The 60948-nt window shown below is 54.2% G+C and overlaps 1 protein-coding gene across 1 annotated transcript; it reads left to right on the forward strand.

Annotated features, from left to right (window-relative positions):
* Positions 1–20797: 20797 nt before the first annotated feature.
* On the forward strand, positions 20798–52239 carry TGM2 (transglutaminase 2). Its single transcript, XM_043602397.1, has 13 exons — positions 20798–20987; positions 25066–25245; positions 29848–30090; positions 33768–33886; positions 36375–36503; positions 37563–37740; positions 40839–40974; positions 41670–41773; positions 42872–43114; positions 45094–45366; positions 48806–48966; positions 49565–49701; positions 50429–52239. Exons 1-13 carry the CDS (start codon positions 20978–20980, stop codon positions 50577–50579), a joined length of 2064 nt encoding a protein of 687 aa, XP_043458332.1. The 5' UTR covers positions 20798–20977; the 3' UTR covers positions 50580–52239.
* The last annotated feature ends 8709 nt before the right edge of the window (positions 52240–60948 follow it).

Genomic DNA, 60948 nt, shown 5'->3' on the forward strand with positions numbered 1-60948 from the left:
CAGCCGTCCCATCCCAGACACTGGCGACTGCCTCCTTCCTTTGGTCAGAACCCCTGGAATCATCTTTGGTGTCTGTCTCTCGTGCTCAGTCTGTCAGCAGATCCTACGGGCTCTCCCATCAAGATATGCCCGGAACCGGACTGTTTCTTACCACCTGCCCCACGGCCCCCACCCTCTCTTGCCTGGATTATTGCAGTAGCCCCTCACTCAACCTTCTGCTTCAGACCATCTCTCCAGGGCCATCTATTCCCCCACACAGCATCCTGTTAACATCCTATTAGAACCTAAATCGGATGGTTTGTCTCCTCTGCTCAAACTCCTTCAAGGGCTCCCATCTGGCCGTGAGTAAAAAATAATGTCTTTGGAATGTTCTAGAAGGCCTAAACAGTCTAGTTCTCTTTGTTGTCTCCTTATAATACTTCTGGGAGGTAAGCAAGGGAGGAGGGAGTGGTCCCGCTTTATAGACAGGGAAACAGAGGCCTAGAGATTACGTGCGTGTATCTGAAGCACAGGTCACCCATTTGGAGGCTCTGTCCACCCCTCTGTCCCAGATGCTTGAGCAGGCAGCTGCTGGTATCTCTAATCTGATGGGCTGCTCACCCTACCCTCTCCACAGAGCACTGGCTCCCTGCCCATTCTCCAGAGACAAGGCAGATTTCGAAATAGGCTTGTAAGACACTGGGTGCTTGGCTGGGACAGGCCCCTGGATTCCACCCCTTTTTAGGCCAGATCAGAGCAGTGCATGGTCCACTCTGGGCTGCTGATTCGCCACCAGAGGAATTTCAATCCCCCAGGACCTGAAGCGGGTCAGCCCTGGGGCAGCCCGCTGTACCCTGGCTTTTATTCTTATTTGCCAAGTGACCCTGGGCAAGTCACTTCCCTGTTCTGAATTGCGCACTTCCCACCCCAAGGGGGTCTAACACATAAGCATTCAAACAACAAGCTGATGAAACGTGGGCTGCGTTCTATGAGGTCGAAAAATAACCAGGAGCCAGAAGATGTCAAATATAAGCTCACTGCCGATCTGAGGAGAGGTCTAGGGTGAAATGTCACCGGCTTTGGTGCCCAGCCCCGTTCTGTTCAACAGGTCCATTGATCACTTTAAGACGGGAAGGTGGCCCATTACAGTGTGGTTGGGGTAGGCAAGAAGACATTGGACGTCAGAACCAGGATGTCCAAAGTCTTTGACCTGCAAGACCAATGGGCTGGTTATAAGAACACAAAAATCTATTAAGAGTGAATATCTACCACTGTACTCGGGCCCAAACACCAACAATTGAGTCTGGGGTGAGGAGGTCATGATGGAGACAAAGCAGGTTTAAATCAGTAGTTCTTGGGGGGGGGTTAGTTTCCTCCATTTCCACAAGTGGGGGCCTCTAACAACATTTAGGGGGCAAGAGCCAGGTTTGCTGGGCATCCCACGTTGCACAGAACAGTCTCACCCTGTTGAAAATTGCCCTACATGCTTCACGCCTTACAAATGTCCATCAGATGAAAACACAAGAAATACAAACAGGTCAGGTTGTAGTGCACCCCCATACTGAAAGGTTCTTACAAGAAGTCACGTGGAAAACTCAGTCACTTAGGAGAAGGTTGTTATCGACAGGGAAGCATACATAGTGTAAGGAGAGTAATTCAATTATTGAATCATTTCCTTTCTGCAATCTGTGAGGTCAATGCATTAGACCATCACCAGCTACATATTTGGAGGAAAGGCGTTCCAGAGCATGAATGCCGTTCCTGCAAAAACAGTGAGACCAACCATAAATATTCAATAAGGATGTGTAACTCCTTTTTTATGGGCTTAAAGCCAAATACAGTAAGACCTTGGTGTGCGAGCATTATTTGTTCCAGAAACGTGCTTGTAATCCAAAGCACTTGTATATCAAAGCATGTGTCAAGAACCATTGTCTCAGTTGTGATCATGTGACATTCGGCATCACGAACTACTCGTATTGCAAGACATCGCTCGTTTATCAAGTTAAACTCTATTCGAAATGCTTGCTCGTCTTGCGGAACACTCACAGAACAAGTTACTCGCAACCCAAGGTTTTGCTTGTATTCGTAAATTAGAGATGCAAACCATCTCACTGGATTTTTTTCAAGGGAAGTTGGTTTGGGTTTCTTTGAGGATAGTTGTTTTGAATCTATGTGGTGAAAATTACATGTTGAGATGAAAACCCTGTTGTTATTCTGTCTTCCTCAGAAATTGTCCCCATAGATGCGTCGCGGGGTTTTCAACGGCATCGGAAGGAGAGGTTCCTTTTGTGATCCGTTCATTTATCACCTCTGCCTAATGAGGAATATGATCACAACGTGCATTTTTTAAAAATGTTTATTTATCTTTGAGAGAGAGAGAGGCAGAGAGGCAGAGCACGAGTGGTGGAGGGGCAGAGAGAGAGGGAGACACAGAATCCGAAGCAGGCTCCGGGCTCTGAGCCGTCAGCACAGTGCCCGACGCGGGGCTCGAACTCCCAAACTGTGAGATCACGACCTGAGCCGAAGTCGGAGGCTAAATCGACAGAACCACCCAGGCGCCCCCAAAGTGCATTCTTTTAAAGATCTGAAGACAGAGTGCACCCCTGTCGAGGAATGGGTCTCTAAGGAAGAAGTGTTTTCTGTGTGACCCTGCCACCCTGTCCTGTGCCACAAAACGGGAGATCTGTGTCACTGCACTCAAGGCTCACCTTCCTCATTCTCTCCATTGGACAGGCTACGCTGTGTCTTGGCATGTTCTCCTTCCTGCAGTTAGGGTTATTTCTCTCTCTTATCGTGTACACAAAGAAGTCGGGTCTGTTGCATCTTGCCCTAACAACAGTTTTTACCTTAACTTCCACCTGTGCCTCCTGGCTGTCATTTACCTGCGCTTCTCGTGTATAATGGTGTCTGATCTGCCTACACCTCCGGAATCCGAACGTATTCATTACGTGTAGATACGGGTTGCTGCGGCTTGTTGGGTAGCTGTGCCCAAGAACGCAGGGAAACACACATGATTTTATTATAAATCACTTCCCTTTTTATACCCCGTTTATATTACGGACTGGGCATCGCGTTGGCACATATGTGTGTCAGGAGATTATCGTCCGTGAGTTTCATTTCAGAAAATTAAAATGAAAGGAAGCATCAAATTGCTATAGAAAGGGAACTTCGGCAATTACGCTCGTGGGTTTATGCCCGACTAGAACGTTCTACGTGTTCACCCAAAGGCACGTGGAAGAACGTTGGCAGCAGCAGCATTTGTAAGAATCCCAAACCGGGAACAACGGGCTATCCATCAAAGCTGAATGAATACCTAGACCGAGGTGAGCCGTGCAGCGGGGTGCCCCACAGTGGGGAGGATGGACCATTCATGGCGACTGCCGATGGGCACTGCCGATGAATCTCATGTGAACAAACAGTTGAGTGACAGAAGCCAGGCCCCAAAGAGTATGTGCCGAAGGATGCCTTGTACAGGAAGGTCTAAAACCAGCACAGCGAATCTATGCTGTTAGAAAGGAGAAACAGTGACATTTGGGCGGGGGGGGGCGGGGAGGTGGTGATTGGATGAAACACAAGGGAACTTCTGGGGTGATGGGCAGGCCCCATGTCTGGATCTGATGTGTTGGTTTTGTGAAAATCCATCAAGCGGTACAATTATGTGCACTTCCTGTGTGTGTGTGTGTGTGTGTACACATACATATACATATACAAATACAAATACACACACCCCATACATATATTCACAGATAGAAAGAGATATCTATATCTGTATCTATATCTATCTATATAGAGAGGGGTGTTTGGGTTTTTTTTTTTTTTTTTTTTTTTGCTTGTTCTGAAGTAATTGGCTCACACAATTGTGGATCCTGGCAAGTTGTGGATCCTGGCAAGTCCAAAAATCTGCAGGGTCGACCAGCAGGCCGGACCCCTAGGGAAGAGCTGATATTGCAGTTTGAATCTGAAGGCAGTCCGCTGCTAGCATTGTCCTTTCTGGCAGGGGATAGGGAGTGGGGAGCAGGAAGGTCAGTCATCTTCTATTAAGGCCTTCGGCTGATTAAACGCGGCCCACCTACATTACGGAGGGTACTTTGCTTTACTCAAAGTCTACTGATTTAGATGTTAATAATATCCTCACACAAACAGCTAGAATAATGTTTGACCAAATATCTGGGTACTGTGGCCCAGCCAAATTGACACATAACAACGCTTTACTTCAATGAAGTTTTTAAAGGGAGGGGCTTTTGCACTGACAGGTTGAGAGCCACTAATTAGTTGAAGCTCATAAAAGAATCCACATTATGACTGTGGTCGCCAAATATCATAACTTGATCAAGGAAGGTGACTCTCTCTTTCTCTGCTGATTAGTCATCAGTTGGAGAGTTTTGGTCATTTCTGGAGGCTACACCTTCATAGTCGCCCAGATCATCCCTGGAATGATGTGGTCAAGGGAGTGACCAAGGAGAACGATTGGCATGTCAAGGAGCATGATTCAGATGACAAGGCAAAAGCCTTCAAGAAAGGAGTGAGCTCTGAACCTGCTAAAGGCCATCTGTGAAAAACCCAAAGCTAACATCATACTTACTGGCAAAAGGCTAGATGTTTCTTCCCCTGAGATCAGGAGCAAGACAGACAATGAGGCTCACTCTTGCCACGTTTGTTCAACATTATAGTGGGGGTTCAGGCCAGAGCAGTCAGTTAAGAAAATAAAAGGCATCGAGATTGGAAAGAAGTAACACTCTCTTTATTTGTAGATGACATTATCTTATATACAGAAAATCCTAAGGAACCAACTAGGAAATTATTAGAACTAATGAACCTGTTCAGCAGGGTTGCAGAATACAAGTTTAATATGCAAAAATCAACTGTGTTTTTATACAACAGCAAAGAATGATCTGAAAGGACATTCAGAAAAACATTCAATGTGTAATAGTATCAAAAGAATAAAATATTGAGGAGTAAATTTAACAAAGATGTACAAGATATATACTTAAGATTACAGAACACTGAAGAAAGAAGTAAAAGATCTAAATAAATGGAGACGTTCCATATTTATGGGTCAAAAGACTTAATATTGTTGAGATGGTAACACTCAGAAGAAAACATAGGAGTAAATCTTCATGAGCTCAGGTTAGGCAAAGCCTTCTTAGATATGACATCGAAAGCGCAAATGGCAAACAGAAAAATAGAGAAGTTAGATTTCATCACAATGAAAAACTTTTGTGCTGCCGCACAGTATCATCGAGAAGATGAAAAGTCAACCAAGAATGGGAGAAAATATCTGCAAATCTCTCTCTCTCTCTTTTTCTCTCTCTGCCCCTCCCCTACTCATGCTCTGTCTCTCTCTAAAATAAGTAAACATTCAAAACATTAAAAAGAGACAATAGTATGTGCTGGAAAGGATGTGGAGAAAATGGCAATCTATACGTTGCTAATGGGCACGTAAAATGGCCCAACAGCTATGGAAGACAGTCTGGCAATGTCTCAAAAGGTTTAACATAGAGTTAGCATATACTTCAGCAATTGTGACTTCTAGGTATATACCCAAGAGAATTAAAAATACATCCACACAAAAACATGTACACAAACGTTCACAGCTGCATTATTCACAATAACTTAATAGGAGGAACAACCCAGATGTCCTTCAACCGATGAGTGGATGAATAAAATGGGGGATATCCATAAAATGCAATATGGTCTGGCATTGAACAGAAATGAAATTCCGATACGTGCTACGACATGGAATGAAAGCATCATGCCCAGGGGAAGACGTGTGTCGCAAAGACCACGTATTGTGTGATTCTGCTTATGTGAAATTTCCCGAATAGGCAAATCCAGAAAGACAGAAAGAAGATTAGTGGTTGCATCAGTTGGGAAACGGTGTGGATGGTGACTGCTAATGGGTATGGAATTTCTTTTTGGGGTGAAGGAAATATTCCAAAATTAGATTGTGGTGAGGGTAAACGACTGAATATATTAAAAGCTATTACACTGTGCGCTTTGAGTGACTGAATTTCATGACATGTTAATTATATCTCAATAAAGCTAAGCAAACAACAGGTGAATCCTGGATTCCACGGTTAGAAATTTTCCCTGAGGCAATAATTTGTCAACAGGCTCAAAGATGTGGTTTATACCCGTCGGAATACCAGAAAGCAGAGATTACATTTATCACTTTAAACAGAAAGAGATTTAATACAGGAAGCTGGGTTCTTGCAAAATTGTGGGAAGATCTGGAGAGTGGGCTGGGCCTCCAGGAATGACTCAGAACATCCCCCACCATGCCGCCCACCGTGGGAGCTGCTGCTTCCGTCACAACCCAGGGGCCTGGGACCGCCGTCTTCAGGAATTTGTCACTTTGGCTTTAATGTAGGGATCAGATGTCGATGACGTCTTCACCGCCACCCCAGGGCCCCCACAGGCTGGTGACTGGACACAGACCATGGCTGCAGAGAATCCTAATGGCTTTACAACGGGCAGGATACAGCCAACGCTGAGGAAGAGACCTCCACCTCACTTTTGTCTTCCAGGTCGTGCACGGGTGCATTTAATGGGCACGACCTCACTGGTCTCCAGACCGTAGCTGCAAGGGAGTCTGCGAAACGCGGTCTTCACGCTTCCCCAGCCCCTGAAGTACAGGAAGGCGCACAGTACGAGGTTGAAATGGACCTTGAATGAACCGACCTGCCGTCACCAATGAGGGGTGACCGCTGTTGACACAGGGAAAAATGGGAAACAATCTAAATGTGCCACCAAAGGGGGTGGATAAATTGGGCTTCGTCCGTTTGGTCAAATGCCAGACAACCAATAAATGCCCTGTGGGAATACGTGTGGGACTTGAAAACCGTCAGACACACACTGGAGAATGACAAATGGCAAGGCAGTAGTCAGAGGCAACATCCACGAGAGCAGGAACACACCCGTCTTGTCCACCTGTGCATCCAGCCGCCTGGCGCATGCTTGGCACAGAGGCAGGCGCTAAGGAAACATTTGTTGGGTGAATGCAAGTGACTCCATTTCTAGTCACTAAACGTAAATGGAAATACATTTATGGGTCTGTAAACTTATAAATACACACAAATACGGTTTAGCAACACTGAAAGAAATACAACAAAATGCCAACAATGGCTCTCTCTGCTGATGACATTTGAAGTGACTTTCATTTCACTCTTTTGGCTGTTTTGTATTTTATAAATGTGGAACAGTGACCACACATTAATATCAAGTAGGAGAAAACCACAGATGTTCTGTTAAAGCCCCAGAAAGGAAACAATGCCTGCCTCATTTCTCTGTCTCCTTCAGGGCTTGGCACAAAACTGGGCCCAGAGGGGGCCCCAATCCAGGCCAAGCGAGTGCCCCCCAGTTGGCTGCCTGAGGGATTTCTGGGTCCTTCTCAAGACCCGACACTCCAACCTGAGGGTGGAATTGAGCTTCTAAGATAATCCTGACTCTGACAGGGTGGTGCTTCTCCTTAGCTAAAACTGGCCAAGTGCCAAAGCCGTGTGACCCTTCCCAAGTGCCAGTCTTGAGCGCTTGTGGAGGCTGTGCCGGGGGTGAGGTCATGTTCAGCTAGATCAACGACTCAGTCCTGCCTCTCCCGTGCACCCGTCAGGCCCTGGGGCCGTTGCTGCTTTGGTCTGCTACCAGTTGGGCTCGGCCATGCAAAGGCCCTGTGGGGACTGGAAAAGAGAGTCTGTCCTCCAGGGCTGCCCCTTGGTATTGTGAGGAGTTCCTCAGTGGGGGAGCTGTACCACTTTCACTAACACAGCTGTTAGGTCTCAGGTCCTATTAAGAGAAGCACAGGGACCAGAATGAGAAAAGTGAACGTCTCGATTGAGCCACCCACAGCCACATCCGGGCTAGTGAAGCAGATTATCGGCCTCTGTTTTCCCATCCCACCGAGAGCCAGCTTCTGCCTCACACTTCCTGCCAGTGGACAGGAAATGTGTTAATAGCTGTTCTTCTTCCTCCTTGGGGCTTTAGCAAGGGTTGGGAGAGACCCCAGAAGGCCTGATAGTCATCAGAAAGCCATCCCCTCATTTACCCCATCCACTAACCAGAGGAGAAAACTGAAGTCGGAAAAGGGAAGGGACACGGTCAGGGTCACAGGGCCAGACGAGGAGCTTGTAGGGAGAGGGCTCCTGTATCAGTCATGGCTTTCAGAGACTCCAGGGCAGGACTGATGGGGAGAAACAGAGAGAGGAATGTCACCGAGGGGTGGGAACTAGTCCTCTTGGGGACAGTTTACCCCACAGGATCTGCACACATATCCCAGCCTCAGGGCTCTGCCCACCTAGAGAGACCAGGTTGGAGAAAACACTTCTGCCCTTGACCGGCGATGGGCATCATTTCCGTCTTTGGCCTCAGTTTGTTTATCTTGAAACTCCAGCCCAGGGATCCAGGTAATCACTCAATTCAAGCTCCAAAATTCCATGGTTAATAATTACCCCATCATCTTCCCCAAACTCAGCCCTAACTGCACCACTCAGTCCCCTGCTTGAAAGCCTTCCCATGGCTCCCTATGGTTTCACCTGAGTCTGGCGTACGAGGCCCTTTGTGGTCTGGTTCCTACTAAGCTCTCCAGCCTTGACATTCCTTCTGCGTCCCCCCAGACTCCAGCCATTCCGGTTGCCCACCTCCCGCCCCGCCCCTGCCCCGTGGATTCTGCACACTCTTCCTCGCCTCTGTGACTCTGCCCCTGAATGCCTACCTAGGTCCCTTTGCATGAAATGCTCCTCTTTGCCTTAATCTGCCTGACAAATCCCAGCTCATCCTGCAAAGCCTAGATTCAGGGTCACCTCCCCCGTGAAGCCTGCCCTGATTTACGACACAGAAAGAATCCCTCTCCCGTCTCAGTTCCCTCAGGCCCCAAGCCTTCCTCCACCACAACCCCGAACATCGTTTATGGGAATTACTGTTTACCCGGTGAGCGGATTATAACCTATTTCCTCCACCGACCTGACAATTCCTTGACGTTAACAGGAACCGTGTCTTGTTCATGGATCACCCACAGGAGGTGTTCAATAAATGAATGATCCAGTAAATAAAGTAATCCCTAAAACACAAACACAGGAGCAAAAACAACTCCTCAGCCCCACTTCTAACTTTTTGTGGGTCTCTGGGCAATCTGAGCCTTCTCTGGGCCTCGGTGTCCCCAGCTAGAAAATTGCAAGGCTGAACTCTCTGGCTTCTGAGGGCATGACCCATGACCTATGTCTCCCCACAAGCTGCGATAACTCAAACCCCAGGGATGCTATCAGCTCACTTAAGAACTAGTTAGCCACTGAGGAAATTGAGCCACAGACAAGTGAAGCCATCTCGAAGATCATCGCACAACATCTAATGTGTGTTGGCCAAATCTTCACCTCTTCATGACTGAATTTCCTTCTGAGCTTACCACAGCCGGCCATTCAGACGCAAAATACACCTCTCAGGCTGTGCCTGAGAACACCCTTGCCATGCCCAGGTCGCCACATCAGGGAAGAGCATCTCGGGCAGAGGGGACAGCCAGTGCAGAAGCTCCGAGCTGGGAGCCTGCCTGGTGTCTACCGGACTGTCAGGGGGGTCAGCATGGCGAGAGCTGAGGGAGCAGGGAGAGCACGGGGGGAGAGGAGGTCAAAGAACAGTGGGGTCAGACTGTGGAGGTCTTGGGGGCCTGACGAGAGTGAGCCGGGGAGCTATCGCAGGTTCTTGAGCGGAGGCGTGGCGTGATCCGACCGATGTTTTAGAGGGATCCCTCCGCCTGCTGTGCGGCTGCGGGGGCAGGGGAAGGGACAAGAGAGGAAGCAGGGAGGCTTAGTCCAGCTGAAACACACTAGTGGCTTGGACCCGAGTGATGGCAGCAGAGGTCGTGAGAGAGCGTCAGATTCCGGAGATAATTTCAAGGCAGACGCACAGGATTTGCTGACATACGGGGGGTGGGGTCTGAGCAGGTGACACGGGGAGAGTCAAGACTGACTCCAAGGTTTGAGGCCTGTGCAAATGGAGTGGTGGCGTTGCCATCCACCGAGAAGGGGGGGGCTCGGGAGGAGCAGGTCAGGGCTCAATCCGGAGGGTGGAGGAGGCGGTCAGAAACCCGGGTCAGGATTTAGGGGTGGGGACAGGGCTGAAGATGCACCTGTGGGAGTCATCAGTACACAGCGTCTAAAGTCACGGCGCTGGCTGAGCCGCTCACGGGAGTGGCAGATGGTTGAAGGAGAAGATGGATGGCATAGGCCCCGGCCTACAGTCAGTGCTGAGCGCATCACGGCCATGCAGCTGTTGATGTGGACACGAAGGGACGCGTAGTCCTGGAGTCAGCCAAGCTGTGAAGGACAGACAAGCGCAAGGAACAGAATGGGCAAAGGCACAGAGGTGTGAACAGGGCCCCACCCCCCTCCCTGGCCCCGGGCTCCACCCTCTCCGGCCTGGATACTAACACCAGCCCCCGCCCAGCTCCCCCGCCCCTCTCCACCCACCGTGTCCCTGCGCCCACCCCAGGGAACATGCATTCTGCAAAAAGCATGGTTTTGGAGCCAGGCAGGCCCGGTCCTGGGCAGGTGCGTCACTTTCTCCACCTGTAAAAGGACAGGCCCTGGAAAGACTTTTAACAAAAGCCACTGGAGGTGGCTGGGCTGGTGCCTGCTGCTCCCTGTGGACCTGCGTGGGAAGGTTCATGAAGGCCAAAGTCCCGCCGGCCTCTGCCTCTGCCTCTCAGGACACTCCAGCGGATGGCCTATCTGAACACGAGCAAGGTGATTCCAATGCCTTTCTTGGGGCTGCTGCTCTCGAAAGATGCACTTTTCCCAGGACTACTTATGGCGGGGGGGGGGGGGGGGCGGGGGTGGAGCGGGCCCTTGTGCTCAGTTGGCAGGATGTGTCAGAACGCAGGACCAGGGGCTGCAGGAAAGGGACAGGTGGGACGTGTGCCCGCCCTGGCGGACCCCAGGGCCCATCCTGGCTCCTGAAGTCCCCCCCATGACTGTAGGCAAGCCACTTGACCTCTCCGACCCTCAGCCTTCTCATCTGGAAATCGGGGGATAGAGCCATTCATCAGGCTGACAGAGAACCGCTGGAGAGAATGACAACGTAGGGTCCTTGTGCAGCCGGCTAGGGCTGGAAACAAACCAATAAAAAGCAATAACGTGCATAAATGTCCTCCACACAGAGCTGGCATAGTTGGGGCTGGATGATGCTGGCATTCCTCTCGCACGCCCGAGGGAGAAAGTGGAATTGAGGTCCTCTAAGCCCTCGGGAATCATAAGAGTCATAAAAATAGCCAACATTTATGCAGCCTTTCCTGGGCCCAGTGCTATCCCAGACACTGCTAACTCATGTATTCCTGAGTCTGGGAGGTTGGTACTCTCATTATGCCCATTTTTTGGGTGAGAAAACTGAGGTGCAGAAACGGGGAGTCACCTGCATAAGGCCATGCAGCAGAGAGCTAACTAACTTTGGAGCCCTCCATCGGCTCCGCCTCTGGTCCCCCTGATAAGCCTGGGTACTACCCTGAGCACCCAGGGAGGGTGAGGGCCTGGGATGAAGGCAGGTCCTGATGCAGGATTTGTTCTGACCTGAGATGGGGCATCAATCACTTCCGTCTTTCCACTTCTCCATTCCCCAGCAAGCCAACAGCCAACCGCCACTGGGAAAGGGCAGGGTTAATCTCCCAAGCTGTCAGGTCTTGTTTAGAAACCTGAACATTCCGAACATATTGACAAAGCAAGGGGGCTGCATCGGGGAGAAGGTTCTTAGCAAAAGAGGCGATGCTAATCCAATGTGACAGAGGTATTTTTGTCTTGGGCCAGAAAAGCAGAGAGTGAAAATTGCTCCTGGGGAAGGGGGGCGGGGGGTCAACCAGCTGGGTGCCGGCTCAGGAAGCCCTGGGTGGGGGCTGCCGTGGGGTGAGCGCGGGGCTCCATTTCCCTGGGATTGTCTATGAGAAGGCGAGGCCTTGAGGTCTCCGCTCTTACAGTCACGGCATGTGGAAAGCATGGACTAGGAGCATGAGAAACTCATTATTTGGTCCAACCTTGTCATTTCTCAAGTGGGAAAACTGAGGCTGGAGCAAGGGAGTGAAGCCTTGATTCTATCAACTATCCATCAAAGAGCGTTAGTTAGAAGCGGTTCCCCTCCCACCATGGCAATGAGGGATTTAGAAGAGCAGCTGTGGCTCCCTTCATGACTTTGATTTGGATTCAAGTCCCTGCTGTGTGGTGCAGGGCAAACTATTTCGGCTCTCTTAGTCTGTTTCCTTGGTAAAATGAAGACAATAATCCCGAACCCCCAGAGAGTTGTGGGGAGAATTACACGAAGGAAATGTAGGCGCACCCATCCTGCCCTTTGGTCGCATGAACAGGCACAGACTCAGGGCAGCTAAAACATCCAAAAACTCAACTGGAAGGACAGGGGCTCACAGATATTTACTCAGAAGAAAATCCAAAGTCCCAGGAGAGGTTCTGATTGGCTGAGCTTGGGTCCCAGGCCTGCCCTTAACTACAGTTGGGCAGGGCTATTGATTGACAGTCCACTAAGCCTATAGAAAAGGGAAGTTACTCAGAAGCAAAACAATGGACAAGCTGACTGTACTGAAAGGGCTCCCATCAAGTTGCAGAGACCTGTGTGCATTGGAGTTTATTCTTCCGGTCACTCAGGTCAGTGCTTTCAGGAAGGAGGTCAAATTTCCCACCTCCTGTGACACTGAGACATGGTGACTGCCAGCCCCCCGCGGAGGGGAAGATCGGGTTTCAGGCAAACTGGGTCAAGCCGGGTGTTGCTTCAGACCTCCAAGCGTTCAGTTCAGGCAGACAGTCACTGGACTGGCTCATCTAAGAGGCGGGGGAAACAAGTAGTCGATTCAGGCGAACAAGTGTTTGATTCAGTCAACAAGCTCAGCCACTGGCCTAGAGGGTCATTTGTTTTCATGAAAGAAAGTGTGTTTGATTCATAGTGACCGAACTGGGTGCGTCAGGCAGACACGACCAATGACTCAGACTAAGTGGGGGGAGCAGAGATGCTGGGGAACACTGCGGAAGCTGGTGGTTCATCCCCCATGCCTCCAGCAGCCCAAATGGGAGCTGGGAAGGCACACACCCCACGGTGTAACTCCCCTTGCTTGAAATGCCAACAGGATTGCTTACAGCATGGACTTCAGGACACCCATTCCGCCCCTTCCGAGCTGTGCAACTTTGGGCAAGTCCCTTTGTCTCTCTGATCCTCTTAACAAAGTAAAAGATTTTTCAACACTTTCTTGGAGAGTGTGTGTGTGCGTGTGTGTGTGTGTGTGTGCGCGTGTGTGTAGAGTGCCCCAGAAGCAGTCTGAGATATAAATAGGTCTGTGGAGTTAACGCAAATCCAGTGTGCAGTCCTCGAAATTCTGAATTTCAGATGTGGGAACTCGGATCGTAAAGCTCCCCTTCGTTCATGTGCTGCGTTTGTGGGTTTGACTTTGATTTTGAAACTTGTGCCAATACTGACAAAAATATTTTGTGGGCTGGTGGTGGACTTTTTTTTTTCTCTTTTATCTCTGTCTATATTTTTGGTATCTACTTTGCCAGAATTTCTTTGTTTTAGAATATTTCCATTTGTATAAAAACTTGATTCTTGGGGCGCCTGGGTGGCGCAGTCGGTTAAGCGTCCGACTTCAGCCAGGTCACGATCTCGCGGTCCGTGGGTTCGAGCCCCATGTCAGGCTCTGGGCTGATGGCTCGGAGCCTGGAGCCTGTTTCCGGTTCTGTGTCTCCCTCTCTCTCTGCCCCTCCCCCGTTCATGCTCTGTCTCTCTCTGTCCCAAAAATAAATAAACGTTGAAAAAAAATTAAAAAAAAAAAAAACTTGATTCTTAATCTAAAATGGGGTATTCTTTCCTTTTGAAAAATTAACCTTTAATGACATAATGAATACATGAAAACATCTCCCCCTGTAAAAGTGTCCTCCACTTTCAGGGAATACTGAAACCACTTCAAGTCACTGGTACCCACTCTCCGAATCATGGCCCCAACACCCCTCCTGCCATCATCAGCAATTTGGAGTGGAGTTTTTCAAACTTTCTGTATAACTTCCATTTACGTACTCTACGTATATTTCCTTATTTGTTCTCAAGAAGATGAACAATCATGTGGAAGTCATACCCCACATAATATCCTGCCATTTCCTTTTTTTTTTGCTCAACATTGTGACTTGGAATCAATTCCATGGCTGTATGCTGAGATTACCTCTTTTTTTTTTTTCAACTGCTGCTTAATATTGCCATGCATGGCATATTTAGTCATCCCCCTTTGGTGGGCACTTAGGTTGTGGCCAGTTTTTGCCATAACAAATAATATTGTAAAGACCTTCCCTGTACATTTCCCTTGGCTACACATGCAAGTGTTTCTGTTAGGGTTTTGATTTGAGAATCCTATGTGTAAAGGATTTCAGAGCTTTTTCTTGGCTTTTGGTTTGTTTTTAACTCAACCAGTATTGGGGCGCCTGGGTGGCTCCGTCGGTTGAGCATCTGAGATACTTCAGCTCAGGTCGTGATCTCGCGGTCCGTGAGTCCGAGCCCCGCGTCCGGCTCTGTGCTGACCGCTCGGAGCCTGGAGCCTGCTTCGGAGTCTGTGTCTCCCTCTCTCTCTGCCCTTCCCCCGCTCGTACTCTCTCTCGAAAATAAACAAACATTAAAAAATTAAAAATAAACAAGCAAAAATAAATAAATCAACTAGTATTTTTACAAACCATGCTATTGAGATAAACTTCATACCCAACAGGACGCATCCGTTTAAAGTACGCAGGTCAGTGGGTTTTACTATATTCCCAGATTTGTACAGCCATCACCAAATCTGATTTTAAGATATTTTCTTCACCACCCCCCCCCCCCAAAGAAACCCCATACCCATCAGCAGTGGCTCCTTAATCCCCTCCCTTCAGCTCCTGACAACCATAATCTACCATTTGTCTCTATGGATTTGTCTCTTCTGGGCATTTCACATACACGGAGTCACACAATATGAGGTCTTCTGTGACTGGCTTCCTTCACCGAGCATAAAGAAAGTCGCGCATGTTGTAGCATGTATCAACATATCGTGCCTTTTTATCGTCAAATAAGCAACCCCCCCTTTTGACGGCTTACTTCCTACCTTGCAGGGTGTCAGTTCCCACAGACTGCCCATCAAGCATTGCTCCTGTGATCATCCCCCTTTGACAGATGAGGAAACCAGGGCTCGGCGAGGTGCTGTGACTTACCCACGATCACGCAGGAAAGTAAGCGGCAGAGCTGGAGATGAGCCCGGGTCTGTTGAGCTCCCAAGCCTGTGTCCTCGTGGCTGAACCACGCCGCCACTGCAGGAAGCAAGAAGGGAGCGGAGAGCGTCTCGTGAGCCCGATGCGCAGATCACAAAGTCCTTTTTGCTCACATGATGCCTCTGGGTCGCTGTCATGATTGCTGACGATTGCCCTGTGAGGCTGAACGGAGTGCGAAGGACATCTTACCCAAGGCTAGCTAACACGACCAAGGTCAGAGCTCCCACGCTGCTTGCTTGCACAGCTTTTCAGCATGTCTCCCTCTCTCGCACCTCCCTCGTCTAGTGCTTTTTCTCTCTGATCCTAATTTCTCAGCTTCTGATCTTCGGGGGCTATTACATCAGGCTGGTATGTTACCTCTTTTTTAGGGCTGGATGCCAAGAAAGCGATAATGGGTTGTAAGTAGGGTCGAAGTGGGTTTTGCCATGAGTAGGGCAAATCTCGCTGCCTGAAACGGTCAAGACTCCACTCTCGAAAAGTCCTGCAACTCTCCATCCGACCGTAACCGCCTAGCGGGGACAACGATAGTAGAAGTGACTTTCTCCTTGGGAGAGGCTTTCGCCTCCTCTTTGGATCTCCTCCTCTGAGCCCAGTGGGCTGGGGGTTTAGAGTCTCTTTTCATAGGAGACTAAAGCTTGAGGCCACACATCCGGTAGGAGGGGGCCGGGGTTGGAGCCTGGGGCCGCGGGACCCGAGTCAGCCGCTGCCACACCAGCTCACCACTGGTTCCGTCAGGCATGCCTCGTGTCCCACCCTGCTCCCTGGTACGATGCAGTACCCAATTGCAAGTCGAATAAAAGCAGCTTCCTACATTTTTAAAATTGGGAATAGAGGTACCGGGCCAATATTTACTTTTGTGTAGTGTTTGAAGGCTCAAGGGCAACTCTGCTGTTACATGCTGTGTGGCCCAGGGAAAGTTGTTCACCCTCTCTGGCACCTGGCTGGCTCCTGGTCCCGCCAGGGGCCACTGGCACCATAAATCCTGCCAGTCAAGGCTCTGGGTTTATCCCAGGCTTGAACAAGTCTCTTTCACTCTCTCTTTCTCTCTGTCTCTCTCTCTCTTGCTCTCGCTACCACAGGTCACTTATTCACGCAACAAACATCTATTGAGCAGGTGAGTGGAGAGAGATAGATGCACCCACTGGTCCTGATTCAAGGCGGGCTGCGACCGTGCCCTTCGGGCGCTGCATTTGAGGGAAAGGAAGTCCTGCTCTGGACGGGCTCCAGGAGCAGGTGGCCTTTGGGAGGGGGGCAGAGCCCGGGTGCAAGTGACAGGTAAGAGGGGAGGGCATCCCAGGCAGAGGGCGCAGCTCGAGCAAAGGCCCAGAGGTAGGTAACCCTGGGGTATGTCTGGGGCCAAGCGGTGTGCCTGGTGAGGCTGGAGGGTGCAGATGTGGGCGGCGCAATTGGAGGGTATGTTGGGCCAGACCTGCAAGGCCTCGAAGGCCAGGTGAAGAACTCGACTTGGTCCTGAGGTGTTTCAGCAGGGAGGGGGCTCACACAGACCTCTGAAAGCTCCCCTTGGCCCCGCAGCTCCCCACACCGTCAGAGCAGCCCCGTGAGGTCTGCGGTGTGATTGCTGCTTTCACAGAAACGGAAACCGAAGCCCCACCAAGGTGAATTAAGGTGCCCACGGTCACAGAGCCGAAGAGGCATTGCGAGGACAGAGCTGCAGACAAGATAGCCAGGTCAGTTTTTCCATCTGTAAAATGGACATATTGGGAGGGCCCTTCCCAGTTAGGCGCTTTGCTCTCTGCTCCCCACCCCCGCCAGCTACCCAGATCCCAGTCCCAGACAGGACACCCGTTGAAAGGTCACGCCTATGCCTTGACATTTTCCGTGCGTCTCGCCCCCTCCCCCCTCGTCTTAACACCCCTACCTCATCCCACCTCAAGGGAGTCTGGCCCTGCCCTCTCTGGGCTCTCTCATGCCAGACACTGCTCATCTGCCATTAGTCACCAGTTGGTAGAGAAATTGAGGCCTTCAAATGCCCTATCATGGTTCCACCCACTACTCTCCTGCCCTGCCCTCCCCCGCTCCTCCCAGCTCAGGCCATCTCTGGCCTGGGAGTTCCTTGTCCTTGGAGAACAGCAAAGGCCAGCCAGGCCCTGGGATCCCAGTCGTGCTGTGTGACCTCAGGCAGTTTCCCCGACCTCTCTGAACCTTATTCTTTTCTTCCTTTCCTTCCTTCTTTCCGTTCTTCCTTCAACTCTCTCTGACTCATCCCTCCCTCTCTTATACCACAAACGTTTATTGAAACTACCAGGCACCATGGCTCAGAAGCATTGGCAACTGCCCTCGGAAGCCTCACTTACAGAGAGCTGTAGGACTGAACCTGACCCAGGCCCCTGAGGCCCTACCCCTGGGAGGGAGGGGGTGGGGAGCAGGTGGAATAGGACTGACCTCTGAACCATGGAAGAGTCAGCACAGGCCTTTGGATCAACCCCGGGTTCCAAGCTCCCACTTCCTGGGAGCTGTGTGACTTTGCGCAAGTCACTTCACTGCTCTGAGCCCCAGTTTCCTTATTTAACAAACGACGAGCATCGTATTGTGAGATTTAAAAGGCACGTCTTGGGGTGCCTGGGTGGCTCAGTCGGTTGAGCGTCCGACTTCAGCTCAGGTCACGATCTCACGGTCCGTGAGTTTGAGCCCCACGTCGGGCTCTGGGCTGATGGCTCAGAGCCTGGAGCCTGTTTCCGATTCTGTGTCTCCCCCTCTCTCTGCCCCTCCCCCGTTCATGCTCTGTCTCTCTTTGTCTCAAAAATAAATAAAACTTAAAAAAAAATTTTTTTTTAAATAAAAGGCACGTCTGGCTGGTACGAGGTTATTCAAAAGTTCTAAGAATTCACTTCTGTCAGGGTTCCTGGGTGGCTCAAGTCGGTTCAGCATCTGACTCTTGGTCGCGGCTCAGGTCATGATCTCACGCTCTGCCCTGGCAGTGTGGAGCTTGGAATTCTCTCTCCCTCTCTCTCTCTTCCCCTACCCCACTCAAATTCTCTCTCTCTCTTTCTCTCTCTCTCAGATAAATAAATAAGCTTTAAAAACTTTAAAAACCCTCACTTTTGGGGCGCCTGGGTGGCAGTCAGTTAGGCGTCCGACTTCAGCCAGGTCACGATCTCGCGGTCCGGGAGTTCGAGCCCCGCGTCGGGCTCTGGGCTGATGGCTCGGAGCCTGGAGCCTGTTTCCGATTCTGTGTCTCCCTCTCTCTCTGCCCCTCCCCCGTTCATGCTCTGTCTCTCTCTGTCCCAAAAATAAATAAATAAATAAATAACGTTGAAAAAAAAAATAAAATGGTATTCTTAGTATACCCATTTTATATAGGAGGAAACTGAGGCTCAGAGAAGTCTAGTAACTTGCCCAGGGTCACACAGCCAAGAGTGAGCCCAGATGCTCCCCTCTGACCATTGCACTGCACTCCTCCCGCGTGGAGGTGAAGGACCCCTGCCTACGCTCTCTGAGGACCTTAAGCCCATTGCCACCCTCTCTGGGTCTGCCTTTCCTTTCGTAAAATGGAGTTTGAATCTTTACTTGTCCAATAAAGTAAGACAAGGCAGGATTTCCCAGCCCCTCTGAACAGATGGGAAAGAGTGGGGCGAGGGTCCCCTGGTCCCCAGGCCTGGAATCAAGTCTTTAAGCCCAGCCTGGGCTCTGGCCACTGCTTGCCACTTCTTGGAAGCCGGTCCCGACCTTTGATTGCTCAAGTCACTGTGTCACTGAGGTGGCCGCAGTTCTATGGAAAGGGCAGAGGAAGGAACAGAAGGCAGCTGTCTGGGTCGCGTACAGGCCCGGGGCTCTGGGCCAGGTCCCCTACCAGGAACAACCCGATGGGTATTCTAAAGAGAGTCGAGTGGGTTCCTGTCCTGGAGGGAGCTCCCAGGCGGGTTACAGAAGAAAATTAGTACCAAGTAGAGGAGAAGGTATTATTTCCAAGTGGAAGAGAATGGACAGAAGCAAAACGCACCCTTTCGCCCGGGGCAGGGCTGACATTTGTAGAAAAACATACAGCCTGCAGTGCCCCTTCTTCTTGAGGTCCCTGTCCCTCAGGGCCAAGGGTTTTGGGACACTTGGCTATTTTGCTCCAAAACTCAGGGACCCCCAGTTATTAAGTGCTCGTTACCTACTAGGTGCTCAACCTCAGTCTTTTTGGTAGTCTTTTTTTTTTTTTTTTTTTTTTTTTTAAATTTTTTTTTTCAACCTTTATTTATTTTGGGGACAGAGAGAGACAGAGCATGAACGGGGGAGGGGCAGAGAGAGAGGGAGACACAGAATCGGAAACAGGCTCCAGGCTCCGAGCCATCAGCCCAGAGCCCGACGCGGGGCTCGAACTCCCGGACCGCGAGATCGTGACCTGGCTGAAGTCGGCCGCTTAACCGACTGCGCCACCCACGCGCCCCTTTTTGGTAGTCTTAACTCCAGGCCTACAAGAAAGGAACTCTTGGCACCATTTTGCAGAGGGGAGACTGAGGCCTGGAGAGTCAACCTACCTGCCTGTGGTCACACAACTGGTCGGGGTCGGAGCGGGAACTCCAAACCTGGTTTCTTGGTTGCTGTCACTGGCCCTGCCTCTTCCTCCGAGCTCTTGCCAGCTGCAGGAAACCGTTTTTGTTACCGTATCTGTAAAAGGGGGCGATCACAAGTTTCACTCACAGGGTTATATTTTCCAGGTCAGCAGGACCCATCACTGTGTCGCGAGTTTGCTCCCCTAAGACCCCCGACAGGGCCCATTTGACCCAGGGACAAACAGCCACTAAAGCCACGTGGATGTATTCCCTGCACTAGGTCGCACAGGAATGGAAACTAAGGCCAGTTTGGTAGCCCAGACCCATCCAAACGTATGGAACTTGTTCCAGAAAAAAAAAAAAATTGGGGGAGGCCCACAGGCTCCAGTCTCTCCGGGGACCCTCCCTGCTCAGGCTTCCTGGTGGGTAGGAAGCATAGGAGCCTTGAGAACCAGAGAGACCAGGATGAGTTCGGCCAAGGTGCTGGGTTCCAGGGGTCGGAGGCCGAGTCCCTGGAAGTTTGGCTTTGTTTCTTTCTGGCACACGGTGGATCCGCAGGGAAACTCAGTGGGGGGAGCGGAGGGGGAGAGAGGGAGAGATGGGTGGGGGAGCGGACGGGTTGCTGGATGGACGACGGATGATGAGATGGGCTGAGGGGTGGACGGGAGAGGCAGATTATCAGTTTTGCCGCAGGAAGTGGTGTGGGTGTGCCTATCTTTGTGGCATGTGTGCATGTCTGCACACGAGCCCACGTCTGCGTGGGGGTCTATCTCAGAGGTTCTGCAGTTTTGTGTGTCTGTGGGTGCCCCGCTCGGCTTGTGTCCACACCTGATGATGTGTGTGTGTGTGTGTGTGTGTGTACTTCTGTGTCCAGGTGCCTCTATCACCCAGAGTCTGATGATGTGTCCAGGTGCCTCTGTGTGTCCTGATCTGATTCTGTGTCTCTGTCCATTGCCGTCGCAGCCTTGAGTGCTGTCCGCTCCCCCAGGGGGCGCCCTTGCCCAGCTGCCACTCCTCTCCTCTCAGGCTCCTGCCCCCGGGGCACCCGAACTGGCTGAGAGCAGGGCCCAGAATGGGCAAAGGTGGCCCCGCTGTGGCCCCGCCTTCTGGCGCGGCCCCGCCCCCTGCCCGCCCAAAGCGGGCTATAAGTTCTCTGTCCCTCTCAGCTTCGGCAGTGCTCGCCTTCAGTGGTCGCACTTGGAGGGTCCTGCCACCCGCCAGAGGAGCCACCGCCACCACCTGACCATGGCCGAGGGTGAGTATCAGGGTCAGCGCTGCCGCCACTCACGGGCCCGCGCCTGGCCACCCCTCCCTGTCCCAGGGGTCCCCCCTGTGCCACGGTCGGCTGGGGGTCAACACCTGGCAGGCGCTCTCCCCAGTCTGGAGAGCAACAGGAAGGCTGGGCTGGGTGAGAAGGGCCTGGCTCCCCCTCAGGCCTGGCCCCGCTGGGGCCTTTCCATCCCCAGGGCAAAATCATTAACCCCTGCCTCCCCGAATCAGACAAAGCAGTGGAACATGCGGGCGTGTTGTCAACTGCAGAGCACTGGACTAACGGGCCACTGTCACTTGTCCTCGGTCAGGTAGCGGGGCTGGGTCCCTGCTGTGGGCCGGCCGGCACGAAGCTGTGCAGCGGGGTCTGGCCTGGCCTCAGGACACTTAGCTTTGGTTGGTCCCTGCCAGCCGCGGGGAGGAGGCCTGCATGTCGTACCTAGAGGTGTGCAAGTCATGCCTGGCTGACTCCTTGGCCCTGGGGCCAGAGAAGAGGTTCTAGCACCCTCTGGGCTGAGAGCACACATGTTCTCTAAGGTCCCCTCCGGCCCCCAAGTTCTGCAACCCCAGTCTTTGGCCACTTGTCGATTCTCAGTTTCCTCTCCCATAAAACATGGATGGGTCGCCCTCGGTACATCCGTGAGGGCCAAGGGGAGTGGAGTCGGGGTCCGATTAATTTCCTACCTGCTCCCCCACTCCACACACACACACACACACACACACAGTCGCAGCGGTGGGCACACGGGCAGCACTCCCGTCCCAGGGGAGGGGTTTCTGCAATGCAGGGTGTCCGTGGACTAAAGCAGCTGGACCCCGTGACCCGGCTAACTCTCGGCTCGAGTCCATGTGGAGAGGGCCTCCACACCACACTGCGGCCCGGGAAGGAGGCGCTGGGAGAGGGGCTCTGAAGAGGGACATGGGGCATGTGGAGCAGGGACGGGAGGAGGGAAGCTGACCTACCGTGTGACCTCGGGCTCCCCTTGTCCCTAGCTGGGATCTGGCTCCCCAACACGTGAGATCAAAAACCAGCTCAGGGCTGGCTGTGATGGGTCCTCTAGGTGGCATCTCGGATGCAGTTTCCCATCCCTGGCCCCGAGGGAGGCTCAGTGGGGCTGGGGGACCCTGGAGGTGCCAGCTGTGGATGACCTACCTGCCCCATTACCACAGTGGCCGTCTCCTACAGGGGTCCCGCTGGCCTGGGAGACCTGGGGTCCTTTACTCAGTGCAGAAATCCTATGATCCTGGAGCTCAGTGCTTCTGCACCTTGGGAGCTGGGCATGACTTCTGGAAATTCTTCTTTAGATAATAGCCCAAGAAAGCACCCCACCTGTCCCAGCTCAGGAACTGACAATCTCTCTATGGTCTTCCAGGGGGACGATGGTGGCCTCTTCCTGCTTAAGCTCTCTGGAGTAGAAGTTTTCAAAAACAGTGTTTCCTCACCCTAGCGGGCCAGCCAGAAGCCCTCCCTGGCGGTGGGGGAGGTCTCTCCTGCTGTGAGCCCCAGGGGGCAGCTCCCTCGGGTCTCTTCCCAGGCTCAGAACAACACGGGAGTGTTAGGGAAGGGAAGGAAGGAGTGGGGGAGATGGGGAGCAAACCATGAGCTGTGGAGCGAGGGGCTTCCAGTGCAGGCTCCAGAATTCACAGCCCGGGTTCAAATCCCAATGCCGCAGCTTGCCTCGGAATATCTCCTCCCAGCGGTGATAGTATCTGCATAGGTGGAGTCTTTGTTGTGAGGTTTTGGGGGAGAAAAGCCGTGTCAAAGCCCTCTCTCAGCAGTCACCGGGCACTTGGGGATCTTCCATGGCACAAGCAGGGCACCCGAGTCGATGGCCCAGTGGAAGGACCCACTTGCTGGGTGACTTTGGGCAGATCCCTGCCCCTGGGTCTCAGCTGGACCGCGTACTCTCCAAGGGCCCCACGGCTCTGAGAGTCCACCTTGCCCACTCTCCCCACGCCGCGGTCTTCTTAATCTTAACCTTGAGTTTGCCAAGATTTCTGAGGTGTGTGCTTCCCTCGGACTCCCCACCCCCGCCCATGACCTCTACCCCTGCCTTGGCCTTTAGCTCCCTCTGAAACTACAAATAGAGCTTTCACGTAACAAACTTCTGCCCTGGGCTAGGCCCCACTTCCTCTCCTAGTCCTCTCAGCAGCCTTTTGAGACTTCAGAGGAGGCACAGAGAGGGAGAGAGACCCGTCCAGGATCACACAGCAGCACTGCAGAACTGAAAAGCGTAGGTCCGGAAGTCTCCAAACCCTCTGTCATTTTCAAACCTTTTTTATCATGGAGAATATTGAAGACACATCAAAGTAAAGAGAAGAATATAATACATGCCTGTGTTCTCATCACGCAGCCTCCTGTGGCCGCTCCTGCCGCCCGGTACCCCTCACCTCCCCACCCCTGCCCCTGTTATTTGGAAGCAAATCTCAGACATCACCATTTCACCTGCCAATATTTCAGTAAAACATAAGGGCTCTCTCTCTTTAAGACATGAATAAAGTAACCAAAAGTCCTTAATATCGCCACGATTCCACGGGCATTCAAATCTGTGATTGTCTCATGAGTGTAATAAACGTTTTAGAATAGTTTTTATTTTTTTTTTTTTTAATTTTTTTTTTTCAACGTTTATTTATTTTTGGGACAGAGAGAGACAGAGCATGAACGGGGGAGGGGCAGAGAGAGAGGGAGACACAGAATCGGAAACAGGCTCCAGGCTCTGAGCCATCAGCCCAGAGCCCGACGCGGGGCTCGAACTCACGGACCGCGAGATCGTGACCTGGCTGAAGCCGGACGCTTAACCGACTGCGCCACCCAGGCGCCCCTAGAATAGTTTTTAAAAGACCAGGATCGGGGCGCCTGGGTGGCGCAGTCGGTTAAGCGTCCGACTTCGGCCAGGTCACGATCTCGCGGTCCATGGGTTCGAGCCCCGTGTCAGGCTCTGGGCTGATGGCTCGGAGCCTGGAGCCTGGAGCCTGCTTCCGATTCTGTGTCTCCCTCTCTCTCTGCCCCTCCCCCGTTCATGCTCTGTCTCTCTCTGTCCCAAAAATAAATAAATGTTGAAAAAAAAATTTAAAAAAAAAAAAAAATAAATAAAAGACCAGGATCCAGATGAGGTCCGCAGAACACGATGGGTCGAAATGTGTCTTCCGTTTCTCTTAATCTATAGTTTCTCCCTTCGATGAATTTTTTTCTTTTTTTTTTTTTGCAGTCTTTTTTTTTTTAAGTTTATTTATTGATTTTGAGAGAGAGAAACGGAACGTGCCTGCAAGCGAGGGAGGGACAGAGAGAGAGGGAGAAGGAGAGAGAGAGAGTCCCAGGCAGGCTCTGTGCTCTCAGTGTGGAGCCAGACGCAGGGCTCGGTCTCAGGAACCGGGAGACGGTGACCTGAGCTGAAATGCAGAGTCGGACGCTTAACGGACTGAGTCACCCAGATGCCCCACCTTGCGGTTTATTTGTTGAGACAACCAACTCCTCTGCCTTTTGTCTCCCAGAGGGTGAATTTTGTCGATCGCATCCTGGTTCTGTGTTTAACATGTTCCTCAGTCCTCCGTATGCCCTGTAAATTGAAAGCCGAACCTAAAAGGCAAAGTCGAACCTCCGCCCAATACTGCCCCACCTCACTATTAACAAAAGAACCCTTTAATCTTGACCGAATAGCTCCTGTTGAGTGAGCATTTGTTATGTGCCAGGCACTGTACTAAGTGGTTCACAGCAGTCCCGTGACAGGTGAGGAACGGGAGTCCAGAAAGTGGACTTGCCTGAGGTCACGATGCTGGAAGGTGGCCAGGACTTCTCCCACCACGCCACAGTGAGCACGACATTGTGACTATGACAGTGAGCACGGCGTTGTGACTATGAGGAAGAGAAGAGTCGTCGGGGAGATTCGGCCCCGGCTGACCCCAGGGTGACAGGGCGGGGTGGGGGCTGGGGAGGGGGCAGGGCGGATAGCCATCATCCAGCGAGGCCTGGCTCCCGGGGATCCCCACATCCACGGAGCCTCGAGGGCACAACTGGCTGAGGGAGGCCACCCCGGCTCAGGCTCACGCCCCTCCTGCTGTCTCCGCAGAACTGGTTCTGGAGAGATGTGACCTGGAGCTGGAGGCCAATGGCCGTGACCACCACACAGCCGACCTGTGCCGGGAGAAGCTGGTGGTGCGGCGGGGCCAGGCCTTCCGGCTGACTCTGCATTTCGAGGGCCGAAACTACGAGGCCAGTGTGGACAGCCTCACCTTCAGTGTCACGACCGGTGAGTACCACCCCGTCGCCCCGACCTGCTCTGTTCTGTGATCTCCTGGCCCCCTGACGATGAGGCACGTGGCTCCGTTCCTCTTTGCCACCCCCCCCCCCCCCCGAGAAGGTCCTAGCGGCCACTAGCCCCATTGTACAGATGAGGCAACTGAGGCCCAGAAAGTGGAAAGGGGACGCCCCAGGCCACCCAGCCTCGTAAACAAGTTTGTTGGACACCCGGTTCCAGAAAACCTGTTATCGCCCTGGATAACAGCTTCCTACCACAAAGGTCATCAAGATCCTGCCCAAATCAAAACAGCTTTCCAACTCTTATCAACAGCTACTTCCCCCAATCCACATAACCTGAAGGCCTCTGGGATCGGGCTTACGTTGGCTCTGGGTAGCGGAGAGAACCCAGCTGCCGTCTCCCTGAGGGGACAATTTTGTGTTCCCATAGTTCCTTCTCCAGGCCTCAGGAGGGCTGCCTCAGGCTCAGGGGGTGGCAGACCTGGGCTCTGGTGCGGACCGGACTGCCTACCCGCTGTGTGACCTTGGACAAGTTGCTTAGCCTCTCTGGGCTTGAGTTTTACCTTGTGAAAAGCACTCCTGGTAGAAGGTGTTAGGTGAGAAGAGCCAGACGTGGCGGGGTGCCTTGTAGACGTTAGTAGCCGCTGCTGCTCTTGCTCTGGGGGGCCCAGTGACGGGTGGCCCCAGCCACCTCATCCCCACATGCCCAGTTCCCAATCTTCTTTGCTTGCCATTCCTGGGAAAGTGGCCTCGAATGCCGAATCTCTGGATTTGGCTCCTGGTGGGAACCGCTCCCCTGAGGTCAGCTAGGGGCCACCTGGTTGGGACTCTGCCCAAGGGTGAGAAAGGCCAGTTCTTTCTGAGACCACCGAGGGCAGAGAGAGCAGCAAACAGGCTGCGACCCATATTTACCTGGGTGGCCGTTTGATAAGGCTTATCATGGTGCTTGCAGACCGGCCATGGATATCTCCCCCATGCCTTTCCTTCCTCCCGCTCTGCTTCTGACACAGATACACCTACTACCCAGGGGCAGCACCCCTCCCCCCCCCAACACACACACCACCAGTCCCCTTGGGGCCCTTTCTAACTGAACTGAGGAGCATCCGGGAGCCTCTGATCTTTCTAACTCAGTGTCCCTCTCTGTAAAGTGGAAGGTTGTAGTATATGACAGTTATGTGCTGGGTAGGATACCCTGAGAAGAGTCAGGGTCAGGGTCAGGCTTGGGATGATGAGAATCACAGCAACCTACTGCATGCATGCTCGTTCTCGATCTGCCCATCTGGGAAACATACTGAGACCCCATTTTACGGATGAAAATACTGAGGCTCAGAAAGGTCAAGTTACCTGCCCAGGTCACACAGTAAGTTAAGGACAAAGCAGGGTTCCAACCCTGCCCCCAGAATTGAGGCTTTTCACTGGTGAGCTGACAGCAGACATATTGACCTAATCACCATAAGGGCCTGCTGGGCCTCAGTTTGTTCTTCTGTGAAATGGAACAGTAGAGAAACTGCCAGAGGAGGCTACCACTGACTTCCCACCTTCTTTCTCTTCTTTCAAGGCATCTCCTTTCTTGCTTCTTCTCCATTTATCTAGGCGGCCTGGTGCCAGGTAATTAGGCCTCAAGTTCAGGGTTGGGGGAGGGGGTGGGTACAGCTGACCTTCCCATCCCAGCAGCTAATCTCTGTTCTCCAGTCTCTACCAATTTATCTCAAACCATAGCCGGTCTGTGCTGGTCACCTCCACAGCCCTCGAGCAGACACGGAGGGCACTCTATCTCTGGATGCACACAGCTTCCCTGTCTGGGCCACCAAGACCCTCCCATGGGCTGAGGAAGCCTGAGGGACAATACCAGGAAGCCAGGCCTTTCACCTCAAGGCCTGGTTTGGATCGGCACCCAGCCCCGGGCCTGGCCTGAGCACCTTGCTCTTGTGCTGGAACATTCTAGCTTGTGATCAGCCTGTCCTGCCTCCTAAGGGAAACTGAGGCCCAGAGAGAGGAGAGAGCTGGCGAAGGTCACTCAGTGAATGGAGTATGTGGCCTGATCCTACACATACCCGGATGCTGTGTATTTCACCCAGACAGTTGGAGACCTGACAGGCTCTGTTACGGGACACAGACCGCAATAGACAAACACTTTATCATGGGAATAAAGCTGTTTCCTTCCAAGAGGGGACCAAGCTTTGGAGGGTGAGTGGGGTGGGAGTGAGGCCAGGCTGAGGGAGTGAAAAGAACCTTTATGAGGTTAATAGAGGGCTTTCCTCTGGAAGGTTGCCCTCGTCCACCCCCCTACTCCACCCAGTCATGGTCTGGGATAGTCCCCAGGACTCCTCAGGTCTCCAGGTCATTTAGGCCCACAGGGATTCCCCGAAGCATCTCTGGCCCCACAAAGATGTGAAACCAAAGCCGATGACTTTTCGAAGCCAGCTTATGTGAGCGGTGGTGGCGGCGGTGGGTGGGGGGGGGGAGGCAGGGAACAACCTGTTCTCTCCCCGACCCCCCATCCGGGGACCCTTGGAAGAAAGCAGTGTGTGTGTGTGTGTGTGTGTGCACGGCTGCCCCAGGACGGGGAGAAAGGGAAATGTTTCCCGACCTGTCCTTGAGGGTGGTATGTCAATAGAGACAGTGGGTATGGGACCTGGCCCAGGCTATTCCCATGGTGACCAGATCACTGGATGTCCAAACAGGGACATTTCTGAGAATGAAAGGACACCATTAAGAATTATGCTGGGGCCGCAGGTATAAACCGGGGCTGTCCCAGGCAAACTGGTCTCCCCGCCTTTGTCCCTCGCAGCCTCAGTTTCCATATCTGTAAAGCGATTCAGTTGAACAAGACAATTTCTACATTCCGCCCCAGTCCTCGAAATCTGTTGTTTGGCCTGGGGATTCTGACTTTTAATAGCACCGAGGAATGCTCACATTTACTGCACAATTACCGCACTGGTCACTGTTTTGAACGCTTCCTGAGAAGTCCTTTGCCGGCCCTCCAAACCGGGCCGGGAAGTGATAGTGACAATAATAAACCAGAGCTATCATTTACTGAGCACTTACTGTGTGCCAGGCACCATGCGATGTACCTCAACTGCTTTAGGCTTTACAGTGACCTTACGAGGAGCTAGGTATACTATAATTGACCCTATTTTACAGATGAGGACACTGAGGCCCAAAGAAGCTAAGTAGATTGTCCGAGGTCACAGAGCCAGTTTCAGACACAGGATCGACCCTCCTCAGGCGTGGGGTCCAAGCCTGTTTTCTTCCTGGATGAGAAAATTGCAGATCCGAGAGGCCTGGTGACTTAGCCCCAGCTCACGGAGCACTCAGCACCTGAGAAGGGGGACCAGACCCAGGCTGGCTCTTGGGGCCCTGCGCTGCCTGACTTCTCAGGCTTATAGCTGACTCCTGGCACCCAGTCAGGGCCTCGGAGGCCTGTGTCATGCCTGTTAGCTCATGGTTATATTTGGGCTCGGGTGTGGCCGGGGCTGTCGGGTGGGTAGGAGGAGGCAGGGTGCTGGGAGGGAGCCCCTCAGTGAACAAGCCCCCATATTGTTAACAGCAGGTGGGCAGAGCTACAGGGAGGGAGATGAAAGGATAAAAATAAACTTTCCCGGGCAGCCGCCCAAGCAGGCAGAGAAGCTTCTGTTTCTCCTCTCGGCCACCCAAGTCCAGAAAAGATGACCAGCCCCTCCTCGCCCTCCCATGACTCAAACCTGCCTGCCCAGGCAGGGCCCTCCCCGCACCAGGAAAAGCAGGCTCCCTATCTCGCTGAAGCTTCCAGACCCCTCACAAGAGACCACAGGAATGAGAGGCGCCGTGGAGGACAGCCCCGAGCCTAGAGATCTGGGCTCAGATGCTGACGTTGCCCCAGACCCCTACGATATCCTCGGGAGACCCCCTCCTCTCTGAGCCTCAGTTTTCCCATCTGTACAAGAGGTCTCAGGGAAAGCAGGTGGTGGGGGGCGGTGGTTATAACTACCTCCTTGGAACTGCCTTTGAAGATACAGAGGCCAAAAGCCGGAGGGGGCCCTGGGGAGACAGACACCTAGAGGCTGGATAGGCCAGCACCTACCAGCAAGGGGCCTCCCAGACGGGTTCCTGTGGGGCATCAGAGGACCAAGGTCTTATCCTACTCAAAGTCTGGGCTTCTTCTTCCGAAAGGAAGAGCTGGACCCTTGCAGGTAAAGGATTTAGGAGGAAACGGAGCATCCATTGGTGCTACAGACGGACAAACTGAGCCCAGAGAAAGGCCGTGCAAAGTCACGCCAGCCCAGGCAGCGCGACGGAGGCCCTGCCCCAGGTTGAGCGGTCCCCTCCCCCGGGAGACATCTGTCCGGTTGGGAACCTGCTGTGGGCGCGAGACCTGTCTCATGCTCTCGCAAAAGCGCCCTGCGAGGTCGGGGTCTGACCCTCGCTTTACAGACGAGGAAACCCAGGCTCAGGGAGGTGAAACCTCTCGCCAAAGTTCCCTCGACGGTCGGCAGCGCACCTCGGCCTCCGACCCAGGCCCGTGGGACCCCCGGCGTGTGCCGGCGCCCGCCGAGGCTGCCGCTGTCCCTCCCTGCCCACGTCCGGCTCACGGCCACTGTTTCTCCTCTGTCAGGCCCAGCCCCCAGCGAGGAGGCCGGCACCCGGGCCCGCTTCCCGCTGTCCGATGCCGTGGAGGAAGGTGCCTGGACGGCCGAGGTGGTGGGCCAGCAGGACAGTGCCCTCTCGCTGCAGCTCAGCACCCCGCCTAACGCCCCCATCGGCCTGTACCGCCTCAGCCTGGAGGCCTCCACCGGCTACCAGGGCTCCAGCTTCGTGCTGGGCCACTTCATCCTGCTCTTCAACCCCTGGTGCCCAGGTGAGCCATACGATCCGTCGGCAGGGTGCGGAGACGGGCAGGGCCGGGCCCACCCACGGGGGCCACTGAGGGTGGGGGCAGTGGGGCAGAAGAGACATCAAAGCAGGTTGAGCGAAACCCCCTCAGCGCCGTGCCAAGCTCCGGCCTCGCCAAAACCTTGCGATGTGAGTACTCTTATTATTATCCCTACTTATGGAGGAGGAGACAGGCACTCGGACACAAAATGACTTGCCCAAGGCCACACAGCTACCAAGGGATCCCACCCTGTGCCGGAGCTCATGTGTTCCCACGGCACTGTGCCGGGGCACAGACGCGTCTCGGGTTCAGAGCCCCATTCGGGAATGCGGTGCCCAGGGGAGGCCCAGGGCCATGGCTCCGCGTCTGGTGGTGTTTTGTGGGGCTCTGTTTGAAATCTCCCCAGACCGGCCTGGGGAGGGGAACCTGAGGGAGGTGGAGGGGTAGGGTAGCCAGGAGAGGCGGGCAGGAGCAGTTCGGTTACCTACGCCGCCTCTTTGTACGCTCCGTCAATTCCTCCTCTCAATAATCCCACGGGGGAGATTGTTAGTGTCCTCGATTCCCAGACAGGAAGCAGGCTCAGAGAGGTCAAGTGGCTTTTGAAGGGTCCTCTAAGTACGTGGGCAATGCTGGACAAAACTCGCAAGTTGCAGGGGACAGCTCAGAAGAAAGGAGGCTGGCTCGAGGAGGAAGGGGGAGGCTGGGGCTGCCACATCCCTTCCCGGGCCTCAGTTTCCCCATCTGACCGACAGGGCAGCCAGATCCATTTCTTTCTTGCTCCTGCACAACACGGCCGAGAGAGATGCCTTGTGGGCAGGCCTGGGAATGGGGAGTCCCTCCTCGACGCTGGGGTCCAGCCACACATTCCAGCCTCTCCAGCATCAGACGACCAGTTTCTTACTGGATCACTGCTTTTATTTTTTTCTTCACCATTTTGGGACATTTTATAACACATTTGAGGGGAAAGGTTTTTTATTTTCTCTTTTACATATCTTGGCTTTCATTTTTTTTTTTTAATTTTTTTTTTCAACGTTTATTTATTTTTGGGACAGAGACAGAGCATGAACAGGGGAGGGGCAGAGAGAGAGGGAGACACAGAATCGGAAACAGGCTCCAGGCTCTGAGCCATCAGCCCAGAGCCCGACGCAGGGCTCGAACTCCCGGACCGCGAGATCGTGACCTGGCTGAAGTCGGACGCTTAACCGACTGCGCCACCCAGGCGCCCCTCATTTTTTTTTTTTTAAGCTTATTTACTTGGAGAGAGAGGGGGCGAGCAGGGGAGGGACAGAGAGAAAGGGAGACGGAGAATTCCAAGCAGGCTCCGCGCTGTGAGCGCGGACCCCGATGCGGGGCTCAAACCCATGAACCGTGAGATCATGACGTGAACTGAAATCAAAAGTCAGGCGCTCAACCTGCTGAGCCACCCAGGGACTCCGGCTTTTATTTTTAGGTATAACAGTAAGACAGGAGAACATCCTCTTCGTATAAGCTTTAAGCATTACAGGGAAACGGCCCCCGTGTTGACTCTCCTCCTTGGGGAGCACCATTATTAGCTGTCTTGGGGGGCTCCTCTCCTTAGATTCGAGTGCATGTGCCTGGAGACATCGCTGCGTTAATGGGTTTCTCTTAAACATAGAAGTATCCCACAGTATACATCAACCGACAACTTATTCCATTTTTCCCCTCTACCGTACATCCTGAGGATTTTTCCCCATCAGTGTGCATCCATCTGCTTTTTCCTCTTAAGAGCTCAGAATGTTCCACATCTTGCCAGTGAGGACAGTGTATTGATCTGGCCCTCCACCCAGGGACATGAGGTCGTCCGCGGGAGGTCCTCACAGGGAAGATCGCTCATCCTTGCTCACATGCCCTGGGGCCACATGACGTGGTGCCTTGGGACAGAAGTGGCTTCTCTGGACCGCACTGGAGATGTGTTTTGATCTCACCAATCTGCAAAGCTTACGGCTGGTCGCCAGCCCTGCCCTTGGAGCAGGAAGACGCCAGTGTCCCCCACTCGACACTGCAGGGTCTCAAAAAGTTCAGGGGACAGGGAGCGGAGTTCTGGGGATGTCCCCTTCCTTTGGCCTTTCCTCCAGCCCCGCCCCATCCCCGCCCCGCGGATTGGGGTGGCTGTCAGCCAAGCAGCACAGTGACTAAAGTGACCCACATCCCAGGGCGGGAGCCCGGAGGGGACAGTTGGAGCTGGTGATGCTGAGGCAGGAAGTTGGGCTCAGTGGAGGTGCGGGTGTGGGTGGGATAGGAAAATTGCTGTCCCTCTGGGACCTGCCCCTGGAACCCGAGCCTCCTATCCCCGAGGGGGGTGGGAGGAAGGTTGGGGAGGTGGGGCGCGGGGGTGGGGTTCTCATCCCCACCTTGACCAGCAGAGCGGCGAGGAGGGCACCGTCCCTGCCTGCTGAGCCAGGGTGGGGCCGAGCTGACATGTACTGACACTCTCCCCACCGTGACGAAACACCCTGGGTTTTTCTTTCCCTTTCGTTCTCCCAACCTATCTGCTGACTTACCACTGCCTAGTTCATTTACTGTAAGGCTATTTATATGGCAGTCCCGGGAACCAACAGTGCAGGATATACAAGGCAAAAAATACTCGGCCACATTTGCTTTCCTCCGTGCAATAAGAGGGGGTTTGCGGGTGGGCCAGACAGCGCCCGGGGACCCAAGGGGCCTGAGCCCCTGCATTCCGGGCCAGGGCCACCATATTTTTAGGGACCCTTACGAATATTTTTTTTTTTTAACGTTTATTCATTTTTGAGACAGGGAGAGACAGCATGAACGGGGGAGGGGCAGAGAGAGAGGGAGACACAGAATCGGAAGCAGGCTCCAGGCTCCGAGCCATCAGCCCAGAGCCCGACGCGGGGCTCGAACTCACGGACCGCGAGATCGTGACCTGAGCCGAAGTCGGATGCTTAACCGACTGAGCCACCCAGGCGCCCCAAAAATATTTTAATTTCTTTTAAAATCATGAGAAAAAAAAATGAATGTTTAGGTCAGAGGATGTGTTCTGACATGTGATATTAATATATTTGTCATGGTACCCATGCAGTCATAAAGTATATTTAAAATTTTTTTTTTTATGGAGGAAGGGGCCCACAGAAGCAAAGACGCCCAGGGCCCACCAAAGTCATGACGTGGCCCTGGATTTCCTCTCCCCAGCCTCAGTTTCTTCACCTGTGAAGTGGCGAAGGTAAAGGCCAACTTGACCTTTACGGCTCCTGCCCTCTGGCCCCGACTGCCGCAGCCCTCTTCTCTGCGGTCATCAGCCACAGGTCACTGAGTTCCAGGCATTTCCTGGCAGCTGCACCTTTGCTCTCTCTGGTCCTCTGCTTAGGACCAAGTCATCCCGCCAGGCTCCAAGTATCTAAATCTTAGTCCTTCATCAAGGCGGCATTCAGAGGTCACCTGTTCCAGATGGCCCTCCCCGACCCCCTCGAGGCGGACAGGATCCCGACTCCCCTGAGCCTCGGTGACCCTAGTGGGCTTTCTCTCTGCCTTGAATTACGCTCCTGCTCACACCGGCTGAGGGCTTTAGCTTGCAAAACACCTCCCAGATCTGCGTTCCATGTTACGGCGCCTGGCTGCCCTATCTGTGGTGACCCTGTGCCCTGCCAGACCCAGAGCTGAGGCCCCTTCTTTCCCATCCCCAGGGGATGCTGTGTACCTGGACTCGGATGAGGAGCGGCACGAATACATCCTCACCCAGCATGGCTTCATCTACCAGGGCTCGGCCAAGTTCATCAAGAACATACCCTGGAACTTTGGGCAGGTAGGGCCGCACGCTGCCTTTTCCACCGCTACAGGCCCACTGTGTGCTGGGCCCTGGGTCTGAGGCGCTGAAAGCTTCAGAGGTGGGAGCTGGTCTCGGGGATGTGACCGCAGGCTGTCAGGGATTCAAGGGCCCCGAAATGGCTGGAGGCTCAGAGAGGGCCCAGGCCAAGCCCGAGATCATACGGCAAAGGGTTGCCCTACCCACCGTGGGAATGGCAGCCCCAGATTCAAGGTGGGGAAAGAATCAGGAGAGCCTTTGGGAATTGTGGGGGCCGGTCGGTACTCCAGGAGGGAGAAAGGGAACATTCAAGGCCATATAACTAAGTAATAAAAATGCTCACTATGTGCTAAGTAAGTCCCGAGAGGAGGCTTTAAACCATCATCTCGATCGGTGGTTTTCAAACTTGAGCGTACATTGGAAATCACCAGAAAAGTGTGTTAAAGCACAGATCACTGAGTCCCCACCTTTAGTTTCTGATTCAGTAGGGCTGGGTGCGGGCTGAGAATTCGCATTTCCAACTAGATCGCAGGTGATGCTGATGCTGCTGACCAGTGGTCATACTTTGCGAACCACTGGTTGTATCAGTCAGCTGCTGCTGAATAACAAACAAGCCTGAAATGTACACACTTAACAACACGTTTACAACTTAACAACAACCATTGATTATTTCTTACAGATTCATGGGTCAACCAGAGCCTAGCTGTCTCGGCTGGGCTGGGCTGACCTCAGCTAGATGGCTCATCCCTGTTCCATGTGGTTCCTCACCTTCCAGCAGGTCATCCTAGGCTGGTGGTTCAAACTAGTCATCTTATTTCCTCTGCCATCCAGCCTCCCATGAAAGTTCTTGAGACATTGCTGAGAAAACTCATGAAGCAAGAGTCCTCCCACTCCTGGCCCTTCAACCTCCTGGTGTGTTAGGGGCTGTTGACCTTCTGACATGGGATTCACCTTGAGACTTTTTCCAACAGCCCCTGGGGTGGGGTTTCCATATTCGGGCCTCCAGAGTCCTGCCCTGGGGCCACAGAGAAGTCTTCTCTGTGTGCTCTGGAGCTCTGACCTCAGTTTCCCCATCTGAATATTGGGGATAATGGTTGTAAGCATATCTGCCCAGGAACCTGTAGCCTGCTGTGAGATGTACATGAAATGGTGGTGTGACCGGGATACATAACATACATCAAGAAGTAAATTGGCTTTTCTTTCCCAGGGCTCTGTATTTTACCCTGACCAACAGAACAAAGCCAAGTCCTTCCTTTCATCCCCTGAGTTCCTGTTTTGGGTCCAGGCTTGTGTTGAGCCACTGGACACAGCCCTTGTGAATCTTCGGGAAGCCATCACAATCCGGGATGATAAGACCTAGAGAAAGGAAGTGAATAAATTGCCTGTGGGGATCAGGGAGATTCCTGAAATAGGGCAAGGTCTGAGCTGGGCTTTGGAGGAGGCGGAAATGCGGTCTACTAAGCAAGGGGAAGTGCCTGAGCAAAAGCTCAGAAGAGTCATGCGTAAGAAGAATTTTGTAGCCTTGGGGAGCACTGTATGTGCGAAGGAGCCCCAAGAGATGAAGAGAGAAAAGTCAGCAGTGTCCGGGTTGTGCATGTCAGGCTGATGGCACTAGGGAGCCACAAAGGGGCTCAGAGCCATGGGGAAGCTGTTCTGCAGCACGGAGGGAGGCCTGAGATAAAGTCTGCTTTGGGACAAGACCACAGAGATGGGGAGGAGGGGCCAGGTTGCCTTTGGACTTGTCAGACTAGGTGGTGCGGTGTAATGAGACAAGGAGGGAGGATCCTACTTTTAATAATGACAATGAGGATGAGAAGGTGTGAGCCATACAGAGAGTTAGCAGGAAGAACATTCCAAGCAAAGGAAATAGTAAGTGCAAAGGCCCTGGGGCCATGAGTGTGGGTGAGAGTGGTGATAAGAGGTCAGAGATGGGGTGTGGCCCGGATTGTGAAGGGCCTTGCAGCTCACAGGGAAAGTCTAAATTTTATCCTGGGTGCAGTGGAAACAGGAGTCATAAGACTAGATTTATATATATAATTGACCTCAGTTCCAATCAGAGCAGTGTGTGGGGGGGGGGGTGGGGGCAGGAGAGGAATCTCATCAGCTCTGCAGGGTGAGTCAGGCCTTAGGGGAAGTGGGATATTTGGCAGAGATGGGAAAGGGGCGGTGGCAGGGCCTGAGGTGACTCTGAGGAGAGGGACGCTCCAGGGACACTGTAGTTTCTACTCCAAATCCCCAGGACCCCCCTAGCCAGGCTCTGAACGCAGGCACATCCCCTTCCTCTTTCTCACACTTTGTCACTGTCCCACCCCACCCCGTCCCGGGCCAGACAAAGCCGGCATCGCAGAGATGTGGCAGACCCAGCCTGGACCTCCCTAGTGCGAGAGGTGGACCAGAGAGGACGTAGAGCTGCAGAGCTTCAAGGCAGGCTTCCCGGAGGAGGTGACTTCTCATTTCCCTCATCCTCCTCTTGTTTCCTACAACACAGTTTGAAGACGGGATCCTGGACATCTGCTTGACGCTCCTGGACATGAACCCCAAGTTCCTGAGGGATGCCGGCCGTGACTGCTCACGCCGCAGCAGTCCCGTCTACGTGGGCCGGGTGGTGAGCGGCATGGTGAGTGAGTGGCTGGCCCGCCCCGGGGTCGAGGCCCACGATGGGCCCCAGCGGACTCCTCCCTTCCTGTGATATGGAGGCTGCGCTCCACACTGGGCTCGGTAGGGGGACTCTCAGCTAAGAGTGCGTGTATTTGGAAAGGCAGGATTTACACCACTAAGGGTAATGTCGTGTGGTCCCTAACTCACTCACTCATTCATTCATTCACTCATTCAGCAAATAGTTACCAAGTGCCACCTGTGTCCTAGGCACTGGGGAAACAGCCGGGTATAAGCCACGTATGGTCTCTATGTTCATGGAGCTTATGTTCTAGTGGGTGGGTGGGAGGAGACAGAAATGTCATTAACAGAGACATGAACAGAAATGTCAAGTGAACGAGGGCACAATCGTAGACGATAACGCACGTACTGAAGGAAGCCAGAGGGTGTGAGGGGGTCTAACTGCGGCGTCCAACTTCGGGGAGGAGCTGGGGGGGCCTCCCTAAGTGGTGATCCTTCAGCTGATATAGGAACTCGGAGACGAACGTCCCAGGCAGGGGGCAGTTTGTGCCAAGGCCCTGAGGAGGGAAAAACTTCGGCAGGTTCGAGGAGCAAAAAGGAGGCTGGTGCTGCCGGAGTGGAGTGAGCAAGGGGGTGCGGGGTGCCCGACGTGGGCAGGGGTTAGACCACGCAGACCTCATGGACCCCGGTCGGGAAGCCGGATGTTATTCCCAAGGCAACGGAGTTTGGGAGGAATGACACAATCCGGGCAGGGGCCAGAGAGGGTCTTCGTAAAACTCAGATCACCTCTTATCACCCCCCTGCCACCCCGTGGACAAGTTCACATCTCCAGCGTCACCTTCGTAACCTCGACCCCTCTCCACCTCCTCCCTTCCCTTTCTCTCTCTCCCATCTGCGGCTCCGGCCCCAACCGTCTCCCACATACCGGCCTGTCATACCTTGGTACCTTTGCATGGGCTGTTCCCTCATCCTAACCTCCCTTCCCTGCCTTTCCCCACGCACTGAACTCACAGCACCTGCTTCCCAGGCTCAGTCCCTCCGATGCCCCCGCTGGTTGTAGGTCAACTGCAACGATGACCAGGGCGTGCTGCTGGGGCGCTGGGACAACAACTACGGGGACGGCATCAGCCCCATGTTCTGGATCGGCAGCGTGGACATTCTGCGGCGCTGGAAGAGCTCCGGCTGCCAGCGTGTCAAGTACGGCCAGTGCTGGGTCTTCGCGGCTGTGGCCTGCACGGGTGAGCTGCACGCTGGATGGGGGGAGGGCCTGCAACCGGCGCCGGGAGGGGGGCAGGGATTGCTCTCCAGTGGGAACCAGCAGCCCCCAGTTCCGGTCCTGCTTCTGCCTCCAACGCCACCAATGTGCCGTGTGGCCTGGAGTCAGCGAACCGGTTAGAAACACAGACGTTGGATCCATGGCCCGAATTCAGATCCCAGCTCCGCTCTACCCGCTGTGTCCCCGGACAGTCACGACCTTCTCTGAGCCTCCGCTCTGCCACATGGGACGTAACAACAGTGCCTTTATCCTGGGGCCACTGCGAGGATTGAAAGAGTTAGCATGTGCAAAGTGCGTGAAATGATTTCAGATGCATAACAGTAATTATTTATCTCCTGCTGTATTATTCTCACTACGATTACTGTGCAGCTGTCATTTCTTAGGCTCAGGAAATCTAAGAGGCGGGTCCTGGTTCCCAGCTTCTCTGACTCCGGGACCAGGCCCCAGGCCCAGAGAAGGGCCTCCGGGAGCCCCAGCGCTGTCCTCCACACCAGCCGTCTGGAGGCCGTGTGGCCCGGGCTCCCAGCTGGCTGTCCCTGCTCCCCCTTCTCCACGGCCACACCACCCGTGACTGCCAGCTCCTGGGACCTATGCGTTCCCTTTTCTTGTGCAATCCCAGACCCCTTCCTCTGAGGGGCCCGCGGGTTTTCTGGAGACACATCACCAGCCATGCCCTGGGTCCCCCAAGCTCACCTTGCAGATACCTCCCTCCCCTGGGCTGTGACCTCCGGAGGGCTTAGCTGTGGATCTTGCGCTCGACCCCTCTCTCCCCAAGGCGAGGGCTGAGTCTGGGTCCCTGCAGCCTTCTCCCAGGCCTGGCCCGGGACAGAACCGGGGAAAACCGGTTTGGGCGCAGGCCCTGGGGCCTCTGCCGGGAGCTGCAGGCGGGTGGGGGGTGGGCGAGGCCCAGGGACTCCCCTGGGGTCGGGCTGCCTGTTTGGAATCCCAGCTCTGCCTCCGGCCCCTGGAGGGGTCCTGGGTGGGCTTGGGCAAGACAGCTGGTGTCTCCAAGCCTGTTTCCTCACCTAGAAAAGGGACACAGTGGTGACTGACCAAATTCACAGAGAGCTCTTAGGACCCGGGCAGATGTCACTGGTTCAGGTCAGGCTCGGGTTTGTGGAGGAAGGTGGGATTCTTCAGCTGGATCCTGGAGCATTTTTGGAATGTCTGCGAGTCAGCCAACGGTGACTGGCTGGGCGTTTGCAGGGACGGGCACCACTGTGCTCTTCTGCCCTGGGCACCGGGGCAGACGATACTGCCCACACCCACCGTCTCTCTGAATCACCACAGCGTTCCCCCAAAGCTGCTATTTATTAGCTCCCCGTAGAGGAGGAAATGGAGTCCCGGAGACCGGAAGTGGCTGCCCAAGGTCACACAGCTGGTGAGCAGCACAGCCAGGCTTGAAACCAGGGGTCCTCGGTTCTGGGGCAGCCTCGCGGCCTGAGACTGTGATGGTGAGACCTCTTGGGACACTGTCTCTTGGACACCGGTGGCGCCGTGCTCCTCAGGGACAGGCCTCCCCCCACGTCTGGTCTATATTCTGAGGCCTGTGATGTGATGACGGGGCAAGGTCCAGGGTTGGGACACCAGCCTCTGCCAAAGGGCAGCAAAGAGCCTACTGCCCAGGTCCCAGGACAAGCAACCAGGCTGGAGGCAGAGGATGAGCACTGTCCTTCCTCTGTCCCCTCCCAGGGGCCCTCGTGTCTCCTGGCCGGCGTCCAGGGCCGTCCCAGAAGCTCTTGTCCAGCTTGATGGAGGGCCAAGGGCGACAGAACCAAGGTCACACATCCTGCCCCCTCACCCCCACCCTCTATCTCAGAGACTCGGTCTCAATCAAGACTAAAAGACAAAAGTCCCCCAGGTTACATTTAGTAAGGCTTTCCTCACTTTTTAAAAGAGGTATTTACTTTCTTTATCCCACCCCGAGAATATGTTACTTTCACAAAACACATAAAAAACACAGGAAACAATGAGGGAGTGAGAAGACACCCAAAATGCCATGTGTCAGGAGCACCCTGCCCGCTCAGGCACGAATCGTGCCCCCGGCTTCCCTCCCGGCCAGCGGCTGTCCTGTCACCGCAACCTGGCCCCTCCCCCGCCACTAGGACCTCTGTAAACCGTGCCTGGGCGTGAGCACAGGGCCCTCTTCTTCCCCGATGGTGTCCCAACGCGACTGCCGGCCCTGCGTGCGTACCCCAACCCCGTGTCGTGGAGGAGGACACAAGGCCCGGAGAGGTGGGGGGACTGGCCTCGGCTCACGCAGCCCACAGCAGCTGGGGCTTGAATGGAAGCCTCTCCCTGCTCCCCACCCCCACCCCACCCCGACCCTTGTTCCCTCCTCTGCCTGCTTCACTGCTCCCTGCCCTGAATTTCCACGGTTCCTTTGCTCCTTCCCTTACCCCCTTCCTCCTCTCCTCTCTCCACTTCATCCACTTGACAAAATGGTCTGTGCCAGGCCTGTCCTGGGGTCTGGGCACCTAAAGGAAGACAGATCCCTCGCTGCCCTCAGAGGACTAGTTACATAATCCCTCCCATGCCCTTACATTGAGAATGACGATAAATCCCCAGTCTTGCTACGAATGCAAATGAAACAATCTAAACCTGGCGGGTGGCCTTCCAGGCTGAGGGAGCAGCATATGCCAATGCCCTGTGGCTGGCGGGAGTGTAGAGAGTGCCGGAGGAACAGCAAGTGTGACTGGAGGGAAGTGTGCAGGAGGCGGTCAGGGGCTAAACCTTGTACGGCCAAAGGCCACAGCCCGAAGTCTGGCCTTGACCTCAGCGGCCATAGGGAGACATCAAAGGCTTAGCAGGGGAGTGTTGATGTCAGACTTGCATTTTGGGGTCTTCTTCTGTTAGCTGTGATGTGAAGAGTCAGAGCGGACATGGGGTGACCGGCGAGGCGGGCACCACCATCCAGCTGAGGGGATGACGCCCGCTCTCACTACCTAGACAATGGGTACAATGCTGCCTGGGATACAGATGGGCATGTGGAGGCCCAAAGCAGGGCAGATGTCTCCAGAGCCTAATCCCTCTCTCCATCACGTCCTCCTCCCACCCTAGTGCTGCGGTGTCTCGGCATCCCCACCCGAGTGGTGACCAACTATAACTCGGCCCACGACCAGAACAGCAACCTGCTCATCGAGTACTTCCGCAACGAGTTTGGGGAGATCCAGGGTGACAAGAGCGAGATGATCTGGTGAGCTGGGGCCCAGGGTCAGGGGTAGAGCCCACTGGGGAGGGTCCCGCGGAATGGAAAGCCGGGAAGACTTCTCGGAGGAGGTCACATCTGAATTGGGTTTCAAAGTTGAACAGTATTTGGACAAAGGGGAACAGGACTTGGGGAGGGCTCTCCAGGTAGGGCCCCAGCGGGAGCAAAGGCCAAGAGGAGGGAAAGTCACGAAGGGCATGAAAAGGTGTCAGGGGATTGGGTTTTCAGGAGTCTGGAATGCCAGGTTAGGGGGTCTGGGCTTGCCTCCCAAGGCAACAGGTGCAACAGGTTGTCACCAAAGTCTTCATACTTGGAGAGGGACACAGATGACACCGGAGAAGCTGACAGAAGGAGACTGGGGTGTGTTCCAGGTGCACAGGGATGAGGCCTGAACCGGGGCAGAGCCCTTGGGCTGGAAAAGAAGGGACAGCAGAGAAGTGAAGAGGTCCCATCAGCTGGACTAGAGGAGCCACTGAAAGTGGAGGATTGTGGGAGGGGGCGATGACAGTGACTCCGGGGTAGCAGCGAGCGCCTGGCTAGGGCCCAGGGGAGGAAAAGCAAAGAAGGGTGTCGGGGACACCCTGGGTTCAGCTTGGGACAGGCAAGTGTGAACTGCCCGCGGGAGGTGACAGTGAAAGTCTGAGTTTGAGTCCTGGCCAACGTTCGCCTCGTTTCCCCAACAGGAACTTCCACTGCTGGGTGGAGTCATGGATGAGCAGGCCAGACCTGCAGCCGGGCTACGAGGGGTGGCAGGCCCTCGACCCCACGCCCCAGGAGAAGAGCGAAGGTGGGTGGGTGTGGCCCCCTTCCCCAGGCGGGGAAACGGAGTCTTGGAGAGGACTCCCCCACAGTCACTTGGCCGGTTCTAACCCCAGTGTGGCTGATTCCAGAGACCCCTGACTAGCCCGCACGAGGGTGGGGGCCCTCCGTCGACCGTGTATGTAATTCACACGCGTTGTGGCAAACAGAGATTATGAAAAAGCACAAAGAAAAAAAAAAAATCAAATCGCATCTTTGTCCTCTTCCCCCGCAGAGGAAGTATCATTCACGTTCACGCACAGCTTCTAGTCATTTCCTATTATATACTCGTGGGTATGTGTGTGTGTGAGAGAGAGACAGAGACAGAGACAGGGAAAGAAAGAGGGAGAAAGAGAGACAGAACGCCACAGCAAAATCGGGTGAAACCAAATGGATCCTTTCTCAGAAGCATATTTTTAAATGCATAGAATATATTACCCAGGGTCACAAAAAAAGCAATTACACCGAGACAGAGTTATCAACGTTTTTAAAAAATAAATTTATGATATAACAATATATGCCTTACATAACAAGATCTAGGGGTGGAGATAGTAAGTTCCATTATGTACTGGTAGAGATACATAGAAGTGATATTTCCAGTTATCTAGGACAACTACAAAGCGATATAGAAATACCTGTGGTCCTTATGGCTGACAAGTCATAAGACGGACACACTGCCTTCTGCCGTGTGGCTCCCTCATCGCCTCGGGATGCCTGGCGACACGCTTCTATTTTATTTATCAGACCCTTACATGGCATTTAGCATATGCAAATCCTCACTAGCTGGGTACAAATATCCGCACATAAAACAGGCTTAGGGAAGGGGAGTAACTTGCCCAAGGTCACACAGCTAACAAGAGACCAGCTGAGATTTGAACCCCAGAGGCCGGGCCGGCCCCGGAGTCTCCACTCTTCATTCTTAGTCTCTGCCGCCTTCCCAGAAATGGAGTCCCTGCGTCAAAGGGCTGGATGGTCTTGGGATTCTTTGCTACAGGTGGTTGAAATGGGGGAGGTTTGAGAGGGTGCCACTCCCCCCGCCTCCCCTCCCCCCACTCAGCCCACCGTCTCCCCTCCTCCCCCCAAACAGGGACATACTGCTGTGGGCCCGTTCCGGTCCGTGCCATCAAGGAGGGCGACCTGAGCACCAAGTACGACGCGCCTTTTGTCTTTGCTGAGGTCAATGCCGACGTGGTGGACTGGATCCGGCAGGACGATGGGTCCATGCACAAGTCCATCAACCACTCCCTGGTCGTGGGGCTGAAGATCAGCACTAAGAGCGTGGGCCGCGACGAGCGGCAGGACATCACCCACACCTACAAGTACCCGGAGGGTAGGTGCCCCGCTCCTCGGAGCCTTCAGCACCGCCTTGCACACAAGCAGCTCATTTCACCAGCCAGCGGGCTTGCGTGGGCACGCGCACACGTGCGTGCACCTGCGTTTTCTTTGGCAGCCTGTGTACAATGACCTGTGGGTTACTCTCCCTTTTCCTTTTTTTCTTAAAAAAAAAAAAAAGCACACCGGGGTGGGGGGCCCCTGGGTGGCTCAGTCGGTTGAGCCTCCGACTTCGGCTCAGGTGGCGATCTTGTGGTTCATGGGTTTGAGCCCCGCGTCGAGCTCAAACTTTAAAAAGAAAGAAGCACCCTGGGAGACAGTGGTAGACGAGTATTCATTTAGGAAAAGAATTCTGTATTCCATAAAAGGATTCCATTTGGTTTTTGAAGCCTGGCTTTTTTGGCTGGTTTGGCTCAAATAAATCTGAAGGGATGACAGTTATGTCGGAGAGGCAGGCATCTGAACAGCAAAATTAATGACGTCTGTGCTGTTCATTAACAGTATTTATCGTAGTGGCATCTACAACTGAAAATGGGCAAATCCCACTTTTTTTTTTTTTAATTGCAACATATCTGGCCCAGAGAGGCTCGAAAGTCCAGAGGGCCAAGGAAGAGAGATGCCAGGAACTCTGTAGTGTTTATTCATGCAGTATTTCACACACGGCTGGGGAGGTGAGTGTGACGATAGATGGGTAAGGAGAGAGAAATGGAGCAAGAGAAACTTAGAGAGCTTCCGTCAGAGACAAAGATGAAACTGCTTTCTGCATCTCATGTTAAATCAGTAGTGGCACAAAAAGAACACAGCTTATGTTGAAAATTGCTTTTGGGGCGCCTGGGTGGCGCAGTCGGTTAAGCGTCCGACTTCAGCCAGGTCACGATCTCGCGGTCCGGGAGTTCGAGCCCCGCGTCGGGCTCTGGGCTGATGGCTCGGAGCCTGGAGCCTGTTTCCGATTCTGTGTCTCCCTCTCTCTCTGCCCCTCCCCCGTTCATGCTCTGTCTCTGTCCCAAAAATAAATAAATGTTAAAAAATTAAAAAAAAAAAAAAAGAAAATTGCTTTTGAGCACATCCAACAGCCAGTTCAACACAGTAGATGTTTTCTAAGCATCTACTGTGTGCCAAGCACAGGGTGTATTCACAGAGGTCACAGACACCATTGCCCCTGCCTCCATCTGACGTCCACGGACTTCCCGGGGCTGGCTGGGGGTGTGGGTGATAAATGGCCATGCCTTAGCCGGAAGGGACGAAACAGAAGGAAAAGGTGCTTTCCCTGGTCTCTGAAAGGTCTAGAGCTAATGGTTGGGTGGGAGACATAGATACGCACCCAGCGACACTGGGGGCAAACCTAAAAGGAACAGGGCGGCGGGGAGTAAATAGTGCACCAAGAAGGGGAACTCCGCAGGTAGGGAAAGGGAGGGAAAAGATCTCAGGCAGAAGTAATCCCTGTGCAAACACTTGGAGGGGAGAAAGTTTGCATTGTATTGCTGTTTAGTACCCACCGAGCACTGTCATAGGCTCTGTGCTGACAGCTCGGAGCCTGGAGCCTGCTTCGGATTCTGTGTCTCCCTCTCTCTGCCCCTTCCCTGCTCACGCTCTGTCTCTCAAAGATGAAGAAACGTTGAAAAAAAATTTTTTTTTTTTTTTTAAAAAGCATGATAGGCAGTAGGTACCCGTGAGACTCCAGAAGGCGTTGTGATTCATTCACCCTGCGGAAAGAGCGGTCGGAGAAGGCTTCCTGGAGGAGGAGGTGGGGGGGTGGGGATGAGGATTTGGGGCTGGGTCTTGAGGGATGTATAGGAGTTTACTTGTGGGAAGTAAATAAAATACTCCTTCATCCTCCTGGTGCAGAAATGTAGACAAGGGGCTCCTTGTGGCTGCTCTGAGTCACCGGGACCCTGAACGTCGGCCTGCCCTGTGCCAGCCTCCGTATCCTTGGTCCCTATTTCAGCTCTAATGGAGCTCTCTCCTCCCTCCTCACAGGGTCCCCAGAGGAGAGAGAGGCCTTCAAGAGGGCCAACCACCTGAACAAGCTGACCGATAAAGAGGACGCCGGGATGGCCATGCGGATCCGCGTGAGCCAGAGCATGAGTATGGGTAGCGACTTCGACGTCTTCGCCTACATCACCAACAACACCTCCGAGGAGCACACCTGCCGCCTCCTGCTCTGTGCCCGCACCGTCAGCTACAACGGGATCCTGGGGCCCGAGTGCGGCACCAAGGACCTGCTCAACCTTTCCCTGGCGCCTTTCTCCGGTAAGGCCCCGTGTTCCTGGAGCACTTACTGACCACCAACCCCCAAGGCACGAGGCCGCATCCTGAGCGCTGGGCGTGTGTTTTTCTTCCCCTGGGTCAGGCCCTGCCCAAGTACTTTGTAACTAGCAACCCATTTCGTTCTTCATCGGAGGTGGCTTCTCGCATTGCCGCACTTTTCGGGTGAGGGGACTGAGCACGGAGAGCTGAAGCAGCTTTCCCGAGGCCACACGGTTAGGGAGTGACGGGACTGGGGCTTGAACCCGTGCTCTTAGCAACTGTACTGTTTTGTCCCGTCTCATCTTCACGTGACCTTCGACTGCTTTCCCGGACTCTCTACTGCCTGCTTCCAGCTAATTCCTTCCCTCGGCCTCCAGTACTGCCCGTGCCACGGCCCCTGAGAGCACCTCCCGGTCTCCTCTTTATCAGCCAGCTTTTCAGGGGGTTGGCCCTCCAAACAGTGCCACCTCCTGGTTTCTCTATCTTGGGTCCCCCATAGGCACTCTGGAGACTCACGCCCAGAGCAGACCGTCTATCAGGGTCCCTAAGAATGGGTGAAGCCCTCGGGGGCAGAGCCAATGGCACCGGAGCTGGGCCCCAGCACTCACGGCTGCCCAAACACAAGTTCCGAGGCCAGCCGGACCTGGCTTTGCCCCTGGCCTCCCCCACCTTCTAGATGTACAAGCTTGGACAGGGTGAGCATGCTCTCTGAGCCTCCAATCATACTCATCAGTCAGGGGGTCAGTAACACGTCCCTCCCGATGGGCCACTGTGAGGACTGAAGGAGACCCTGCGCTCAGGAAATACGTGGAAAGTGTAAAACTGATCATGGGGAGGCAGAGAGGCCTTGTGGGTCTGTCCTGAACACCTGCCGTGCCAGACGATGGCCTCGGTGCCGGGCTCCGTGGGTCCTGAGCCCCTGCCAGCCTTGATGGCATGCAAAGGACCCAGCCCTCACCTCTGCATCCGGGCCCCGAGTGTCGGGGGCAGGGGTCCATCCCTGCGCCGTGGCCAGGACCCCCGAGTTCTGGTCCCCACCACTCTGTCAATGGACCGTGGGCTCCTGGGTATTTGTCTTCTCCGTTCCAGGCATCAAGTTCCCCACTCGCACCGAGGCTGGCTGGTGTTTGAAGAGTCGCGCCAGCCCCTCTGTGTGAACGTACACCCGTCAGGTTCTTCTCATGCTCAGAACCACTTGAAAGGCAGGAAGTGTCTTTCCTGGAATGTATGGCACGAGGTGAACTGCAGCCCGGGCCAGGGATGCCAGAATAACTTCCTTCCTATTGAGTCACCCTTTGCCTCCCAGTTACCATCTGGGCCCCTGGAGCATTGTTCTTCCAGAGCTCAGCCAAGCCTGTCGGTGTTTCTCATCATCCTGGGGATGTGATCACAACAGAGAGGTCCATCCCGCCTCGGAGACCCTCGCGTTCCGTGAGGGGCACAGCCTGCAGCGGGGAGGGGGAGAGGTCCTGTGTGTTGCCCTCGGGCTGCAGGCCCAGTCTAGGGTGCCTGACCGAGGCCTCCAATGCCAAGCTCAGCCCGAGATAGCCGCTTTGGCGACCCCACACTTTGGCCGCCTTGCTTGTTATTCTTTGATGATAAGATCTGGGGACTTTCCATGTGCTAATTAATGGACAGGAAACCAGACGCAGGACAGGGAACAGAATCCAGTCGTCCCCACCCTTGCCTCCTTGCATTGCTTCTCTCCCTTCCCCTTCCTGCCCCCACCCGCCCTCTCTCTCCTCCCCTCTCCCCTCCAGGTGGGTCACTGGGAGTGCAGCCACTGTGGCCTCTGTGACCACGCCCAAGGTACCTTCTAGAACAGGGCAAGTCATGTAAGGAATGACTGGGACTGACCACACAGGTTTTCTTCTCTCAGCCATCCTCTGGCCCAAGGCCAAGGCCCTGGCCCCTGGTCCCACCCTAGCTTCAGCCTTCTGGAAAAGTCAACAGTTGGGACCACGTCCTCTAAGTTCCTGGAGGGCAGTGTTTTCCTTCTTTCCCGTATACCTTTCCAGAATTTCCAGTCAGTTCCACCAGGCCCTGACCCAGGGATTTTCACTCCTTTCTGTCTTTTTTGGCAGAAGGTTGGGGTTTCTTCCCCCACGTCATCCGCTCAGAGGTTGGGGCCGATTCACCCTGGGATCGAGCAGCTGGGGCGCGGGGCACGCTGGAGCCTAGACCTTAACTGGCAGGGAGAAGGTGGTTGTCTGTCGGGCCCTCACAGTCCTACGGATGCCCTGCAGGGAATGTCTCAGCGGCGCTCCTGGGCCCAGCAGCCCCCCCCCACCCTCGCCCATCTCGGGTCTCCGCCAGAGCCCTCGGTCGAAAGAAGACTTAGCCGGAACCGAACAAGCATGACTTGGCTTGTATTCATTTTTGCCAGTTACCTTCTATTTATAGTACATGACCCTGGTTTGCCGCACAGGACGTAAAGTGCCCCTAAGCCAGAAAGGTTGAGAAGTATAAAGCGAGTGGACGGAGAGAAAAACACTGTGCAGTTGATGAGGCAATACTCAGATGTATAAAAAAGTTCCGAGACTGGCTGGAGCCTGGTGGGGGAGGGAGGGGACAGATGGCGGGAACCGAGACGGGCGGCATCTCCCCCATCGTGGCCCTGCGACAGCCAGCGAGGAGAGGTTGGCTGGGCTCCCCTGAGCCCCAAGCCCCAAGCCCGGCCCTCCAGCGCTGCCCTTTCACAGGGGGAGTGGAAAAGAATGGCCACGGTTCTCTGCGAGGAAAGGACAAGCATTCAGTGGACCAGCCTGTGGATTCTCAGCCCTGTGCTCCTGGCACTGTTCTTGTCTGCCTCCCACAAGCCGACCCCTAGCGCCCCGGTGCCTCAGTGGCGTCAGAGAAATGGGGCTAGAAACTACACTTCCCCTCGCTGCCGCCGTGGGAGGCGTCGGCCCAGCTGGCTTCTTTCTCATCTCGTCATCACTGGGTGGCTTTTGCTCTGAAATGACTTTGGCCCGTCGCTCCTCCCAGCCGCTGTCCCAGGGAACAGAAGAGGAACAGAGAGGGGAAGTCACCTCCCCGGGCTCACGCAGCCAGTCAGCGGCCGAGCTGAGCCGGGGCTTCCTGGGGGCAATCCCACCAACTTCATGGAGGGAAACTGAGGTCCCGAGAGGTGAAGCGACTTGCCCGGCATCGCCAGTTAGCAAAGGCGCAGAGGCGAGATTAGAACCCAGGCCCGTTGGGGCTCCAACACTTTCCTTACCAGCCGTTCTGCCTGCACCGCGCCTCCCCCCCCGCCCCCAGCTCCTCCCTGGGAACCCCACAGCCCGGGCAGGTGGGGGAAGGGGGGATCTGCCCATTCGTTCACTAGTTATGTGGCCTCAAGCACATTCTTTCCATTCTCTGTGCCTTGTGGAGATGCTGTCGGAGAGGTGGGGGCCGTGATTCAGCAGTCACGAGGGCTCTCCCCTGTCCCCTCCTGCAGAGAAGAGCATTCCCCTTCGAATCCTCTACGAGAAATACTGTGACTGCCTGACCGAGTCAAACCTCATCAAGGTGCGGGGACTCCTCGCTGAGCCGGCTGTCAACAGCTACCTGCTAGCTGAGAGGGACATCTATCTGGAGAATCCAGAAATCAAGATCCGGGTAAGGGCTTGGCTGGGCGGGGGGGGGGGGGGGGGATGGGCGGGGCCCCAGGACAGGCCGCCCACGCATGTGCACGCCACATCCCTGCCATCTCAAGATCTCTGATGCCCCGGGCTTCCTTAAATCCTAACTTCGTCAAAGGAAAGCATCGTGAAGCCAAAAGAATTTGGGACTCAGACTTCTAGAAATGAATCCCAGAAGCCCAGAGTGGTAGGGTGGTGGGATTTAGGGATCTCAGAACCATGGACCCTTGAAAGCTAAACTCCTAAGGTAAGATCCCCAGGCCCCGGGGCCCTGTGGGGCAGGGAAAAGCACAGACCCTAGAACAAGGGAGGCACTTTACATATCCCCCCAAGTCGTGTGGAGCCTCGCTGCCGGACTGTGAAGGAGACCTGGGCAGGTACCAATATCCATGTTTCCTAGATGAGGAAACTGAGGCACAGAGGCGGGGAGTGATCATGCCAGAGCTCAATCAAACAAGGAGCCAAATTGCAGCGAATGCAGAGATGGCCCAGCCGGGACTCTGCCTGCCCTGGAGGGGCGCCGGGCCCCTCTCCTTCGGTGCTGCCCCTGACACCTGTCCTGTACCCTCTTCCAGATCCTGGGCGAGCCCAAGCAGAAACGCAAGCTGGTGGCTGAGGTGTCCCTGCGGAACCCGCTCACCACGCCCCTGTCAGACTGTATCTTCACCGTGGAGGGGGCCGGCCTGACCGAGGAGCAGAAGGTCGTGGAGATGTAAGGACCGGTCACTCCAGCTTGGGGGCCTGGGAGCACGGGGCAGGTGCTAATGGAGGGGGGGGGCGCCCTGCCCTATAGCTCCCTCCTCTCATCTCCCACACACCCGCGTGTCCACTCCCAACCCCCTTAGGGACACTTGCCACCCCTGCACCCTCTCTGAGCACCCACACCCCTCTAGCTGCTTTCCAGGCCCGCATCTTCACAAACCTCAACCGGTAACACATTCAGTCACTAAGCGCCCGCCTCTGGACACACGGGTCCTCCATTCACCTTGAATGTGTACCCGTGTGCCCTTGTGGGTGAATCCTCATAGGGACATATTTGCATACGTGCACGTGAGCGTAGACACTGTATTTTTACTTTTCTGGTGCAACGTAACTGACACGCAGTGAATAACACAAATCACGTACGTACAGCTCAGTGCATTTTCACACGTGTGGCCCGCCGAGCATACCCACTCTTACCCCCAAGTGCGCGCACACACACACACACACACACACGCACACACACGGGCCCCTCTTCACGCGAGAGGCAGATGGCCCAGGCTCTTAGAGAGAGGAGAGTGGGGCCTGTTTGTTTTATTCTCATCAGCATGAAGCTCTACGTGCACAGAGGCTCCGTGCGAAGTTCTCAGTAGACACATGTCATCCCTGGCCTGACCCCGCCACGGGGACCAGCCCGGGCCCTCCCCCCGTCCTCACCCTCTTGTTCGTTCCCTCCACAGCCCGGACCCCGTGGAGGCGGGGGAGGACGCCAAGGTGAGGGTGGACCTGCTGCCACTCCACGTGGGCCGCCACAAGCTCGTGGTGAACTTTGAGAGCGACAAGCTGAAGGCCGTGAAAGGCTTCAGGAACGTCATCGTTGGTCCCGCCTAGGGGCCGGGTGCCCGGCCCCACCTCAGCCAGCTGAGAGCCCCCAGCTTGACCCCGATTTTTGTTCCAAGCTAATGAGCAAAATTTGCCCCTTCTTGGGCCCCAGACCCGAGTCTGCGGGGACTCTTTGGAACGGAATGTATTCCTGCCTCCTCTTGTGGTTCCCCACCTCCCTTTACCTGTGAAGATTGTTCTGTGCCTCCACAGTGGGAGCCAAGACTGGCTGCCTGGGCCTGGGGTGGGGGAGGAGTGGGGACCCATGCCTCCCTATGCAGCCCAGATGCCACTGAAAAGCCACTGACTACCCATCCTATTGTTTGATTTACTCCGGCGCCCCTTGGAGCAGGCGAAAGAGAGACCGTGCCCACTGACCAGATCCCAAACGATGCACAGGCCCCAGGAGCCCTCGGGGAGACCCAGAGCAGGCACAGGTGGAGTCCCAGGAAAGGCCAGCCCCGAGTTCCCTCCACATCCCAGCAGGCCTGGCCCAAAAGTCCCCCCCCCCCCGCCACCGCCATCGTGAGGCGCCTACTATGTGCCGGGCACGCCCCGTCTGGCTGATGCTCACACGGCTCCCAACCCATTTAATCACCACGGGAAATCACCGAGTGGGAGCTGCTTTCTTGACCAAGAGACTGGGGCCCAGAGAAGGGAGGAGGCTCATGCTGTACCAGCCGGGTATTTGGAAGGCTGGGGAGTAGGAAGATGCTGGGACAGAGCCCAGGACTTCTGACTCTGAGTCCAGCCTCCCGTTCACGGTGCCAGCGCTGACCTGAGAATATCAGAGGGACCATTTGGGACCTGATCCAAAAGGGTGCAGTTGGGGTGAGGTGGGGAGGAGAATTGGAGGGGTCTGAGTCCTAGGTTTGAGCCCCAAGTTCAGCCAGCCGCTGCCTTCCCTCTCTGGGCCTCAGGCTCCTCCCTGGGCGATGGAGTGGCTGCACCAGCTCCTGTGCAAGATTCCAGAGCCTTACAGGACCGAACCTTGCAAATGATAGCAAGCCCTACTCCCTGGCTTCCCGGAGCCCGAGGCCACCAGATGTCTCGGAGTGTGAAACCCTGACCATGACCACCTCCCCGCCCCCAGCCCTGCTTAGGTCCCCCATCTGTGCCCAGGCACCTTCCTTCAGACCACAGTTTTGGGGAAAAGAGCCCCAGGGGCCCCTGTCCTACCCACGAGCCTGCACACTGCAATGCCTAGACTTCACGAGAGCCTTAGCTGCCTGTGCTGGTCACTAACCGACAAGGTTCGCATCTCGGCTGCCACCTTTTGGCAGGGCGAGGGCCCAGGAGTACAGCCCCTGCCCTGAGGAAGCTCCAAGAGCCCATGAGCTGTCATCTCTGACTTTATCCCCCGCTCTCTCCACGTGACTGGGCAGGAAGAGGAACGAGGGAGGCTTCTCTATCTGGGGCGCGGTCACAGCCTCCAGGGCCCGGAAAATCCCAGCGAGGGACTTGGAGAAAGTCATGCTGTTGCACACGGAACTTTCTGCTTTGCATAGGAAAGAAACACAAGATGAGCCGACATATCTATGTTCTCACAAATGTGCCTCTAATTCTCTGTGGTTTTGTAAACACTTTAGGGTTCCAGGCAGGCAGTAGACATGCTTTTGAGCCACAAAGACTGAGCACTGAAATAAAATAGTTTACTTTGCACATTCAAGCAAGGTCTGGTCTGGTTCTTTTACACTTTTGAGGAGGGGAGGTAGGTGAAGTCACTCGCGTTGCGACCAGCCACCTCCTGCCTAGGAACCTTTCCTCGGCCTCGGCCCCTCCCCCAGCTCTAAACTTGACGGGCATTTGACCTTCTACCCAGTTTGGCTCTGTCTCTAGCTTCTTCTCCCAACAAATCGTGTTTGGGTCACGATAAACTTCCCAAAGCCCTCAAAAGACCCTGTGCACCTGTCAACCTCTTAGCTTTGGCATGGGTATTCCCTGAGCCTGGGGTGCCCTTCTTCCTTAGCCATCTGGCAAACTCCTACTCATCCTGCAGTGCTCAACACCGAAGTCACTTCTTCTATGAAGCCTTCTTAGATTTCTTCTCAGCCTCCCAGAACCCTGGAACATGAACCAACTCAAACATTCATCACAGTGACTTTTGGTTCCATGTTGGTCTATCTGTCCCCCTCCCCATCCTATCTGAAGTCTATCTCTCTCGCTCTTTTTTTAATGTTTATTTTTGAGAGAGAGACAGAGTGAGAGTGGGGAAGGGGCAGAGAGAGAGAGGGAGACACAGAATCTAAAGCACAGAGCCCCATGCGGGGCTCGAACTCACAAACTGCGAGATCATGCCCTGAGCTGAAGTCAGCCGCTTAACCGACCAAGCCACCCAGGCGCCCCTGAAGTCAATCTCTTAAATGGACTCCGGTGAATGCTGAATTGATAAACCGATGTATTTCAACTCAGCTCCCGCAGGACCAGTGCTTATTTCCAAGAGAAATGTCATGTGGGCCACAAACGCAAGCCATGTATGTAACGTAAATTTTTCTAGTGGCCACGTGAAAAAGAGTGAAAAGAATCAGGTAAAATCTGTCTCAATAGTGTATTTTATTTAACCTAGTATGTCTGAAATATTGTGCCAACATGTAATCAATCTGAAAAATATTCGTGAGATATTTTACCTTCTTATTTGCACGGTAAGTCTTTGAAACGTGGTTTCTATTTTACGCGGACAGCCCAGCTCAGTTTGGACTGGCTGTGCTTCAGGTTCTCGAGAGCCACAGGTGGCTTCTGGACTGTGATTCCGAAAGTACGGGAACCTGGTCACCCATCTCATTCCCCACTGACCAGCCGCTAATAAATGTTTGTTGATTGAAGACGCCATAGACGACGGTCTCTGCCCCCAGGGGACGCGTGTTGAAACGCCCAGGAAGCGCCTAGAAGAGAAATCGGAATGAAAACATGACATCACACGTTCTGGGTACTGACTCCTTCTGTCCCTTGAAAACTACAACTGGTTCCGGCCTAGACGGCCTGAACGTTTTGTCAATTAGTGACCAGCTAGAACACAGAAAACCGCTGGGCTATTTCAGGCTGAGACGATGAGGGAAATCGGTTCCAAAGGCATCCGAAGTGCAGGAAGAGTACAAGGCAGCTGCCATCCAGAACAGTCCGAGGCCCCCAAGCCAAGCGGGCGCTCACCACGTACTTTCTGGAGGCGCTCTCACCGAGGCCCTAGAACCAGCAGAACTGATGGGCGTCTGTGAAGTCCGCTCAAGTCGGCCTGGCCGTGGCGGGAGGTAGAGGCAGGCTGGCATCTCTCGTCCTCCTGCCTTCTCCCCGCTGGCAGAATCCATCCAGAAACTTGCTGGCAAGAGGCTCTGGAAAATATCACGTTCAGGCTTCCAGCCCCCACTGGATAACAGATGGCCAAGCCGGGGGGGGGGGGGAGGTGGGGTGGAGTGGAGCCGCTGATGCCTATCAGCTGTTCCCTCTGCTAAGAAGAGCTTTACCATCATCTCTGCCTTAAGGAACTCTTAATCAGCCTACAGAACCCTGCTCCAAGGAGGCCTCCTCTGTGAAGTCCTCCTGGACTGTGGCCAATGGCCTCAACCTCTGGTTCCCCGGGGTGTATCATAGGTAGCTTTTGCAATACTCGGCAGCCCGGGTTAGGAACAGCCGTTCGAGTGCCCGGCCCAAGTTCTGGAGCACCCCAAGAGCAGAGTCAGGGCACGCTCCCTACAAGGGGGCCACCGAGTGGACTCGGGACCGTCGCCTGGGCCTCCCTCCTGAAAAGCAAAGGCAAGGTGCCTCGGCAAAGCCGGCCGGTGCTGAACAGATTCAGAGGCCTCTCCCGACCAGGCCCCCGTGCCTGTCCCACCCCTGAGAGCTCACTAGCCACGAACCCAGGAAGGAGGAAGGCCCTGCTGTTCGTGTAGGCCCATGTAACAGACAAAGCAGACGATCCTGAGATCCGGCTCCCCAAACCAGGGGAGGCATGAGCCTGGGTCCCTACAGTCCAATGCTGTGCACCGCGCCACGGCAGCTCATAGCCCCGGGGTCGGAGGCCTGGGCTCCGGAGTCAGACGGACGCAGCATCAAAGCCCGACTCTGCCACAGATGTCACGGTGTGGTTTCGGGCAGGTTTCTCGGCCTCTCCGTGTCTCCACTTTCTTATCTGTCGAATGGGGACGAGAGGGGGTGTGCTCTCCCGAGCAGTACGCAGGCTCAGTAAAATTGTGCCCATAAAACAGCTGGCTCCCAGCACATTACAATCCTGACAGCCAGCTCTACTCCAGGGTCAGGAACCTTCACGTGCACAGAGTTATTTCCTCCCCAAACAGCCCCAACCGGACGCCGCCCCATTCTACAGGTTTTATGGTCACAGAGCTGGGACTTGAACCCGGGCAGCCTGCCTTCCCCAGGACACAGCCTGGCCCAGAAGAGGCCTCACCTGTACCCAAACCCTCCCTTCCCACGGTGTTCCCGGACGAATGCAGCAGAGCCCTTCACACGAGCCCCGACGGTCCTCAGCGGGGCTCTGATTGGGTTCATCTTCCCACCCCGAAAAGTCCCTCTCCTCTCCAGCTGCTCTTGCTTACCTTGGATGCCTGCCAGCTCACCCCTCAGGCCTCAAGCTGAGCCGAGAATAACAGAACTTTGAGAGAGTCCAAAAGGGAGGAGCCTCGGGAGCAGGGCCAGGCGGGTGCCTCCTAGAATCAACACGCACCTTGGAGCCAGGACGGGTCAGCACATACCCTCTCCCGGCCTCCCCGCTTCCCTCCCCCACAGGCCTGGGCAGATACACAGACACACACGCCCGGGAGACTGTGAAGCCTGGAATTCTGTTTCAAGAAGAAAAGCCCAAAGAGGCTCGTTAACAGCAGAAGCGATGAAAAAAAAAAAAAAAAAAAAAAGTGACGGTTCGCCCAGCCTTGAGGACAGGGGATCTATAACGACACCCAACAATACAATGAATCTCACAGACCTCAGGTTGAGCAAAAGAAGCGGCCACAAAAGACCGTGAGCGACGTAGCTGCGCTCACATGAAGTTCACGAACGGGCGGAACTCTTCCCTGGTGGGGCAGACTGGGCTAGAGCGCAAGCGCGATGGGGGCGGGGGTGCGCGTGAGGAGGGGGGTTCGATTTCCTTCATCCGGGCGCCGCATACACAGGGACGTTCACCTATGCACACGCACCGGTGGTCTTTTTGCATGTAGGGCTTACTTCGATAAAAGTTCAAAAAAACCACAGCGCTCAAAGATTCTAAAATTAAGTCCAAAGGGGGATGGAGAAAAGGGACTTGGCCCCCGGAGTTCTCTCTTTTTCTTCTTCCAGGAGACGAGATGCCAGTAGGTACGCTTCGTGGGGCGATTGCGAGGCTTAAGCAAGATGCTTCGTGTGTAAATACAAGACTGTCGGGGCGGGGATCTTGTGTGTCTCCTTTGCTATGAACAGCGCGCGGCCCCTCAGCCACCAAGGGGAGTATCGAATGCGTGGACGTAAGCTGCGCTTTTATGATCTCAGCTAATCCTCAGGATGGACCATAGCGATTACCATCCGATTTCCCAGAGGGGGAAACTGATTGAGAGATGTAAAATAGCTTACTCGGTGACCTAGCAAGTTGATGGCAGAGCAGGAGTTAGAATCCAGTTGGCTCTCCCATGCATCCTACGGAAGACTCTGAAAAGTGGAAGGGAGGACTTGGTCCCCAGACCCCGGACACTGGAAGTGGCAAGCCTCCCCGCCGTCACCACCCCCACCCCCACCCCAAGGTCTGAGACAGCCAGAGCCAGAAGCCTGAGCTCATAACCACAGAGTTACCACAGGACCCAGCAATTCCCCTCCTTGGTATATGCCCAAGAGAGCTGAAAACATGTCCACGCAAGAAGTTGTGCATGAATGTTTACAGCTGCATCGTTCACAATAGCCAGAAAGTGGAAAGAACCCAAATGCCCATCAACTGATCAATGGATAAATAAAATGTGGTATCCCCACACGGTGGACTGTTGTTCGACCATAGAAAGGAACCGAGTCCCCATAACATGCTACAACACGGTTGAAACTTGAACAAACACTGGGCTCAGTGCAAGAGGCCAGTCACAAAGACCACAGGTCGTATGTACGACGTGCAGAATAGGCAAACATATGGAGACGGAAAACGGATTGGTGGTTGCCCGGGGCCGAGGGCATGGAGGGACTCTGGGGGCTGGGGGAGGGGGAGGGGGTTGACCCCTACAGGGTTTCCTTTTTGGAGTAATTATAGTTTGAAAAATTGATTGTGGTGATGGGTGGACAAGTCTGTACTAAAAGCCACTGAATTATATACTTTAACAAAAAGTGAATTGCAAGATGTGTGAATTATCCCTTCATCAAGCTATTTTTAATTTTTTTTTCAACGTTTATTTATTTTTGGGACAGAGAGAGACAGAGCATGAACGGGGGAGGGGCAGAGAGAGAGGGAGACACAGAATCGGAGACAGGCTCCAGGCTCTGAGCCATCAGCTCAGAGCCTGACACGGGGCTCGAACTCACGGACCGCGAGATCGTGACCTGGCTGAAGTCGGACGCTTAACTGACTGCACCACCCAGGCGCCCCCATCAAGCTATTTTTAAAAATAACGAACAATGAGGGGCGCCTGGGTGGCTCAGTCAGTTGAGCATCTGACTTCGGCTCAGGTCATGATCTCACGGTTTGTGAGCTGGAGCCCCGCGTCGGGCTCTGTGCTCACAGCTCAGAGCCTGGAGCCTGGTTCGGATTCTGTCTCCCTCTCTCTGCCCCTCCCCTGCTCACATTTGTTCTCTCTCTCGTTTTCTCTGTCACATATAAAATATAAAGAAAAATAATAAAGAGCAGGGGGAGAAAAAATAAAGAAGGCTGAGACCCAGAATCGTAGACATGATTCTGATTCGGGAGGTCTGCCTGGATGAACTTGGGTAAATCTCTTCCCTCTCCGGGCCTTAGTCGCTCCTGCTATCACTGGGGAGAGGAGGGAGTTGGAGCGGAGTTGTGCAGTGCCATTGATTCGGGCATGTTATCACACTTTTCACAACGGTTGTCCAAGATTATGTCTGCTCGAGTTCGGGGTCTTCCAGAGGCTGGTAGACCCCTTAACTGTCCACTGGGGTCTTTGCAGATCATCTGAGCTCACCAGCGGCAGGCCACACTTCATCAATAGCCTTTATTTTCTTTTATTTTATTTACTCATTTTGAGAGAGAGAGGGAGAGCCGGTCAGCAGGGGAGGGGCAGAGAAAGAGAATCCCAAGCAGACTTCACGCTGTCGGTGCAGAGCCTGATGCGGGGCTTGAACCTACAAACCGTGTGATCGTGACCTGAGCCCAAACCAAGAGCTAGAGGCTTAACCGACTGAGCCACCCAGATGCCCCCCATCAACATCCTTTAAAGATGACAGAGGAGATGCTTCTCCAAACATTGGTCTGGGCCACTGCTCTGTGTCAAGAAGGATACCGGAGGCTCTGGGGGGACATCCCAGGTTTCCTCCATGCCACTAGTCAGTTCTAACTCCACACCAGCTCCTTCCAAAGCCATCCTGGAGTAGACAGACAGACAGACAGACAGAAGGACCAAAGGGAAATATCACCCAGGCCGGTTGAGACAGATCTGCCTGCGCTTGGTAAGTTAACTCCACTTACAGATGGGGAAACTGAGGCACGGGTGGGTCATGCCCACGGTCCCAGAGCCAGTGACGGAACTGCCGTCTGTCCTCCTTCCACTCCTTTTGAACAAGCCTGAGTGCCTAGTGTGTGCTCAGCCTGCAGTGCTCACTGGACGGGATGAGAGATGCCCTGGGACCGACGCTGAGCAGCTCACCCCAGAGTCCTGGCAGCGTGGCCCATCTCCCCCCCTCTCTTGCTGTGTGACTTTGAGGAAGCCACTCTTTCCAGACCTCTCTGTCACCCTGGGGCTCCCAATCGATGCCTAACCCAGAGATGTGGTTATGGAAGGGAACGGGTCTTGTAAACTGTAAAAGGCCATGGACGCAAAAGCCAACGGGAACTCTGGCCTCGTGCCCGAGAAAGGCGAGATCCAGGGTAGGCGGCCGAGGCTCACTTATGCGATCAGTGCCTGCTGCAGGTGAGCAGGGGCGGCTGCTGCCTGCAGGGAAAGGGTGAAGAGAAACCTGGGTGCAGCTGTGGCCTGGAGACACCTGGATGGCTGTGAGATGCAGAGGAGAGACAGTCACTCAACATCTTCGTCGCCCCTAATACGTGCCAGGTACCCCATTGGGACTAGAGACACAGCAGATCGATGTGTCCCGTGAGCACTCAAGCCGATCGGCAGTGTGAGGTGAGATGTGCCGGAAGGAGAGAACTAAGGCTCATGACGATGGGGCCATCCTGACGATCCCAGAACAAGGGTGCTGAGCGCCCTTTCGAGTGCATTACTCGTATTAACTTGCCGGGTCCCACAGGTGGGAGCTCGCGTGGCCTGCCCCGCTCTGCAGGTGAGGAGACTGAAGCCCAGAGAGGTTGTGTGACGTGTCCAAGGTCATACAGCTAGATAATGGTGGAGTTAAGGTCAGCCACGCAGGCCAGGGCCACAGCGATTGCTGCTAGCCTCCCTCTCTGTTGTCCTCGGTCTCCTCACGTGGACCCACCAAATGAAGGCAGAGAAGGCCCCCTGAGAAGCTAACACGATCCTAAGGGGATCCTAAGCCTAGATCCTAACGAGGAGTCAGGCTGGGAAAGGGTAGGAGAGGGGCAGGGCTCAGAGGCCATTTCCTAGGAAGCGGGTGACGCCTAAGCTCCGGGACCCTTGTTCGCAAAAAAGTTCTGGTGCAGCTGTTGTTCACTCCAGGCAGGGAGGGGATCCAGGTTGCTATCAGGAAGCACTTTAATCCAAGCATTTCTGGGAAACGGCCTCAAAAAAATCTCAGAAGAAAGGAATTTGAAGCTTGAAAGCCTCCAGAAATTTGTTATGGTTTCTTTTCCCATTCTTAATAAATGTTCACTTTGGTACCCAATTTTATGTCCAAAATTCTATTTTATGTTCTTTTTCTTAAAGACCATCCCCTCAAGTTAAAAGGAAAACTACGATGTGATAACACAGCCTACTCACCAGAATGGCTCAAGTGAAAAAGGCTATATGTGTATATAATATCTCTATTTATACATTACACTACACACACACACACACACACACACACACACACAGTGTCCGTGAAGATATGGAACAAGAACTTTCCTATGTAACTGGGAGAGCAGTGGAAATTGGTATGACCACTTTGGAAAAGTATTTGCAGTATCTTCTCTCTTTCTTTCTTTCTTTAAAAAATATTTTTTTTATGTTTATTTATTTTTGAGATAGACAGAGCATGAGCTGGGGAGGGGCAGAGAGCGAGCGAGACACTGAATCTGAAGCAGGCTCCAGGCTCTGAGCTGTCAGCACGGAGCCCGACGCGGGGCTCGAACTCACAGATCGTGAGATCGTGACCCGAGCCGAAGTCGGACGCTCAACCGACTGAGCCACCCAGGCACCCCCCGCCCTTTTTTTAATGTTTATTTGCTTTTGAGAGAGAAAGACAGAGAGACAGAGCACAAACCGGAGAGAGGCAGAGAAAGAGGGAGACACAGACTCCGAAGCAGTCTCCTGGCTCTGAGCTGTCAGCACAGAGCCCGACGCGGGGTTCGAACTCGCGAACTGCGCCATCATGACCTGAACCGAAGTTGGACGCTCAACCGATGGAGCCACCCCGGCGCCCCTTTTTGCGGTATCTTCTAAGCTGAACGCTCATTTTTCCCGATGAGGCAGTAATTCCTCTCCCGGACGTTTACCTAATGGAAATGAGCCTGTGTGCCCTCCAAAAGACATGTGCGAGAACGTATTAATTGTTTTTCATAATATCTCAATGCTGGAAACACCCTCAAAGCCCCACACGAATGCGACAGATACATAAATGGGGGTGTAGTGGCTCTAAGGAGTAGCGTAGGGGTGAGAAGTCACGAAGTACGGCCCCATGTCACGGCTCCCTTGAATCTCACAGACGTGTGAAGCAAAAGATGCCAGACACAAGATACACACCGAATGATTTCATTCATGTGAAGTTCAACACCAGGCAAAACTCCTCTATCACGTGAGAAGTGCTTAGCATTAAGGGATGGGTAATAACTAGAAGGGACACAGGGGGTGGGTGACTGCTTTCAGTAATGGTCTGATTCTGGAGTTTGGTGCCATTTCACGTGGGCGTGTTCAGTCTGGGGAAATTCATTGTATTGTACGCTAGTCGTGGGTGACTTTTTTTAACGTTTATTTTTTTTTTTCAACGTTTATTTATTTTTGGGACAGAGAGAGACAGAGCATGAATGGGGGAGGGGCAGAGAGAGAGGGAGACACAGAATCGGAAACAGGCTCCAGGCTCCGAGCCATCAGCCCAGAGCCCGACGCGGGGCTCGAACTCCCGGACCGCGAGA

This window comes from Prionailurus bengalensis, chromosome A3 (genome assembly GCF_016509475.1).
Source record: "Prionailurus bengalensis isolate Pbe53 chromosome A3, Fcat_Pben_1.1_paternal_pri, whole genome shotgun sequence".
Classification (NCBI taxonomy): domain Eukaryota; kingdom Metazoa; phylum Chordata; class Mammalia; order Carnivora; family Felidae; genus Prionailurus; species Prionailurus bengalensis.

Coding starts and splice junctions, on each gene's coding strand:
- TGM2 (XM_043602397.1), top strand. Junction 25,246..29,847: donor CACCTTCAGTGTCACGACCG/GTGAGTACCACC, acceptor CTCCTCTGTCAG/GCCCAGCCCCCAGCGAGGAG. Junction 43,115..45,093: donor CACCTACAAGTACCCGGAGG/GTAGGTGCCCCG, acceptor CCCTCCTCACAG/GGTCCCCAGAGGAGAGAGAG.